A 72,089-nucleotide genomic window follows, 5' to 3' on the forward strand; every position below is an offset into this window, starting at 1 on the left:
GAATTGATTGGCAAATGTAATAATGACAATTGTACAACATCGTAGGCATAAAGAATTGATTGGCAAAAGGAACTGCGGTGACAAATGTAATAATATACATGGTTCAAAAAGACGTATAAAATCCGTCTCATGATACATAAGCTATGAGAAACCCTAAACTAATGCTATCTAGCTACGGCTAAACTGACGTCGTCTAGTCTAACGTCTCATCGTGTCCAAGCGGCGTATCTGTCGGATTCTGCAAAAAAAGACAATAAGACAGCTTTCAGTAAGTATACACATATAACGACATTTATAAAACAATACAAAAAATAAAAAAGAGTAAACCCTAATACTAACCATGCCGCCGCGAGAACTGAGATGTCCATCAGGGCGTTTAAGCCCTTCCTGCCTGCGTACTCGCGCTCGTACGGTGTGGGATCACGTCCTGTCATCGACCACTGTCAAAACATACAAAGATTTCATTATGTTAGAACTAAAAAACTCATAAACCCTAAACTATCGAACATGCATAAAGAGCAATGTGAAAACACTTACAAAATCGGCCTCAAATGATGCCCATCCACCGCTCCCCAAGTGGTGCGAGCTCCCTGCCTCTACTCGCGCTCTTGCTGCATCCTTTTGTTGCTTCCACTTGTCGGGATTCTCGCGCGCTGCTTTCTTCGCATTCTTCCAATCTTCTTTGGCCAGTCAATCTGGCCTGTTCCACCCATTCTTGATTGCTTTTTGCACTTTGGAACGCTTGTGTTTGCAGTATTCGCGCATTCGAATCTTCATCAGGTCTTCATTGAAGCGTTGATCCCGTGTTCGAACGGGAAACTCATCATGAAGTATACTGATGACTCTGTTTTTTAAATCACTTGGTACTTCACTCCATTTGTTTAGTATGTAGTGTCTAAACAGCTGAGGGCAAAGACCACGCATGCGCGAGATCACTTTCTTGCCGTCATCATCCATGATGATACCGCCGCTGATGTCGACGGAGTAAGGCAAGCCCTCTGGCCTGTGACGCGTGAACCTGGGTGTCCCGGCAGGGGTCTCTAGCGGCGTGTCGATGGGGGTACGGACGTCAGGTGTCTCCACTGGCGTCTGGGCCCCGAAGCAAGGAGTGTCGAGTGGGGTGGCTCCTGGCGGAGTAGGTAGAGGTGTGTAGCTTCTAGGAACGGTCAGCCGTGCAAAACCTGGCGTAGATGGCGATGCTGTGGCTGGTGTGGGGGCGGGCAAAGAAGGGGAGGGTAAAGAGCATCGTCGAACACGAGGCGGTGTGGAGGCCTCGGTGGCGGAATCCCCACAACAACCGCCACCGCCACCACTAGAGCGCCGGTGTCTAGACGAGTGTGAAGCTCGTCTCGTCGATGCCGAAGCTTCGGAGTGCGCCGAATGCTGCGAAAGAGAGGGAGATGCGGATGGAGTAGGAACGCGCGATGATGCGCCAGAGCGATGACGCTCCAAGTACCACTGTCTCTGCTGCGGTGACAAAGAAGAAAGAAACTCCTCATCATCCATACCTGCATTAAACACACGAATATTTAAACTTAATATTGAATGAATAGAGTAGACAATGACACAAAGACCATTAAATACAATGACGTAATGACGCATATAAATACAATGACGCAATGAATCGAGTGATAGAAGAGGTAAGTCGAAAACTCAGGATTTTCAATCAAAAGATGTGAGCGCGAGTAGAAAAGAGCGTTATACACCATGGAAGGTACTTAGAGAGCCAGAGCTTTTACAACACGGAGCAAAATTGTTCAAATACAATATTTGTGGCTTTAAGAGATCTCTCTCTCATCCTCGCATAACTCAGCATAACTTCCTATATCTATATAGAGCTCTCCGTTTAATCACATATCCTCTGTTTCATTTTGTAGCTCCTCTGCATGCACCCCATATAGAGTAGTAGCATCTTGATGCTCGTCTGGCACCACCACAGCGGCTTCTGATTGAGCATCTTCTCTGATCTCCTCCATTGATGTCGTTGTGATTGGCACATGGTAGCCTTCATACGTCCTTGCACTACGAGGGGCACATGTGACACATGCTCTGTATCCGCTTGTTTGAAGCCCTGCATGTATACACATGATAATAGATCAACTATGGGAAAAAACAAGATTTACAGTGTCTGAGTGAGGAGTGTCAATAGATCACCTGAGCATTCTGTTAGCCCGGGATAGTCATGCATGGTCCACATTAGAATGCCTCTGATCAAAGCATTCCGTCGTCCTGTGTGTCGGCTCATATTCACCACCTCTATGCCAATCCACAATTGTTGTAGCTCTTCCAATAGTGGACGAAGATACACATCCATATTCCCCACTTTATATCGCCCTGGCACAATCAAGCTTAGCCATAGGTGCCCCTTCTTCGTAGTCAACCACGGGGGAATGTTGTAGTTGACGATGACAACGGGCCATACACTGTAAGATGTTGATCTTTGACCAAATGGATTTACGCCATCCATAGCCAGGCCTAAGCGCAAATTTCGAGCTTCCCTGGCAAAATCCGACCATGTTCCATCTATATGTTTCCACGCTACGCAATTTGCAGGAATTCGTAGCACACCATCCGAAGATTTATTCTCCTCATGCCATGATGCTAGGGCGGCCATGGACTTACATTCGAAGAAATGCTTGATGCGAGGAAGCAGAGGGAAATGTCGCAAAACCTTTTGTGGAATTTTTGTCCCGTGGAGATCTACTCGATATCTTTTGGAATCACATTTCGGACACTTCTCCATGTCTATGTATTCCCCTCTGAAAAGAATGCAGTCATTAGGACAAGCGTGGATAGAATTGTAATCCATCCCCAAGTTTCGCAAAATCTTTCTTGCTTCATCTCGGGAATCTGGCATCACATTGTCAGCTGGTAGTATGTGCTCTTTCAGCAATCTACACAACATAAAAATATGATACAGTCGTGTAAAAATCTATCAGATCATTATACATTTAGAGTTCTATTAAAGTAAACTAATTGTAATAGATCAACTGAAAAGCGCTGTGACGCTAGTGTCACTCCATCCAAACTTTGCCTGCATGTTGAGAAGAACCAGGAGTGCTTTCAATCTAGACATACGTGCTCCATTATACAATGGCGTATCGGCTTCACTTTTCATATCATCATAGATAAGCCTTTCTGAATCCATGATCGTCTCGATCATTTCATCAATCTCGGGCTCAAACATTGCCTCGTTGGGAATGTGATCTGCATGATCATCCCACGAGCTGTCAGAGGCTACATATTGTGGCCTCACATATGCTGCTTGACCAAAGCGCCTGCGAACACGTCTATCGGGTTGCAAGATTGCTGCTTGTTGGCCAGCGTCAGAGTCCGACGAGTTATAATTGGCAGCAACTCGATCTATAATAGATGGATCGAACTCGCCAAATTCGCGAATGTGCTGCAAAGAAACACGTCTTGTCCGTCGCACAGCATGCTTGCATTCATTACAAGGACATAAGACCCTCGTTGAGAGATAGGTGTTTCGGTTGGACGGTCCCACATCCTCGTCGCTACTCATAATGAGGATAAAAAACTTATAACCTGGACAACAAATTTAATATTCTATTGGCATTCCTCGTCTTATCTCTCTCTCTCTCTCTCTCTCTCTCTCTCTCTCTCTCTCTCTCTCTCTCTTTACCTCACATTCTCTAGTCATGTCCAATCCCCGCACACCTCGGTCTAGAGGTGCACGGAGATCAGAACCACCGGGTTATAATCTCGTCTTTATTGGTCAATACCTATATTTGTGGGTACAAGAAATCTACACACCCACGTCTACATGATACTGCATGTAGTGGACAAAACCCCTTTGCCTCTTCTCTAGCTGTAGCACTTCACTTCATCTTAACATCTTTTCACAGTAGATCTTTTCACTGTTCGTCTAACTCTAAATCCTAAACCGTAAGTAATTCTTGCGTGGACTCGATCTAACGTAAATAAGCGTAAATCTAAATAAACGTAAATCTAACTAAAAATAAAGCTAAATCTAATTTAACGTAAGTCTAATGACTAGAGGTTGTCTAGATGGTCATTGTGTCGGGGATGTAGTGACTCTTGCCGCCCTGAAGATCCACCTTCTTCCCTATCTTCTGAAGACATTTCACCAGTACTTTTGGATCGACGGAGCCCACCATGAGTGAAGGCAGCAATACCCTATATTCCATTGAGGGCTTTCTTCACGCGCTTCATGCAGGCATCGCAGTCTATGGAGACCTAAATCTAATCTAATATAACATAAATCTAAATCTAGCTTAAATAAACGTAAATCTAGTTAAAAATAAACCTAAATCTAATTTAATGTAAGTCTACATATAACCTAATCTTTAACGTCTTTTAAGATAGTTTCCTACGACGTTATAACTCTCTTCTTCTTGTGTGTGTGCGCGTGTGTGGATGTGTGTGCCAATAAAAGGAGATAAATGGTATAACCTTTCTATCACCCATGCCAAGTATGATAGATTGATTATGCCATTTCCCTCTTGAATAATAGGTCTTGAGTTCAACTCCTCGTCGGCTAGATCTTTAGGTCTTTTAATTTTAATTAGTTTCCTACGACGTTAAATTAGTTTCTCTCTCTTTCTTTCTCAATGTGTGTGCGTTTTTTTGGATCGTATGCATGTTTTCTCTCTCTTTTTCTCTCTCAATGTGTGTGTTTTCTGTTTATGCATGTTCTCTCTCTCTTTTCCTCTCTCAATGCGTGCGTTTTTTGTTTATGCATGCTCTCTCTCTCTTTTTCTCTCTCAATGTGTGTGTGCATTCTTTGTTTATGTATGTGTGTGTGCGTTTTTGTTTTTGTTTGTACTCTCTCTCTCTCTCTCTCTCTCTCTCTCTCTCAAAAACACTATGTGTGTGTGTGTATGTGTGTGTGTGAGAGAGAGAGAGAGGGAGAGAGAAAGAGGGGAAGGGAACATGAGAATGAGGAGAGGGAAGGAGCATACCTGGCTCTCCTTCCTCTCCTTGTGTGTGTGTGTGTGTGTGTGTGTGTGGAGAAGAAAAAGAGAGAGAGAGAGTGAGGGAGAGCGTTACCTGCTCCTTGCTTGAGGGCGCCGAAAAACTCAGATCTGAGATCTGAGTTTTTGGGCGCGCTCGGTTATTTTTTTACCCCAGCCGGCGTCGCTATGAGCGTCGCTATAAGCGTCGCTATGAGCGTCGCAAATTTCTTTGTAAATTTGCGACGCTCATAGCGACGCTTATAGCGACGCTCATAGCAACGCCGGGAATTTTTTTTTGGAGCGTCGCTGTGTGAGCGTCACTAATATGAAGAGCCTCTTGTAGTGCTTGGTTGTTGCTGACCGTCGTGTCACACTACAAGGAGATTGGATTCAATAACTTCCTCATCTCTGGTTGTTGCTGACCACCGTGTTGCACTACAGGGAGAGGTTTATGGTTGCCAAATCCATCTTCCTTGGTTGCTGTTGACCATCGTGTCACACTCCAAGGAGATTGGATTCAATAGATTCCTCGTCTCTTGTTGCTGCTAACCATCGTGTCGCACTGCAGGGAGAGATTTAGGATTTTCAAATCCATCGTTCTTGGTTGTTGTTGACCATCGCATCGCACTACAAGGAGATTGGATTCAATAACTTCCTCATCTCTGGTTGTTGTTGACCACCGTGTCGCACTGCAGGGAGAGGTTTTGAGTTTTTAAATCCATCGTTCTTGGTTGTTGCAGACCATCGCATCGCACTGCAAGGAGATTGAATTTAATGAATTCTTCGTCTCTCGTTGGTGCTGACCATGTGTTTCCCTGCAAGGAGAAGATATATATTTTACATTCTTCAATCCTAAATTCTTTAACCACTGTGTCTTTCATTATTGTTGTTATTATGATGCATGAAATGTTTAGATCTTTCATTACTGGAGGTTATTATTGGCCATGTAATGTTTTTGTTTAGATTTATTAACAATCATACATGTCAAATTTTTTTCTATTCTGGATTTACCTTACTTATATTTCCTTCATGTATTTTCTGGCTTCAGTCATGGTAGAGACAAAGCTACCGCGTCAGCATCGCAAAATTATTAGTGATGCTCTTATTTTGTCTCTCTATGGAGATTCAGACGATCATTTGTGATGAGCATTTGATCCACTGCAGGAAAAGTTTGATGATTTTGTGGTTGAACTTGTGGAACATTGTTGGCTGAAGCTGTGCAGTGCATTCCTAGTTTTGTTTGACCGAGCTCTACGCACTAATGGAGTGATGCATAACACAGTAAAGCAATCATTAGACTAGGTCACTAGAAGTTTTGAAAGTATGGTTCATCCAGAAATCAAAACCAAACCTGGAATCAAAGAGTGAATGCAGCTTGTAGCACATCTACATTCAGAATTGAAGAGCAAAGATAAGAACGAAGGCTCTTCAAAACGTCCTATGACAGACGAGGATGTACCTCCTTCATCAAGTGCTCAGTCGTCCGTTGTAAACCTTGATGATACGATGTGTCCTCCTGTCCTACACTTACTTGGCGAGCATTCAATCTTTCACTAGCAAGCACCCCAATTAGGTGAAGGACGTTTTACAAATGTGAAACAAGTATCAGTGGCTCATCCTCTCTTAAAAGATCTTGTCTGTGCGGCGAAGATATACAAATACCAAATAGGAAGCAAGCCGACATTGCAGATCATGCTAGAGGAGGCAACTGCTACAAGTGTTCCACATTGTGGCATGATATTGCCACGTGCTCTTGTTGGGTATAGCAAAGGATCTATGTTGATCTTCAAGATTTGGAATGGAGGTCATCTTGAGCAGTGGATTCAGGCATGTCATCATGATGGAAGCAAGCCTGCAATGAGAGAGTTCCAACACATTTGGAATTGTATAGCAGTTCACAGACAACATTTTGCCAATATGCAATGCTCTTGTACAGACAATTAAATTCGCGCATAGTCACGAATTTATTCACAATGATCTACACACTAGAATATGTACTCCATTTTGGAGAGTGAGGAGTGTATGCTGGCATTGCGGACTAGGGACATAGTAAACCATCAAACACTTTGGCAACATTTCCCAAGCTGCCAAATCTCACCCCTCAATGTAGAGCTCAATTTGAGCGAGATTATCCATGGACTGCCCCTGAAAATATTAGCACCAATCCTCCTCCATTCACCGAGGCATCTGATATATATAGTCTCTCGTGTATTCTTAGGCGCTTGCTTGGATATATTCTAGAGCCCACCGAGGTTCCCAAGCGTGAATTTTTGCGCAATGTAAACAACCATCTTGCTATTGGAAAATCTCACAAACCCTTAGATAGACCTAAGATATGGGATTTAATACTTTGTTTGAATGGAAGCCATAATGTTGGCTATCATATTGTAACCGAATCTGGCTTGAGACCTATTGATGAATTAAACCAGTAATCAACTTTTTTGGCATTAATGGTTTCACGTGTGCAATGTGTGGTGTCAGGTGCGCATTGTTTTTAATCTTTTTCAAGTTAAAGTTTTCAAGTATTTCAAGTTAGATCGCTCAATTCTCTAAACCATCTCTCTTTTTCAAGTGCTAAAACTTGCCTCGCTAAAGTTTATTATTTTACATTTTAGTTATGGAAGATATTGCTCCCGACCAGAATGCACAACAACCTAATGATCCTTTGCTTAATCATGCATTGGCTCAACAATTTACAAAGAGGAAGAGATTTGGGTCGCTCACGGAGATCTCAGTGCTTTGGCTGCAACCCAACAAGACAAATCACAACTTCAAGGGGAGCCACTAAATTGCAGGCAATGTAGACAGTTATGCCCGAATCACTTCGTACGCAACACATTATTTCGAGTCATTAGAAATGCTAAGGCTTCTGCTCCCTTGAAGGTTCCAGATCTACAACACACTGTCCTCGCACGAAATATCCTTGCAATATTTATCCAAGTGTACAGATCACCATCAAATAATAATCAAGTGGCAGTTTACTTTGTGCAACAATGTTATTGCTACTATGTTTTGCCGCTCAAAGTTGATTGGAACGATCATCCCACTACAGGAGGTGTTGGGAAAGGGCGCCCAGTTAAGAAGATTCATGCACGGGAAGCTAATCAAGAAGACCCTCCTGGCAAGAGAGGTTACACATATTTGCCCAAAGAAACCGAAGTTATTGAGCATCTTGCAACCCAAGGCGTGGATTTGGCAAGTCAAGGAGAGACCCCATCCATGTTGCACGCTCATATAGTAGAGCTAGAAAAAAAGTTGGCATGGTACGAGGGAAGGTATGAGCCTGCTACTAACGAAGAAGAGATGGGCAATGCCGGCCCAAGTGATTCAATTGGCAATTTAGAATTTCGTGTATCTAATCTCTTTGCAAAACAAGCCCACAATTTAAATTAAATCTCCCAAACAATACATAGCTCTTTTTGTATCTTAAATCTCAAGATTAGTAATTAAAACCTCTTTTTGATATGTAAATCTCTCTTTGTTGGAACAAATGGACGTGATAGATGTTAAGACAGATGTAACAATGAGAGAGAGAGAGAGAGAGAGAGAGAGAGAGAGAGAGAGAGAGAGAGAAACAAGGAAGGTATGGATTGTAAAGCTAAACTCCACATAATTTTTGCATTGAAAAACTAATTGAGAATAAACTTTTATGGAAGTCTTTGATAATTTGTTGTTGAGTAACCTTATTGCATACTACCCACAATGGTGTTCCATCTCTTCGTTTAGGATACTTCCATAAGTAGCCATCCCTCAAGAAATATCCATATGCTTTTATGCTTATCCTCTTAAATTCCTGCTCAGTCCAATCATCCTGCTTCTGCAGAGTACTTAAGAAGCGACCTATCAAGAGCCATTCATCCTCATATAGTTCCTCTGAAAAGGACTCAAGTGAAGACATAAAACATGCATGACTACTCTTTGCGTGATCAATGGTGTAAAACTTTGTGCCTACATCATCTCCCTCAATAATCATGTCCTGTTCATCTTCATACCTTGCCCTAGATAGCATATCTGCCATTGGATTGTCTTTTCCTGCAATATGCTTGAACTGAGGATTCAAGGACTTTATGTAGGCTATCCATCGCAGCATTGCAATATCAGGAGTCGAATAGTTTATGATCATTCCAAGAAGAGGCAAACAATCAGTTTCACAACCACTGATGCCCCCATCAAGTACTCCTTGTCACACCTCAATGTTGTAACCACCCCCCATAGTTCCCTTTTTACTTGTGCATAATCGCGTTGGCGAGAACTCAGAAATTTGGCTCCAAATCTCACCACATAGCTTTTTCCTTCATCATCATCTTGCCCTACTCTCCATCCTATCCCTGTAGGACTCGTGTCCACTGTCACAATGAGAGGTCTCTCACATGCATAGTCTACCTTTATAAAGGTTGGCAATGAAATAAGTAGCTTCTTTAGCTTTCTCATGGCTTTTGTGTGCTCTTCATCCCATCGAAACTTTTGATTCTTTCTCAATAACTTATAAAGGGGATCTGCTACATGTGCATAATGTGGTATCCAAATAAGATAGAAGGCCCCGCACGCAAGCACCAAGAAATCGAACTTCAGTTATGGCTGTACATGTTTTTTTCATGTTTTAGATTGCATCCATCTTTTTTGGACAAGGCCTTCTATCATAAGGACCACACATATGTCCCACAATCAACACTTCATTAACACCAATTGCCCTAACAGGGTAAGATTAACTTCTTCCAGCTTTGACAAAATCTTCTCACAATCTTTGATATGGTATGCAACAAACTTACGACACCCCCTTGAATCCATAGCTTCATCTTTATCTTTGTCTTCACATCCTTTGATGGGCACATCATCAAGAAATGGCATTGTGATTTGAGGTATGAAGTCACGTAGAACCTTGTTCATCCCATTCATCATATGTGCAACTGAATTTTTTGCTCCTTGAGGTAAGGTACACATCCTTACCAGTCCCAAAGGTGTTTTCATAGTTGTCAAATCTCTACTCTCAATATCTAGCTGAAACTGATCGTACCCTGAATAGAGATCTCCCATCGAGTAAATTGACCTTCCTCCAAACGCCTCTGTAAATTCATCCACTATAGGTCCTGTACCCACATTCCTGATGGTAACCTTGTTTACAGGTTGCATATCTTATATGAACCACAAAGCTCCATTCTTCTTAGGCAGAGTGAACCACCTTTTTGAATATGGTGCACAAGAAGGATCCACGATACACATGCTAATCTTATCATTGAGTAGTTCTATTAAATTTGGAAAATGTGCTTTCAGAACCGGAATTGGGTGTAGATTCCAAGGTTCATGAGGGATAGTGAAGATCACCATAGGTGCAACAACCTTAGGATCTACACACCCTATCTCATGTGGCTGGAAAGCAAAAGCCTTACCATGTCTTGAAAGCATTTCTTTAAAACTCTTCTTCTCTTCTTCTGTTAAAAACTCTTCATAGCCAACTTTTATCTCTTTTAGGGATTCCATTGTGAACTTGTGTCCAGTTCTTTTTGGATCCCTGAGACTCGGCTGCAAAGAAGCTTGCTCTAGATTTTTCCTGCAATCTGATGGTAAAGGTAAGGCTACTAGTCTCACTTTCTTTGCCACCGTTTTGTACTTGGTCTCCACATGCACTTCCAGTCCTTCATTAGCATTGAAATCTTTCTGATCTTCAAAAGACTCAATCACATCATACATTTCCATAGAGCACAATGTGAGTTCCATCTTGCATGCTAGATTCCATTATACCCTCGAGCTAAAGCATAGTATCTACATGAGAAACTTGTTCAAAGAAACCTGAAATGCATTCACTATCCTCTATGAAACCATTCTACTTCATGTATTTCTGTACACTATATACATATTGCCATGCACTTCTTTTCATATGCTCAAGCTTCATAAAACATACTGACCCATGCTCTCTTAATCATTGGAAACCTGTAGAAAAATATACTTCTCACTTTGGGTCACGCGAGAATATTTTTCTTCTTGTACCATTGCAATCCCGCTTCACAATGGTACATGGCCAAAACCCCTTGTGTCCCTGTACTCTTTGAACTCTTTGTTCGCTTTTGGTAGAGGATACGCACGAAGACTATTGCAGTTCCTCTCGTGACTCACACATACAGTCAAAAATTACATAGCTCACTTCCCATCTCTGCTCTTTACCCTAGCATAAGCAGAACCATCATCCAAGCCCTTTGTTTCAATGCGAACGGCTGTGATGTATGGCTGCCCAAGGATAAGAGGATAGGTAGACATCTCCTGCACAAAGAAGTTTTGCTCATCCTTCACATTACCAATCGTCACTTTCACATTTGGTCAAGCCCCATACAACTCCCCTGATGAGTTATTTGCATCTCTAATCATCCACCCATGGTCTGTGTCTATCAGCCACTTACCCTTCATGTAAAGACTCTTGGACATAAGATTGATCTCAGAGCCATGATCTATCAATGCAACATATGGCTCCTCAAGATCACCCACCTTGACTAAAGTTTCTGTTGTAGCTCTTGCCCAATGACTTTTGGAGTAGTGGCTTTTATAGGAGGCTTCATCTTCATCATCATCATCTGCAAATCTAGCATGTGCATCTCTTTGAGAAGACTGGTAGCATCCTACCACACTTTCATCACAATCACTCTCTTGGACATGTATTCCATGTGCCTTAAGTGTCTCCCCTTCACCCTCAGACTATGGAGGAATAGACTTAGTGAGAGTTTTCCTATTTCTTTGTATGATATCTATAATTTCTTCATGAAACTCGCACTTAGCAATGCCAAGAACCTCACCCAAGGTAAACTCAACTTTTCTATTCAAAATCCTTTCCTCCAATACCTGCTTTAAGTTTGTTGCAGCTTCAATGTCAGATTGTAGTTTGTATGTAGGGCCTTTTGCTTTAGCTTTTCCTTGCTCTTTCTTCTTCCCTATAGGTGCCTCCTCCATAGGAATCTTAGTAGGAGGAGGCACATGTGGTGGAGCATCATAAGAAGGTCGTGGATCCTTTCTTCCACCAGCTCTTGTAACCATCTTCAAATTAGAAGGACCTGCATCTCCATTCTCACGTCTGTGCTTCTCTTCCACAATTGCTTCATTGTTATAGCATTTTGCAAGATAGGCATGCACTGATAAAGAGTCCACAGGGTCATCCCAACCTGTTGTATGGCGTATGAAATCACCGACTTCATGTAATACCTGTTTAGTTACCTTCCCTTTTTTGGCTGAGGCTGTTGCATATGGCCACAAGCTATCAACCTCCTCAAAATCATCTGGAGTATACTCTAACACTTTCTTTGGAATTAGCTCTATCTTTTCCACATAGGTAGCAGCCTCCACTGTAGGAATAGCATGACTAGTTTCCATATCCTCCACTAACTTCCACATACCTCCTTTTCCAAAGTTTGTTCCTAGTGGCATACTTGTCTCCCACATATGGATCTTGTCATCCTTAAAAACCACAAGATCTCTTTTCAAGGCATCACTAAAGCTATCACAATCCCTTCTGCCATGGTCTATGCCATCACACCATATTCATCTATGCACAAATCCTTCTTTGCTTTGGGATTTTTTTCCTGCAGCAGAAGCAGGTTGTCCTTTCTCTTCAAGCCTTGTTAGTTTTAACTTCATTTCTCGCATACCCTTAACAAGCTCATCAAGCATTGAATTGTCACTTTTTGGACTCACAACAGTAGGTTTTGGTGGAATCTCTGACGTGCTAGGAGGAGAGGTAGTACCATTTGTTGAGAGAGAAGGAGAGAGCACAGAAGTAGAACCCCAAAGTGTGTAGAATACACACATGAGATGATGTATATATAGAGGGGACCTGGGTGCCATATATAGAGAAGCCATATATTGAGTAGCTTCACATATAAGCTCAACACCCCCGCTCAAATAAGGGTCCCTAACTGTGGATGAAAAAACCCTTGGGGGATCAAGGGAAAAACCCACAGCTCTATATACACCCACCGTTATATTATAAAAATCATTGAATATACAAATGTTTACGAGGAGCTACATCACTCCTTTTACAATGAATGTTTTATGAGGAGTTACATTACTCCTATCCTATCAATACAATAATGAATACAAAGTTTCAATAAAGAGGTGTAAAAGCTATCGATTAGCTTGTAATCAAAAGTGTCTCCGTGAATCTGCTGTGTAGCTTGTCATCAATATCGCATCACCAAACATGTCTTCATGTTGTCATCAATATGGCATCACCAAACATATCTTCATAAATTAATCTTTTATTGTCACCAAGTTTGTCTTCATAAAATCAATTCTTTGATCAATCCTACATAGATTATAGACTCCAAAAAAAACATGTCATGAAAATTATTAGCATCGTTAATGAAATAATTACGTTCACAATGCCATAAGAGATGGTTCGCGACGCCACTCTTTTGACGACATATATACGCACGACAACATATGGTACATAAAGTATAAACGTAAAAGTACAAAATGTGTGATTACGTGATACAAATGATATGTGTATATACTACATAAAACAACATTTATCAATGTAGTGATCAATGAATACCATCAAAGTACTAACAAAATATCATCATTATATCAATAAAAATGAATAAATGATCATGGTATCAACGAAAAGCATCATGATATCACCGAGAATAATCATTGTATCAACGAAACAACATCATGGCATCACCGAGAATAACCATGGTATCAACGAAACATCATCATGGCATCACCGAGAATAACCATGGTATCAACGAAACAATATCATGGTATCACCGAGAATAACCATGGTATCAACAAAACATCATCATGGTATCAACAAAAATCACCATGGAATCAACGAAATATCATCATGGAATCACCGAGAATAACCATGGTATCAACGAAATATCATCATGGCACCACCGAGAATAACCATGGTATCAATGACATATCATCATGGTATCAACGAAAATCACCATGACCAAAGTATTAACAAAACATCATCATGGTACCATCAAAATCACTATGGTATCAATGAGAAATTATCAATAAAACGACGTAAACTATATCTCTAAAAGAATAATTATACGAGAATCAATGAACGAGTATATCATATAACAAATGATCATGTACCAACAGTAACTCGATAGAATTTGGACGATCATCAACGGCTCGACTGAATCGGAACGATGTGTAACTGGCTTCTGCAACAAAGTTACGTCAGTAACAAATATATGATTGATGAAAAAAAAAATATTTGAGAAGTTTTCAATTATGAGAAAAATCAAAAGCAAAAAGTAAAATTTTGATTTTCAAACATATTCGCAGTCCGAGACGATAACCCAAAATCGGTGCAGAATTTAGAGAAACTTTCTTCTGCAAAGTTATAGACCACATCGATTCCAATCCCCATCGCGGGTAGTTTCTTCTGCAAAGTTGTAGAACACATCGATTCCGGTCTCTCACGCGGGTAGTTTCGGCAAAATCGTTTTCAATAAGCAGAAAAATAAAAAACAAAAAACGGAAATTGCTTTTTAGGTATGTACGCAGTCCGCGAATGATAACTCAAAATTGGTGCAGAATTTGAAAACACTTTCTTTTGCAAAGTTGTAGACCACATCGATTTCAGTCTCTCTCGCGGGTAGTTTCTACAAAATCGTTTCCAATTAGCACAAAAATCAAAAACAAAACGCGAAAGCTGTTTTTCAGGTATGTACGCAGTCCGTGAACGATAACTCAAAATCGGTGCAGAATTTGAAGAAACTTCCTTCTGCAAAATCGATTTTGATCAGGAGAAAAATCAAAAACAAAAACGTACTGCTCTGATACCATGTTGAGAGATAAGGAGAGAGCACAGAAGTAGAACCCCAAAGTGTGTAGAATACACACATGAGATGATGTATATATAGAGGGGACCTGGGTGCCATATATAGAGAAGCCATATATTGAGTAGCTTCACATATAAGCTCAACACCATTCACCACCATCTTGTCTCTATGACGTTGCCTCTTAGCAAGCAATGAGACTGCATCTTCAACCTCTTTCCACTCAGCCTTCAGACCGTGTTCTGTATTCTTGTCTTCAGGGAGTAGCTCTAGCTTTTCTTGGAGCTCATGACCTGCAGCTTGAAGGAACAATTCAATCTTTTCACTATCCAAAGTAGCCCGCTCTGTTCCTAACAATTGAGCATAGCGCAACTCAAACTCTCTCAACAGTTCGCCGATGGAAAGTCCTTCTTCTATCTTTGCAACCCATTCCAAGAAGGTCCTTTTTGTAACCCTTTCAGAGTCCTCCATGAAGTATTCCTCCTTTAGGGCTAATTTGAATTGATCCCAACCTTCTCCATGCTCCTCCCTGATTCCCCTTACATGGTCTCTAATCTGGGGGACTACAACAAGCTCAAAACTACAAATCATGTCCACCTCTGGAACCCGTTGTAGCTCCATCTCCTTTACATAACCATGAAGAAACTTTGTGACATATTTCCCTTTAATTGGTCCCTTTTGTTCACAATAGATTGAAGGGCTTTCGTTGCTGACACCTCCCTTCTTTCTGCAGCCTGTTGTTGTTGCATAAACATGGCGAATGCTTGAAACATTTGCATTGTGCCTTGATCAAAACGCATGCCTTGTTTCTCTTGTTGATACATAGATTTAATTATTTGTAATTAAACCTTTCAAAACAAGTATTGGAACCCCAACCGCAGCTGCTTCGCATCGGGTTCACCAGAAATGTTGGGATGTGTGCAGTCTAGCTAGGAAGGTGTGGAACCTATGGTTGTGAGAGTTCGTGATGAGAGTCACAAACACTTTATGAAAAAGCATTTATGGAGAATCACCAACCCTCTTCCTAAGTATGGTTTTAACTTTAAGAGCGTTCCTGACAAAAATGTCACAAACCCTCTTTGCTATTGTGCTTGGAATTTGCTTGTTTTGGTAGTCGCGATGATGATGAAAGGACCATTAAATCACATCCAATTTTACTTTAAAAGATAAATTAGGAACACTAAATGCTCAGCCATAAAACCTCAATGCTCATACAAGAACAATTCTCAATCAAAACCAAAACCTCATCATGTAGCCTCGCTCCCAATTACATAGTCGTAGCATCAAACATTTGAAATGAATACACAAGCTTCCACCTTCACGGCGACCATTTTATGAGTTTTTAGAGATTTAAGAGCTTCTATATTGAAGCCTTTTGATAAGGGGAAACCCTAATTCACTCCCTCGCGGGCTCAGATACAAGATTGCGAAGAGGCGGGACTGCAGCACACATAGATTGGGCAACCATGGAAGCTATTGAACAGTAGAGCAAAATTTCAGGTTTTTTCTGCAAAAAAAATTCCTCTCTCTCTTACCCACGGCACTTTTAGCTGATGTGTCAATTCTTAGGCCATTTTGGACCAAAACTAGGCCATTTTCATCTCATTTTTGACCCAAAAAATGCCATTTTTTAAGCGAAAAATCTCAAACGGAGTCAAAAAAATCCCTAAATGTGTGGTGTCACTCGCATAAGCATAAAAAGCATAGATAAGCATAATTTTCCATCAATATACCATTTTGGGTCACTTTCCATGAAATTCTACAACGACGTCCGCTAGCTGCTATTTTTGGCAGTTTTTGCCCGCATCAGTCTTTATAGGTGAGATGAGTGTGCCACCATGAAACACTTGGAGGATGTACATTGTCAAACCAAATTAAGCATCTTATTAAGTGAAAAAGCATGCAAATGGACCACATCCGGGGCCACGACTCCCCGGATAGGTATACATGATAATCACGGCAGTAGACGCTTCAACATATATCATAATATGTACATGATTTCTTTTATTTGCATACATCGAGAAGTGTCAAGAGTGAGGTGAATGTTTTTATTTCACACTATGTGTGTGCCACGGAACGACAACGCCACACATCACCCATTGCATTGCGAGTTGTTCGCTCTGGTCTCTCACTGCTAAATGAAGTTTTTTCCAGTGCATATACTCAACTTTGCTAATGTAGGTAGAGTGATGTACTCTCCCTTGCTTTGTTAGCTTCACATCTTTCATACCTTGAGGTTTAGATAGAAAACGGCGTGCCTTGACCCCACCTATGGATGGTTTGCAGGGTACATATTTCTCATTGGTTGACCTTTTTTTGTCCCGCTGGATTTCACATTGCCCCCATGTAGCCCAATATCTGACAAAACTAGTTCCAAAGCCTCTACAGTGACCCGTCGTTCAATTGATTTTTTGATTTTCCAAGCAAACCCAATGTACAGATATGCCAACTCCTCTACAATTCGGCAAAGAGTGTGCATTGTACAAATATGGACATTAACAAGTGGTATTTCCAAAACTGGTCAGAAATTAGAGTCTTGATTGTGACGAGTAGGAGCCTTTCGCCATCACTTTGGGTCCATTACCTTTGCAGGCTCCATGCAATACAAGCATGGAGACTTTTCCATGGAACCCATTCCACAATTATACATACACTTCAGTGTTTTGAGATCACCTGCAAGATGCCATTGAACTTGAAATTCTCCTCTCCCATCTACTGCCAATACGTATCCTCGATTCATTTGCCTATCAATGATATTTGGAATAGGGGTTTGATGGAACACCCAAAATAAAATTTCATGGTCTTCTTTCTTTACCTGCAATATTAATCCTTATAAGATATGAAAAATAAATTTTAAATTTAGGTACAATAGAGGGCTTGCTAGAGTTGCAAAATTGGAGAGAACTGGATTACCTGAAATGCACCAAGCCACCATATGTTGTTTTCTGATTGAACACTGAAGTATGAAGGTTCATTAGTGGGACATTTGGAAAGAGCCCTATTCATTAATGTGATTGTAACTCACTCTAGCTTCTTCTCTTTAATAATTTCACACTCATCTAGCTTCAAAACAAAATGTAGAATGCCACGTATCTCTTCGAATGTGATATTGTAGAATTCTACCATTCTAGTTTGTAACAAAGTGAGGTCCATAAAGATATTGTTGTACTCGTCATAGGTGACAATAAATTTTCGGAATATGAAATGGACATCCAATGAAGTCTGTTTGTTCATTATTGAGTTGTAGTCTTTCCTTCCAAACACTTGCAGCTGTTGGTAAAATCTTAGGCTTTATCTCTTCTTCACAAACATGGAAGAGATATATTGTTGAATAGTTGAGTAACCTCTTTTACTAACTTTGGTCCATAGGGCACTATATGTAGCTATCTCATGATGGGTATATAACATCCTATGGCCTTAGGGCCATAGGATGCTATATTTAGGTGTTTTGTGCTGAGTATATATAAATCATATGGCCTTTAGTCTATATGATGTTTTATGCAGGTGTTTTGTGTTGAGTACATATACATCCTAAGGCTTGAGGGCCATAGGGCACTATATGTAGTTGTCTCATGATGGGTATATAGCATCATTTGACCTTAGGGACACAATGAGTTTGTATACATGCTTTGGACTTAGGTCCATAGGATGCTATATATAGGTGTATTGATATGAGTATATATATACATCCTATGGCCTTAGGTCCATAGGGCCCTATACGTAGGTGTTTCAGGATGGGTATATGAACATCCTACGAACAAAAGGCCATAGGATGCTATACCTTGATGTTTCTAGCTAAGTATATATAGATCGGGATTTATGACCACACGGTACTATCTATTCATGTTTTGTGGTGAGCTATATATGCATCCTATGGACTTTGGGCCATAGGGTGCTATATATAGTGATTTCAGAAAGATAGAGCCCGCCAAGATATAAGGGGGTACATATGAGCCGGACAATATGCCATGTGGTGCATCCACATTGATTGATCATATGACATGTGGTGTATCCACAACCATTGATTATATATAGAGACTGTGTCTCAAGTAGTCCCATGGATGTACATCCATATGATATGTTTACGTCGATAGACCGCTTTTGGCGTGTACAAAGTAGCATTTATATGCATGTTCACATATACAAAAATATGTAAATACATGCATTTGGGAGATTTGCAAAGTGTTTTCAAGTTCGAAAAAAGGTGCAACGTGTGCACATTGTAAATATGCGTGCTTGTGTGTCGGTAGTCGAGCATATGTACATGCCTGGATAGGGTATCGGGGCCTTGGATATGGTTCTAGGTGGCTTATTTTGGCTCTAGATAATTTGTTTGAGCTTTATAGAATTTAAATAATGCAACGACAACTGTGGGTACTCTCATCCCACTCGAGAAGTTTGACACATGCGGTAACTGTCTATTTGTGGCGCCTGATCTGCGGTGATACGTGCATCGCCCTAGAAGTGGTCAAAAATGAAATGTGGGAATGTGTAAACGTGACTTGGGTATGGAGGATCAGACGTGCGAAATTTGGTGAATTTTGGAGTCCGTTTGGGGTTTTTCCTGCGAAAAATGCCCGCCAGAGGTCAAAATTGGCCAAAACTGGGCCAAAAAGGGTAAAAAAATGGTCAAAAAAGGTGTGAAATGTCTTCAAATTGCCACATCACTCACGGTGCCGTGATGGTCCTGGATGAGGGAGGACTTTTGAAGAGCAATATCAACACTTTCACCCCTCTGTGTGTGGGAGGGAGCAGCGTTCCTATAGGTGGTCTAGTGCAGTCCCGTTGCGTTCGCGTCCTGTTTTCGAGTGTGTGGAGGAGTGAATGAGAGCTTTCTCTCTTCAATTTTGCACTTGGAAGAGTCTATGGGAGTTTTGAGTTTTCCATGGATGTGTGTGTGTAAGGAATTGGCAGAAGAAGGTGCGGCTTTCTGTAAGACTATGTGACCCTCTATCGGTGCCATTAGGGTTGGCGCTACTCCAAAGAGTCCAACAGAGTGGAGTTTGGCGAAGCTTTTGCAATGGTTTGAGAGTGGCATTTTGTGTCTGGAGTTTTTGGTTTTTGATGGTTTTTCTTGTATATTTTGGTCACCATCAAGCGTGATTTCAAGTGTTGATCACCTCGACTCACCTTGTAGTGTTTGTGGGCAGGCAAGGGCTTGTAGGTCGAGGCGTTTGGAGTTTGAATTGAGCTTGTGGATAGAGTTTTTAGGGATCTTTTGAGTGGTAGTGAGTGAGGTGAGGAATTCAAGTAAATTCCTTGTGTTGTGTTGAGTTGTCTAGGTTATTGTGTGTGCGCACGACATCTTTTGCCCCATCATCCTTTGGCGATCCCGGTGGGGAGCGGAAATTTGCCGGTTGCGCACCCAGGTGAAGCAGATTTGCTCTGAAGTTCGAGCTTCATTGAAGAAAATTGGTGGTTTGGTTGAGGTGCAAGAATTCAACTTTTGTGGATTACTCACGCAAGGGAGAAGCGACTCCAAAGAGATGGCTTATAGTCGGCCAGTGTTCATTGAAGAAAATTGGTGGTTTGGTTGAGGTGCAAGACTTCAACTTTTGTGGATTACTCACGCAAGGGAGAAGCGACTCCAAAGAGATGGCGTATAGTCGGAGAGTGTTCACAAGGAAGGAGGATGTGAAGGACTGGATTGCGGACTTCGAATGGCATATGCTTGGTATGCACATTGTGAATGATGAACCAAAGCTTCATGTATTTCCTCTTGCGCTCAAAGGAGAAGCTCGTGAGTGGTTTGAAGGTTTAGAGGAAGACAAAAAGCAAACATGGGAGTAGGTGAAGCTGGCAATTTTTGACAGGTTTGGGAAGAAACTAACCGCAACAGAAGTGATGACAAAATTGTGAGCTTTGCAGCAAGATGTTCATGCTAAGTTTAAAGAGTTTTTGCAACACTTCAAAGGGCTTTGGGTTCAATTAGAGGCGGCATCCCAAGTACCTCCAGGGGACTTCTTTAAAGTGCGTCAGTTTATGGATTGTCTCCATCCAAGTGTAAGGGAGAAGGTCGATCAAGAGGAGCCTGCTACATTTGAAAGAGCTGTGGAAATTGCCAAGGCCAAGACCTAGAAGATCAAGAGAAGGTGGGAGCAAGGCATGACACACGCTGGGCCAGTTGTGGTGCAACCAGTGGTCCCTGTGACAACGGATGATAGAGTGGAGCGAGTGGTTCAAGGTCCAGATCCTGTTATGGCCCGGGCTCTACATGATCTTGCCGGTCAGTTTTGCAAGAATTAAGAATTAACATAATGAATAGAAACCAAAGAGAAGAGTGGCTAGCTGGGAGAGGTAGGGGACGAAGGCTACAAGGAAGATGCTACAATTGTGATGAAGAGGGTCACTACGCCCCTGATTGTCCTAAACCACCAAGTGAGAGAGGAGGGATATACCCCTTATATGGACGTGGTCAAGGAATAATAGAAGAAAATCCTCAAAAGCGGGCACTAGAAGCACCGCCACCACAACAACCTCCACAACTGTTGCCTGGAAATGGAGAAGGTAGGGCTATCAACATCATTACCCTTGAGCATCAAGATGTGGATGTTTTGGCCGATAAGAGAGTTAGGCATGATAGGGAGAAAGACACGAAAGAAGAGAGGGAAACAAGAGCAAGGAAAGGAAAGGATAAGGTAGAAGACAAACCAGAAAGTAGCAAGAGGTGGCAAAGAAGGAAAATTGGTCCAAAGGACTACCTCCTTGGCCAAGGTGTTCAAGACTATGATATTGTCGATGACATACGAATTCAAAACGCAAATATATCTTTTGGTCGATTGGTGTCTTTGAATGCTAAATTGAGGAGGCAATGGACCAAGTGTGTGAGTACGCGGCTCTCTTCGAAGAAGGAAAAGCGTCAAAGCATGGTGTCATCTTTGAGGGTTGGTCACCCAGTGGATATGGTGCCAATAGTTGAAGCTATGCTGGGAAAGAAGACGGAAGTGCAAGCATATGTGGATGGTGGTGCCGAGGTGTTTGTCATGATCGAGGCTATCATGATAAAGTAAGCAGGTGTTAAGATGTCAGGGAATGCTTCGATCCGTATGAGGATGGCCAACCACAAAAAGGCAAGGTGTCTTGGAATAGCTGAAGATGTGAAGATAAAAGTCTTGGGGATTGAGTGATTGGTTGATTGCTACGTGATGCAAGCGGGTGAGAATGTGTATCCAATCATTTTAGGGGCGCCATGGCTTATAACCCTTGGTGCTAAGCAGGATTGGGGCACGGGCTTGATCACCATCCCTGACAAAGAGAAAGGAAGGACCATTGTCTACAAGACACATGAGAGCCGTACACAGCCCCTAGTGGAGATGCAAGATACGGATTCGACGGAAACCACATCATACGATAGTGATGCTTCGTCTACATCATCAGAATAAAGTGTAGAGGAAGGCTTGATGCAATTATGTCCTGATCTTTTTGGGATAAGTGTTGAAAAGGAAGCATCGATGCAGGAGGTGAAGGTCAAGGAGGAGAAGGATAGTCCAGAAGAAATTGTAGAGCCTGCCAAAGTGAATGTAAGGAGCATGCTAGGAGAGGACTTGACAGAAAAAGAAAAGAAGGAGTATGAAGACATGTTTATAGAGTTTCCAAAGCTATTCGCCCCACTGAAGATACAGAGTTGCAAGGTGCTAAAAGAGTCGAGCATAGAATCAATCTAAAAGAAGGTGCCAAGTCAAAAGTTTCAAAATCTTAGGAGGTTGGGGGTCATTCATGAGAAGGCACTTCATGAAGAGGTGACGAAGCTTTTGGAAGCAGATTTCATCTTTCGAGTGGAGGAGTCCGAATGGGTCTCTCCAGTTGTTATTTTGCCCAAGAAGAACAAAAGATTTAGGATATGTGTTGATTTCAAACCTTTGAATGCTGCCACAAAAAGGAATCATTATCCACTACCCTTTCTAGATGAGATCCTCAATCAGGTTGCAGGTCATGAACGCTACTCAATCATGGATGGATTTTCTGGCTACTTTCAGATCTTGATAGCGATTGAAGATCAATTGAAGATGACCTTCATTACTCATTGGGGTTGTTTTGCCTACAAAAGAATGCCTTTTGGGCTGGTTAATGCATACGCTACCTTCCAAGGATGGATGAATAGAGTGTTTGGTCCCTACATGGGTAACTTCATTCGTGTTTTCATGGATGACATTGGGTGTTATAGCTCAAGGGTCACACATTTAGAGAAGCTGAGGTTGAGTTTTGAAAGGCTTCAACAAGAGGGTGGGCAACTCAACCCAAAGAAGTGTAAGTTTTCTCATGCCAGAGTCCATTTGCTAGGACATGTGGCTTCCCAAAATGGAATAGAAGCTGACCCAGAGAAATTGAAGGCTTTATTGCTTATGGATCTGCCCAGCAACATAAAGGATTTGGCATCATTTGTGCATAAGCTCAAGTACTTGTCACGTTTTTTATGGATGCTATGTCAGTATGTGTATCCTCTCCAAAAATTGAGTCAAAGAGTTCAAGGGTTTGAGTGGAATGAAGACATGCAACAGGCTTTTGATGGCATCAAGGAGGTATTGTGTGCTTTACCAATAGTGAGTCCTCCTAGCTTGCAGTCGATTTTCTATGTATCTATTAGTGTGGGGTCAATAGCTTTTGGGTCGGTTCTCTTACAAAAGCAAGGAAGGAACTTCAAGCCAGTTTATTTTGACAGCAAGATGAAGAATGTAAGCGAGTTCTCCTACACGGAAATGGAACAGTGGGTATTCTCCTTGGTTCTTGCTTGTTGAAGGTTTAAAACCTATCTGTTGCCCCAAAAGTTCTATGTGCTCACCACATCGAATCTTTTGCCGGATGTAGTACAACATTTGAAGCCTAGCAAGCGCATCTTAAAGTGGACTTTGGAGCTTCAAGAGTATGAGTTTGAGTTTAAAGTGGATCATTCTATTAAAGCTCACTTGGCAGACATAGTGGTACATAAGGGGGGGGGAGCTTCCATCTTACCCAAGGGTTGACAAGGATGATCATGAAGAGGAAGTAGATATTACAGATGCGTATACAATGATGTTTGATGGTGCATACAGGAAATTTCTTCAAAAGTCAAGTGGTGAGGTAGTCATTAAGAACACAAAAGGTGATGCAATCTTTTCTAGAGCTTACGATCTTGACAAAGCTGGAAGTAACAATGAGGCCGAATACCTCACGCTTTTCCTTGGGTTGAAGCAGTGTGTTGAGTTTGGACTGAAGAGGGTCATTGCAGAATGGGATGCATTGCTAGTCATGAATCAATTGCTTGGTTTGTGGAATGTTAAGAAAGACAATTTGAAGAAGTGGTTCTATGGAATCAAGAAGCTTTTGCATGAGTTTGAGAAGATACAGTTTAAGCATGTTCCTCGTGAGCAGAATAAAGAAGATGATGAGTTGCTAGGGACAAGTTGGATGCCTTGGTAGCTCCTTTAAAGGTCAAGGACGCCTTGTATGCAGGAAGGGAATCATTGCAAGATATAGAAGTATTTCTTGGTAAAGGGAAATGTCCAGAGGGCATGTCAAAGGTTCTGCGTAAGAGAATAGTTGCAAAAGCAAGAAACTACACATTGGTAGGTGAGGATCTCATGCTTTATGGCAAGGATAACATTTTGAGAAAAGTGTCGTACAAAGAAGAGATAGGCTTGATTTTGGAGCACTGCCATGAAGAAACGGGCCATCAAGGCAAGGATCAGGTTGTCTTTCGTGTTTTGAGAGCAGGTTATTGTTGGCCCTCTATGATGAGAGATGCTTATTTTTGGTGCAAGTCATGCCATGAATGCCAAGTGTTTGCAAATCGGAAGCTTTTGGCTGAGCCTCAAAAAGCTATAATGTATTTTGATGCATTTGCAAAATGGGGAGTAGATGTTGTAGGTCCAATGCCAAGGAACAACAATGGTAAAAGGTATATCCTTGTGGCTGTGGACTATTTGACAAAATGGGTGGAGGCAAGAGCAGTAAAAGATGTAAGAGCAGGAAGAGTGGCATCTTTTTTCTATGAACAAGTGTGTTGTAGGTTTGGAGCTTCTATGGTTATCATTTCTGATCGTGGACCAGGGTTTACGGGAAAACTTGTTGCTGCTCTCATGGAGAAATTGAAAATTCAGCATAGGCATTCTTCTCCTTACTACCCACAATGCAATGGATTGGTTGAGAACTGCAATGGTCAAATTGTGAAGATGCTATCAAAGTATGCTAGAGAGCATCCTAAAGAGTGGGACTTGGACTTGGAAAAGTGTTTGTGGGCTTATAAAACTGCGTATAGAGTGTCAACACAGTTTACACCATATGAGCTTGTTTATGGAAAGGAAGCTCTTATGCCCATACAAGTGCAGTTGGATGCCTTGAAGTTGTTGTGCAGAATGCAAGGTGAGCATAGTGACAAGCTGCAAGAAACAATTCTTTCTCTAGAGTTGCTGCAAATGAATAGAGAGAAATCCAATGATTATTATCTTCAATAAGTAGAGACAAGGATGCAGAAAATGAATAAGAGACTGCCAGAGAAAGAGATCAAAGAAGGAGATTTGGTGATGAAGTATGATTCTCACTTGGATTTTACTTTTCAGAAGAAATTGAGGGACAAATGGTTGGGTCCATACCGAGTGAAGCATGTAGTTTCTAATGGCACCTATGAGTTGGAAAAACTGTATGTTGGTAAACGTTTGCGCTACGGAATAAATGGGTATCGATTGAAGAAATATTTTGCGAGGGATCTGGTTCCAGATGGCAATGATGATAGACCGCTTTTGGCGTGTACAAAGTAGCATTTATATGCATGTTCATATGTACAAAAATATGTAAATACATGCATTTGGGAGCTTTGCAAAGTGGTTTCAAGTTCAAAAAAAGGTGCAACGTGTGCACATTGTAAATATGCGTGCTTGCGTGTCGGCAGCAGTCGAGAATATGTACATGCCTGGATAGGGTATCGAGGCTTGGATATGGTTCTACGTGGATTATTTTGGCTCTAGATAATTTGTTTGAGCTTTATAGAATGTAAATAATGCAAGCGACAAGTGTGGGTACTCTCATCCTGCTCGAGAAGTTTGACACATGCGGTAACAGTCTATTTGCGACGCTTGATCTGCGGTGATATGTGCATCGCCCTAGAAGTGGTCAAAAATGGAATGTGGGAATGTGGAAATGTGCTTTGGGTATCGAGGATCAACATGAAAAATTTGGTGAATTTTGGAGTCCGTTTGCGGTTTTTCCTACGAAAAATTCCCGCCTAGGTCAAAACTGGGCAAAAAAGGGTCAAAAAATTGGTCAAAAAAGGTGTGAAATGTCTTCAAATTGCCACATCACTCACGGTTCCATGATGGTCCAGGATGAGGGAGGAATTTTGAAGAGCAATATCAACACTTTCACCCCTCTCTGTGTGGGAGGGAGCAGCGTTCCTACAGGTGGTCTAGTGCAATCCCGTTGCGTTCGCGTCCTATTTTCGAGTGTGTGGAGGAGTGAATGAGAGCTTTCTCTCTTAAATTTTGCACTTGGGAGAGTCTATGGGAGTTCTGAGGTTTCCATGGATGTGGGTGTGCAAGTAATTGAGGGAAGAAGGTGCGGCTTTCTGCAAGACTATGTGACCCTGTATCGGTGCCATTAGGGTTGGCGCTACTCCAAAGAGTCCAACAGAGTGGAGTTTGGTGAAGCTTTTGCAATGGTTTGAGGGTGGCCTTTTGTGCCTAGAGTTTTTGGTTTTTGATGGTTTTTCTTGTATATTTTGGTCACCATCAAGCGTTATTTCAAGTGTTGATCACCTCGACTCACCTTGTAGTGTCTACGGGCAAGCAAGGGCTTGTAGGTCGAGGCGTTTGGAGTTTGAATTGAGCTCGTGGATAGAGTTTTTACAGAGCTTTGAGTGGTAGTGAGTGAGGTGAGGAATTCAAGTAAATTCCTTGTGTTGTGTTTAGTTGTCTGGGTGTGTGTGTGTGCGCACGACATCTTTTGCTCCATCAACGTCTTTGAAGGGACATAAAAAACAATGATATGCATGTATCTCATGATCAAATGTGTGATCAAATTGCGTATGTGCACCTTTACAACCCTCTTTGCAAATGCGCACTAGCACCTTTGCAACCCATTCTAGTATATGGCCTCCTCATTTAAATACTATTTGTATAAATATGTGTATGTTACATGTATGCTCACCCTTTCAAAATACGTGCAATAAGTGTGCAATTGCACGTGCAGGAAAAATGTCAAATTTTTTATTTTTTTTGCTTACCCAAAATTTTTCCAAAATGTGTTTTCAAGTCTCTTGATCAATACTGCACAAAAAAATATCACAATTTTTTCGAGGGAAAATTCTCTAATTTTGAATGCTTTTTAGTGTATTTTTCAGTATGCGATTTTTGGTCTCGGGACGGTGATTTTGACCATGGGTGTCATTCCACTCGTAGTGAGATGACACGGGCAAAAGTCTCACGTCAATTTTTCAAAAAAAATCTATATTGTCAATAGCTCTTTAAGTTTCCAATCCTTTGGTATGACTCTCCCCCTAAGAAAATGATTTTAAACCCTTCAAAATTCAAAATAAAAGAGAGCGGGAAGTTTAGGTTTAAAATTTGAAAGCCAAATTTTGAATTTTGAATTAACAAAATTGATTAACCTTGTCTCTCTCTCTCTCTCTCTCTCTCTCTCTCTCTCTCTCTCTCTCTCTCTCTCTCTCTCTCTCTCTCTCTCTCTCTCTCTCTCTCTCTCTCTCTCTCTCTCTCTCTCTTTTCGAAACCCTACTCTGCTCGCTCGAACACATCTCTGTGTGCGCTTCCTGCACCTCTCCTAAACGCCCTTAGTGCACGCTTCCTATGCATCTCCCTATCTCCCTCCCTCCCTACGCCTCTGTTGTGCCGCCTCTCTACGTCTCAAAGTGCATCCTCTCTCGAACAAAGAGCGCCCCTCTGTTGCCCTTGCTGCGCCTCTTCTCCCAAACAAACAGCACCTCACTCTGCCCTTCGCCAAACGAATAGCCACCCTTTGCCACCCTCCGTGCGCCTCTCAAGCGTGCAACATCTCATGACATCAAATGCCTACCTGAGCCTCTCTCTCAAATGTGCAGCATCCTGTGGTGCTGCCTCTTCCGCCTTCTCTCTCCCTCTCTGCGCCTCTCTCCCAAACACAACAGAGCCTCACGACACTGGTCGCAAGTAAGCTCAATATTGTTTTGTACATTTATTTACCTCTCTCTATTAAAAAAATAGTAAAATGGTAAAACGGAAAAGAACTAACCTTTGTATTGTACGCTTTTGTTTGGTGTGAGAGAGGTCCTAGAAAGAGGAGATGTGGTAGGGGGTTCCTGAATGACCATGCTACAGGTAAACCGGTAGATATTCACACCCAAGATTCACAAGGGACTGCCTCCTATATGAATGGGGAGAGATGAGAAGAGGGAGAAAAATAGTTATTTGGAGTGAGAGAGGAAGAGAGACAAATAGAGGAGAGGAAGCTGAGAGAGAGGGAGGAGAGGTAATAAGGTCAAATAAACAATTTAAATTTGAGAGAGAGAGAGAGAGAGGGCACCTTGTGGCCCGGGGGCCGTAGGGTGTCAACATAGAGCATAGAGGGGTTTAGGGTAGCATAGAGCACACCTAGGCCCTGGGCCATAGGGTGTCAATGTAGAGCATTTAGGTTTCTTAAAATTATTTGCATGGAGGATGACACCTTGTTGCTGTAAAGCAATAGGACACAAACCTAGAGCAATGGTGGTTTCTTATTAGCATATGGCACAACCGCCATAAGATGCCAAGATAGATCATGCAGAGTTTTCCATAGTATACAACAAATCCTATGGCCATAAAGAGAGCACCCTATGGCCCCAGGTATGGAGAGTTTTCCATAGTATACAACAAATCATATGGCCATTAAGAGAGCACCCTATGGCCCTGGCACCATAGGTTGCCAAAAAACCCTCATGAAGGGTTTCTAGCACACATGGGATCCTATGGCCTTTAGGCCACATGGTGCAATATAGAGCATAGCTCAGTCCTTACTAGCATAGAGCAGACCCTATGGACTTTAACCAAAAGGGTGCCAACATAGAGCATGGAGAGACTCTTACTAGTGAGGCGGTCCGGGCAACAAGAAGAGCAACCTCTAGACACCCTTCAAGGCTCCCATGCTGCTCAATGGGGCTAGGGCACAACACAACACAAACCAAAAAAACAAACCCACAGCCAAATCCCAACTACACAAGGGGCACCACCTAGTTTAAGAGCGAACTAGGACGCAAAAGAGGAGAATCGTTAGGGCAACCCACAAACAAGCAATGAATTTACACTAACCCTAACACCAATGGAACACTCTCACACACTAAAACACGGGAGAGAGAGAGAGAGTGAGTGAGAGAGAGAGAGAGAGAGAGAGAGAGAGAGAGAGAGAGAGATGGTGTACAACTTAGCTTCAGCTTTATATTTTGCACAAAAAGGAGCTTAGAGCTTGCAGAATCAAGTGACAAGATTTGGTTATAGCATCACTAGCACATTGTCGTAGGGTTATGGGAGCCCTCTCACCATCCACCCTCTTACAATGGTAGCCAAACAATAGCCAATGAATCACAAGCAACAAAACAACAACCTTCAATGAAACAAGTCACCTTATGAAGATGAATGAGTTTGCCAAGCCAAATTGGGGGAGAAGCGTGAGCCTTTGGACATGAATTGCACCCAAAACTACCAATTCATTGATGTTGGGTTAGATACAACAATGGTAGGAAGAATATCTTCTACTCGCACTCACTCAAACTAGCTCAAGCTTTTCTATGCACCAAGGTGATGGTGTATAGAAAGCTTACTCTCTCTTTACAACCAAGATAGAACTGGCGTGTGGTACGCTCAATCTAGTGTGCAATGGTATAGTGATGTCATTTACAAGGAGGAATGGGTTCTATTTATAGGTTTTAGAAGCCTTGATTAGGATTAAGCCTAATCAATTTTATTAGGAAAGATCAAGGATTACGAATTTTTATGAATTTCAAATGATAATGGGGTCTCTCTTTTCTCTTGAGTCACATGGATGTGGGCTCAAGTAAGAGAATTATTGATGTGGTTAAAGGAGAGAAACTTCCATGGGAGTGAGTGAATTTGGTTTACTTGTGCAGTTGCCTACTCCATATGTTGATAGTGTGGGTGCATTTTTACAAGAGAAGTTAGTTGTTAGTGGTAATAATCACTAGAATTGTTAGTGATACATTTACAATGGGTAGGATGAGTTGATTTGATGAAGGAACAGGGGTGAATTAAAAGAGAATCATTGAGATGGTGAAGCCTTGAAGAAGCTTGAACTCACCCTTGTGTATATTGTGTAAAAAATGACCGTTGTTCATACTCTTCTTCACTTCTTTACGCCGCCGCCATGGTTGACCACCATGATGAAAAGAGGATTTGTTGATGAAAAATCCTCAATTTGCAGAAGTTATCATGGTTAAGATGCTGAATTTTAGATATTTTTAGGAGAGGTAAATGAAATTGTAACATAGAAGCAATAGAGAGAGACATGGAGAGGGTGTATGTATGTAGAGGTTCATAAAAGAACTATAGGGATGAGAGAGAAGGGTAATGGTGAAGAGGGTGGGAGAAGCCATGGAAATTGCAGGTTTGAGTGAGGGTAGGAGAGGGAGGGATGTGTAAGAGTGAGTAGGTGTGTGGAAGGGCGAGAGAAGACTAAGGGCTACTTGTGAGAAAAGTGGGGAGACTGGGGTCCACTCAGAAAATCATAGCTCACCGTTGGTAGCTTCAAAAATCATGAAAAAAAATTGAGGTGATTATTTAAAGCATGGGCTACATTTTCTTTTTTGACCACCGCTCCAAATTCGGAGTGGAGATAGGTGCCAAAATTCTCACCAAAAAGCCTGTTTTTTATGCCTGCAAAAGTCTTTTAGTGGCCCCCTCCTTTGTTGAATTTGTACAATGCATCCAAGAGTGAGCCCCTCTTTTGTCATATTATAATACAAAGCATCCAAGTTGCCCTTGACCCATGCATGGAGGAGGATTATTGGTGAATAAAGAAATATATACATGGTGGGACTAGTGTATGGACTATTCATGGACTTTAGCTCAATGAGCACATGGTGTTAGAATAATGAGTAAAAATAATAATAAAAATATGGAGGAGTTATGGATATGGAAAGATATTGGAATCATATGATATGGTCCCTCCTTGAATTATTTTGGGTGAAAGAGGAAAAGGTATGCAAGTAAATAATATAATAAAAGTAACCAATGAGTAGAAATCAATTTTTTGTTTTCACGAGGGTGAGGGTGAAAATGTGGGAGTGATTTGTATAAAGGAAAAATATGAGGTTAGAGTATGTACATATTGGCAAAAAATATCATTATGGTATAAGAGGATGAAAGAAGGTGTACATAGGTTTAATAAAACACACACCTAAGTAGAAATATTTAAATCAAATACCAAAATAATTATAAAAAATCCCTATATTTAGGCCATATATACAATGAAATATTTATACACAAAGAAACACACACCTAAGTAGAAATATTTAAATCAAATACCAAAATAATTTTAAAAATCCCCTATATTTAGGCCATATATACAATGAAATATTTTATACACAGAGAGGCCATAATATACCTTTATTTTTTTATTTTTTTTTATTTTTTTGGCTCAACTAGCCAAGTGACTAGCTAGCTGAGGGTTTTTAAGAAGATATGGGAAAAGCCCCCTAACTCACACATGCCTATGTACAGTGACATGGTAGGGCTAGCCATAGCGTTTGGGTGAATTTGGTAGGGTGGAGTAACTTACTATGGCAATTATGGAGAGCCGAAAAATGGCTATCATTAGCCCTCCCCCAGGATGATGGTATATTCATGTACCATCATAGAGCATCTTTTCCAAAGAGAGTGCTTCAGAGTCCTTGACGAGATCTTCATTGTTTGGCCCCTCATAATTTTGGCTGGAGTTACACTCATGCTTCATGTAACAATACTTACATGAGACAGCGGCCTTTGGACAGATCTTTGGTAGATCCTTTGGTAGAAGGCGACTCAAATAGGGCTTCAAGCGATACCCGTTTACCTTCCTGAAGTGCTCTTTACCATTCAAGTCCATAAACTGATAGTAACTAGAATTGAAAGCCTTCTTGACTATGCATGGCCCTTGCCATCTAGTTTCAAACTTGGCATCAAAACGATTGTCAAGTCGATTGTCATACCTTAGCACAAGCTCTCCTTCCTTGATGCCTTTGTCCTTCAGTTTCTTGTCGTGCGTTTCTTTCGCTTGTGTGGCTTTCCTCTTGTAGCACTCATATGCTACTTCTCTTTTCCACTCAAGCTCCACTAACGTAAGAAGTCGATCCATCCATACCTCTTGATCATCTTGTGCTCCTTTGCCATGAAGTCGCATTGTTGGAATGTTGAGCTCGATAGGCTGCAAAGCCTCTTGACCATAGACCAAGTGAAATGGCGTGAACTCCGTGGCTTCCCTATATGTGGTTCGATATGCCCACAAGGCACCATCCAAGAAGTCATCCCATAATTTTGTCTTGTTTTGCACCATCTTTCTAATGATTCCTGCAATGACACCATTAGCCTTCTCCACCAAATCATTTGACTGTGGGTAGTATGGTGTGCTATGACGATGTAGAATGTGAAGCTCTTCACAAACTTCTGTGAGCAATCCTTTTCTAAACCCTGGACCATTATCAGAAACAATCTCCAAAGGTGCGCCAAATCTGCAACAAATGTGATTGTACACACACTTGCTAACTGTCCTCTCATTCACTCTTGCCACACTTTGAGCTTCCACCCACCTAGTCATATAGTCTACAACCACTAGAATGTAGAGTTTACCATTTTTTGTCCTAGGCAGAGGACCCATAGCATCAATGCCCCACTTTTGAAAGGGTCCATTTGCAAGCACTATTTGCCTTGGGCCATGCACCAACCTTCTATTTCCATTTATCTGACAATTGTGACAGCTTTTACACCAATGTTGAACATCCACATGCAAGCTGGGCCAAACATACCCCGCAAGAAAAATCTTCTTCACAGTTGATTCTTGGGCAAAATGACCACCACATGCCTCTTCATGCAAACCTTTTAGAATGGCTGGAATTTCCTCGATAGTTGGTACTCTTCTGCACACTTGATCCTTCCCTCTTTGATAGAGGGAGCCTTCTAGGAAGAGATAGAAACTTGCCTTCTTCATGAGTCTCCTCTTCTGAGCCTTCGTGAAGTCTTGTGGAAACTCACCCTCCAAAATGTAGCCAATAATGGGAGCCAGTGACTCCAATCCCTGGTATCTCGGTTGCTTCACAGCTGCTGCCAACATGATGACCTGCACTTCTTTATTTACACATGCAACGGCTTGTTGTGCAAGTAAATCAACATCTTCATTTTGTTTCCTAGGAATATGATATAATTGCACCTCCTCAAATTGATTAAATAGCCTACGAATGGCATGAACTTTTGTCCTTAAGCTTTCATTCTTGCATGCCCAAATGCCTAAAATCTGTTTAACAATGAGAAGTGCATCTCCCTTTACCATGAGACGTTTTATCCCTCGGCCAATGCACATCTTCAAACCATGAAGTAGTGTGTCGTATTCTGCTTCATTGTTGCTAGTTGAACCTGGTAGATAGACATTCTCTTTCATGACCACCTCTCCACTTGGGTTGAGCAACACTAGCCCTCCCTTTGCTTTCCCTGTGGCTCGTCGAAAAGCTCCATCAAAGAACAAGGTAAAAGCATTGGGAATACTTTTTGGTGGTGGCAATGGTAGGGTCTTTACTTGAGGCACCTTAATTTCCTTCTCATGTACCCTATAAGTGAGAATCCCTCCCAATTGTGCACGCACACTATCTTCTACCTTGAAAGAGTATTGGAACTCTTGCAACTCCATAATCCACTTTGAGATCCTAGTACTAAGATTCATTTCAGATGACACCCAAGGAAACAAATTTCCTGCAGTGAGAATTACAAAAGGTTTTGGTAGTAGGTAGGATCTAAGCTTTCTCACCACAAACATGAGAGAAAGCATCATGAGTTATGCTTCTGTGTAGTCTCTCTCCAAAGCATTCATGACCCTACTAGCAAAGTAGATGGGTCGCATCCTTGTACTGTGGGGATCTTGTTGTAGCAACACAGCACCAATTGTTTCCCTTCCAACACTAGAGCTAACAAAGAATGTGTACTCCCAACAAGGAGGCATGAGTGTTGGTAGCTCTGACAAAATGACTTTAATGTTACAAAAATACTCTTCAAGCTCATCAGACCATGCAAATTCTACTTGTCGTGTCAACTTTTGCAAAGGATGAAGCAACTCCGAGGCTAAGTGAATGAAGCGTGACATATACTTCACCTTCTGAATGAAAGAGATGACCTCCTTAAGACTCTTCGGTGATGGGAGCTCAATAAGAGCCTTTGACTTTGAAGGATCCACCTCAATGCCTTTATAGGAAACCTTGTGACCGAGCAAGATCACTTCATCCTCACCTATGTGGCACTTGTCGGGGTTGAGTTGACCTCCCATGTCGTAGAGCTTCTTTAAACCTTCTTCTACCCTTTGTAGATGCAATGATTTTGAGCTATAAATGCAGAAATCATCAATGAACACCCTAATTGACTTTCCAAAGAATGCTTGAAACACCATGTTCATGAAACGTTGGAATGTTGCAGGAGCATTTGTCAGACCAAATGGCATGACTCTAAAAGCATAACAACCCCAAGGAGTGATAAAGGTTGTTTTCAATTGATCTTCCAATGCGATACCTATTTGAAAGTAGCCTGAGTAGCCATCACACACAGTGTACTTCTCATGACCAGCTACCTCATTTAGTATCTCATCCTGAAATGGGAGGGGAAAGTGATCTCTTTTTGTTGCCTCATTGAGTGGACGATAATCCACACACACCCTCCACTTTCCGTTTTTCTTAGGAGTGAAACCAACGGGAGAGACCCACTCTGAATTCTCCACTGGATAAATGAAATCTGCTGCTAGAAGCTTTCTTACCTCCTTGAGTAAAGCCTGCTCCTTGATGACTCCTAGCCTTCGTAGCTTCTGAGCCTTAGGTGTGGCCTCTGGCTTCAACTCAATTTTGTGTTGAACAGCATCTACTCCACGCACATCGGTGTAGTCTTTATCAAAACGCCTATGAAATTTTCTTAGCACACATTTGAACTCCTCTCTTTCATCCTTTGTAAGTGTTGTAGATAGCATACCTTCTAGCATTCTTTCATCTTCCACTTTTTGGTTCTCTTGGGAACCTACCTCCTCCAAACCTTGACAAGAGGTCTCTTGGTTGGTTGGCTTAAACCTTACCCCCATGACTTCGATGGAAGACTCCTCTTCAGTAATGCTGCCGCTACTTTCTTCTTCTGAAGTGTTATCGGTCCAACCTTCTTCAGTCTCACTTTGAGATGATTCTTCATGGAGCTCCTCTTGGCGTTGCTCCTTCATGTCAAAGACAAACTTCTTATGATTGTCGTTCCTGCAAATTAGCTTTCCACTCTCCCAATCCTGTAAAGCTCGCATTTTCATTAGCCATGGTCTCCCTAGGATAAATGGGTAACCATTTCCTTTGGTAGACATGACATAGAAATCCACTGCCTTCTTAATGCCAAAGGCCTCCACAAAAACATTTTTACAAATGCCTACGCACCTAGCCTTGCTATTGTTTGCCATCTTGACCTTAATTTCAGGTGTCTCATGGATGTGCATGCCTAGTTTTTGCATGAGTCCCTCTGTCATGATGCAAATTTGTGCACCCCCATCCACTAGACCTTTCCTAACCAATCTCCCTCCACAAAAACATTTTTACAAATGCCTACGCACCTAGCCTTGCTATTGTTTGCCATCTTGACCTTAATTTCAGGTGTCTCATGGATGTGCATGCCTAGTTTTTGCATGAGTCCCTCTGTCATGATGCAAATTTGTGCACCCCCATCCACTAGACCTTTCCTAACCAATCTCCCTTTTATGTAACAATCTAGCGCATGTGTAATGTCCTCATTCATTTTAGCATGTGCAATTTTTACAACAGGCACACTCTCTTTTACCTTTCTCCTAGTGCTAAGTGCCCTTGTTAAATCCCTCCGAACTTGTGGACATAATGCAAAAAATTGAGGCCATGAGATATCAGGACCCTTACCTCTCATGTCTTCCAACAAGTTGTACGGAGCCATACGATGTCTAAGAGGAAACTCTTGGAGGTTGATACGATGTCGAGTCCTCTTGGTTTCCTTGGTCTCCTTTGCCTTCTTTTCTCGTCCATGATCACTTTGTGATGTGACACCTTCTTTCTCCTTACCTTTCCCTCGGCCACGCTTAATGCCATTTGCTTCCATGTCAACCTCTCTTGAATTTGTCACCTCTACCACATGCATGTTTGGGTCTGGCAAAGGTGGAACTCCTTCCACTCCTTGTGGAGGTGGTCTTGCTCCATTTGGCCTTTGTATAAGCCGTGGTTGCTGACTAGTTCCTTCACCTGCATTCATCACTGGGTAATTCAAGTTAGGTCTCCCTGGCTCTCCACGGGGCCAAGGACAATTATACATCCCATGTCCAGACTCACTGCAATTCCAACATTGCAAGACTCTCCTAGGTCGTGGGTCTCGCTCTTCAGACTTCTTTGCTTGTCCCTTTGGACCTACAGCTTGTGCAAGGTGAATTGACTAGCTGCTTAAAGATTCATTTAACTTCTCAATCACTTCCGTCGTTACCTCAGGAAGCTCCTTAGATGTTTATGCTTGTGACTTACCTTTGGGTCTAAGACCTTCTATTGGAACCTCCCCCCTTAAGCAGTTGAGTTTCCTATACTTCTTAGCAGCCCTAGTTTCCGCTGCATCAAAAGTAGCAGGTGCATCCACCTCAACTTTTACCTTAAGGTCAGGAAAGAGTCCGGCTATGAACCTCTCCTTCTTTAAAAATTCTGCACCATCACCAGGGTTAGCAACATTTTGTATCCATAGAGCCCAAAGACGTAGAAACTCTTTCTTGTACAAGTAGTAGTCATCTAAGTCTTTTTGCTTATGAGAAACAATGTCTTGCCATAGTTTTTGAGTGTTTTGGGGATCAAAGAAGTATTTCTTAAAACGATTCAAAACTTCTGTGTAATTCCCCTTAACTTCCTCAGGCAAAGAGTCAAACCAAGTGCTAGCATCTTTCCTAAGGACCACCTCAAACATTTCTACACGTTCTTGATCAGTTACTATCCTCTTGATACGGCAAGACATCTTGAAATTCGCTAGAAATAATTCTGCATGCTCTCCAGGCTCTCCAAAGAAAAGAGGATATCCAGACATTTGGCGTTGGCTCTCCATTGAATTGATTTCAAAGTGACGCGTTTTTGTTTTTCCTTTCTTTAAAAGATTTACACAATAATATTCTCTAAATTGCAATCTATTCTACAACAAAATAAAAATATTCACATCAAATGACCTATGATAATCAACAAGAGGTAGAATGACAGGGTTTGGTGACGCGAGAATTTCTCATACTCTTTGGGCACCAAACATGAATACCATACGTTGTTGAAAATGGATTTTTCTACTAATTGCAATGTTTACTCTAATGTGTGGAGTGAAATGAAAGGGAAAAACCTGTATTCCTGGGCCATTATCCATGGTCTATGCATGACCTAATTCTTAAAACAAAACAAAAATATAGACGTCCAAACTAAGGTCGTACCTAATGAGAGGCAAAATAAAAGGATTTACTGATGCGTTTATCTCTACCAACCTAAGAGGACCTAAAATTCTACGAATTACTCACTGATATTGCAACTTAGTACTAACAATTATGTGTACCTTTGGCCTTGCAATGGGAATAAGGGGATCATACAAATTCTCGTGATTCATGCAAGCCACTTGATTATGCTAAAGGTTGAGCCTTCACAAAACATACACAAGCCTATCCTCAGTGGGGGCGCCAAAATTGAGGCGGTCCGAGGCGGGCAACAAGAAGAGAAACTTCTAGAAACCCTTCAAGGCTCCCGTGCTGCTCAAAGGGGCTGGGGCACAACACAACACAAACCAAAACAACAAACCCACAGCCAAATCCCAACTACACAAGGGGCACCACCTAGTTTAAGAGCGAACTAGGATGCAAAACAGGAGAATCGTTAGGGCAACCCACAAAAAAGCAATAAATTTACACTAACCCTAACACCAATGGAACACTCTCACACACTAAAAGACGGGAGCGAGAGAGAGAGAGAGAGAGAGAGAGAGAGAGAGAGAGAGAGAGAGAGAGAGAGAGAGAAAGAGAGAGAGAGAGAGAGAGAGAGAGAGAGAGAGAGAGATGGTGTACAACTTAGCTTCAACTTTATATTTTGCACAAAAAGGAGCTTAGAGCTTGCAGAATCAAGTGACAAGATTTGGTTATAGCATCACTAGCACATTGTCTTAGGGTTATGGGAGCCCTCTCACCATCCACCCTCTTACAATGGTAGCCAATGAATCACAAGCAACAAAACAACAACCTTCAATGAAACAAGTCACCTTATGAAGCTGAATGAGTTTGCCAAGCCAAATTGGGGGAGAAGCGTGAGCCTTTGGACATGAATTGCACCCAAAACTACCAATTCATTGATGTTGGGTTAGATACAACAATGGTAGGAAGAATATCTTCTACTCGCACTCACTCAAACTAGCTCAAGCTTTTCTATGCACCAAGGTGATGGTGTATAGAAAGCTTACTCTCTCTTTACAACCAAGATAGAACTGGCGTGTGGTACGCTCAATCTAGTGTGCAATGGTATAGTGATGTCATTTACAAGGAGGAATGGGTTCTATTTATAGGTTTTAGAAGCCTTGATTAGGATTAAGCCTAATCAATTTTATTAGGAAAGATCAAGGATTACGAATTTTTATGAATTTCAAATGATAATGGGGTCTCTCTTTTCTCTTGAGTCACATGGATGTGGGCTCAAGTAAGAGAATTATTGATGTGGTTAAAGGAGAGAAACTTCCATGGGAGTGAGTGAATTTGGTTTACTTGTGCAGTTGCCTACTCCATATGTTGATAGTGTGGGTGCATTTTTACAAGAGAAGTTAGTTGTTAGTGGTAATAATCACTAGAATTATTAGTGATACATTTACAATGGGTAGGATGAGTTGATTTGATGAAGTAAGAGGGGTGAATTAAAAGAGAATCATTGAGATGGTGAAGCCTTGAAGAAGCTTGAACTCACCCTTGTGTAGATTGTGTAAAAAATGACCGTTGTTCTTACTCTTCTTTGCTTCTTTACGCCGCCGCCACGGTTGACCACCATGATGAAAAGAGGATTTGTTGATGAAAAATCCTCAATTTGCAGAAGTTATCATGGTTAAGATGCTGAATTTTAGATATTTTTAGGAGAGGTAAATGAAATTGTAACATAGAAGCAATAGAGAGAGACATGGAGAGGGTGTATGTATGTAGAGGTTCATAAAAGAACTATAGGGATGAGAGAGAAGGGTAATGGTGAAGAGGGTGGGAGAAGCCATGGAAATTGCAGGTTTGAGTGAGGGAAGGAGAGGGAGGGATGTGTAAGAGTGAGAAGGTGTGTGAAAGGGCGATAGAAGACTAAGGGCTACTTGTGAGAAAAGTGGGCAGACTGGGGTCCACTCAAAAAATCATAGCTCACCGCTCGTAGCTTCAAAAATCATGAAAAAAATTGAGGTGATTATTTAGAGCGTGGGCTACATTTTCTTTTTTGACCACCGCTCCAAATTCGGAGTGGAGATAGGTGCCACAATTCTCACCAAAAAGCCTATTTTTTATGCCTGCAAAAGTCTTTTAGTGGCCAATGCATCCAAGAGTGAGGCCCTCTTTTGTCATATTATAATACAAAGCATCCAAGTTGCCCTTGACCCATGCATGGAGGAGGATTATTGGTGAATAAAGAAATATATACATGGTGGGACTAGTGTATGGACTATTCATGGACTTTAGCTTTAGCTCAATGAGCACATGGTGTTAGAATAATGAGTAAAAATAATAATAAAAATATGGAGGAGTTATGGATATGGAAAGATATTGGAATCATATGATATGGTCCCTCCTTGAATTATTTTGGGTGAAAGAGGAAAAGGTATGCAAGTAAATAATATAATAAAAGTAACCAATGAGTAGAAATCAATTTTTTGTTTTCACGAGGGTGAGGGTGAAAATGTGGGAGTGATTTGTATAAAGGAAAAATATGAGGTTAGAGTATGTACATATTGGCAAAAAATATCATTATGGTATAAGAGGATGAAAGAAGGTGTACATAGGTTTAATAAAACACACACCTAAGTAGAAATATTTAAATCAAATACCAAAATAATTATAAAAAATCCCTATATTTAGGCCATATATACAATGAAATATTTACACACAAAGAGGCCATAATATACTTTTATTTTTTTATTTTTTTTATTTTTTTGGCTCAACTAGCCAAGTGACTAGCTAGCTGAGGGTTTTTAAGAAGATAATATGGGAAAAGCCCCCTAACTCACACACGCCTATGTACAATGAAATGGTAGGAATAGCCATAGCGTTTGGGTGAATTTGGGAGGGTGGAGTAACTTACTATGGCAATTATGGAGAGCCGAAAAACGGCTATCACTAGAATAGAGGGGAGCCTATGGCCTTAAAGACACATGGTGCAAATATAGAGCAAATAGTGTTTTTTACTGGCATATAGAGAACCCTATGGCCCCAGGGCCATTGGTTGTCAAACATCCATCATAAAGGGTTTCTTCAAATTGAAAACATAAAGGGAACCTTGTGTCCCTTGGGGCCATAGGATGTCATTATAGAGCACAGAGAGGTTCTTACTTACATAGAGAGGACCCTATGGCCTACTAGCCTTAGGGTGCCAATATAGACCAAATAGTGCTTTACACCGGCATGGAGAGCACTCTATGGACATGGGGCCATAGGTTTCCAAAACAATCAGGGTTTTTTTGAAACAATGAGGGCACCTTAATATAGAGCAAATAGTATTTTTTACAGGCATAGAGAGCACCCTATGGCCCTAGGTCCATAGGTTACCAAAAAACCCTCATGAAGGGTTTCGTCAAAACATACAACATAGAGAAGTTCTTACTAGCATGCAGGGGACCCTATGGTCTTCAATCCATAGGGTGCCAATATAGAGCATAGATCGTTTATTACTAGCATAGAGAGACCAAATAGTGCTTTATACCTGGGGCCATAGGGTGCCAAAACAATGAGGGTTTTTTCAAAACAATTAGGGCACCTTGTCACCTTGGGGACATATAGAGTATAGAGCATAGAGCATATAGAGCTTGTTACAAGCATAGAGGGAACCCTATGGCCTTCAGTCCACGGGGTGTCAATGTAGAGAAAACAGAGGTTCTTTCTAGCATAGAGGGAACCCTATGACACAAGGTCTCCTCAATGGCATAGAGAGCACCCTATGGCCCTGAGTCCATAGGTTACAAAAAAACCCTCGTGAAGGGTTTATTTAAAACATAGAGGGCACCTTGTGTCCTTGAGGTCATAGGATGTGTAGAGAATAGAGAGGTTCTTACTAATATACAGGGGACCCTATGGCCTGAAGGCCATAGGGAGCCAATATAGAGCATAGATCGGTTCTTACTAGCATAGAGAGACCAAATAGTGCTTTATACCTAGGGCCATAGGGTGCCAAACATTGATGGTTTTTTCAAAACGGTGAGGACACCTTGTGGCCTTGGGGCCATAGGATGTCAATATAGAGCATAGATCATAGAGCATAGAGCATAGAGCATAGAGACCATCTTACTAGCATAGAGGGGCAATAGGATGTCAATATAGAGCATAGAGAATAGATCATAGAGAGCTTCTTACTAGAATAGAGGGGCCATAGGATGTCAATATACAGCATAGAGCATAGAGCATAGAGCATAAAGAGCTTCTTACTAGCATAGAGGGAACCCTATCACCTTCAGGCCACAGGGTGTCAACATAGAGAAAATAGAGGTTCTTACTAGTGAGGCGGTCCGGGGCGGGCAACAAGAAGAGTGGCCTCTAGACACCCTTCAAGGCTCCCGTGCTGCTCAATGGGGCTGGGGCACAACACAACACAAACCAAAACAACAAACCCACAGCCAAATCCCAACTACACAAGGGGCACCACCTAGTTTAAGAGCGAACTAGGACGCAAAAGAGGAGAATCGTTAGAGCAACCCACAAACAAGCAAGGAATTTACACTAACCCTAACACCAATGGAATACTCTCACACCCTAAAACACGAGAGAGAGAGAGAGAGAGAGATAGTGCTCGGGCTGCTTTGAAACGTATCGGCAATGATCAAGCAAACACAACTATATATTTAAGAAAGAGAGAGAAAGGGGGAGGGGGTGCTTGTTGCATTAATACCTTCTTACAAATCTGTCATGACAAATCAAAGTGAAATTAGTATTTGTTCAACATAGCTTGCGTAAATTTCACCACAACACATCACAAGAAAAGCCACCCCAATCACTGTCTTAAAGCCAGGGGAGTCCTCTCCACCCTGTCGCCCTCTTACAGTATGTGGGATTTATGGCTAGGTTGATGACAACACCAGAGAACAAGCTATCAAGAACTTAACAAAAAACACCAAGACACTTACGCATCATTGTTGTCCATTACTTCACGTTGGAAGGGAGACAAAATATCCAAGCTTAGTCCAAATCCACCCTCCTTGATTCAGCAAATGTTGGGCTTACACTAGTAGGAGAAATGATAGATTTCCTACTCTCAATTGAATGATCACTCTCTCTCTTACAATGGCATAGAGTTCCCTTGCTAATCCCCTATTACAACACATGCACATGCATAAGACAATGAGCTTCCACTCAAGAGCTCCTTCTAGAGAGGTTGAGCTTGGCTTCTCAAGCTATAGCATAGTGCTCTTGCTTATGGCTCCCCCTTTGTGCTAGCTACACCCTCCTTTTATAGCAATTTTGAAGGCTAGGGTTACTCCTCTAACCATGGTTGGGTTAGATTTTCAGCAATTTATCTAATTTCTTTTGCTTGGAATTATCAAGAAGTTGGTGAGGAAAGAGAGAGGAGAGAAATGGAGGTGATAGGACTTTTCATAGTGGGTTAGTGTTAGTAGAGTTAGTATTAATTTACAAATGGAATTGGATATTTACAATGGGAGTATCCATATAGGATACAAATAAGGAAGAAAAAAACTCTTAAGAGGTAAGAAAAGGTGGCTTTCTTACAAGGTTGATGCTCCAAGTGTCTTGAGTAGGGCCGATTTTGACGCTTGTTGACGGTCCACTAGCTTTGACGGTACATTTCTTCTCCACTCTTGACCTTCCTTGAGAGACAAGGTAATTGAAGCTGAGTAATCAACCACCATGATGCTGTCTTTTAAGAGAAGAGGATGAATTTTGTGGTTTTTTTATAGATATGGGTAAATTGGAGGAGGAAAAATGAGACTAGGTGGTCAATTTTTGAATGGAATTGTGTGTGGGAGGTATGAGTTCACCATGGTTTCTCTTATTCTTCAAGGTTGAGGAGAAGGTGAGTAGTGTGCAGAGAGGAGTGGTGAGAAAGATGGGGATGATGAGTGGAGAAGTGTGTGTGAAAGAGGAAAATGATAAAGTGGAAGAGAGAGTGTGGCTGCATAGCATGGGAAAACTGGGGTCCACTAAAAAAATCCTAGCTCACAGCTCGTAGCTCAAAAAAATATGAAAAAATTTGAGGCAAAAGTTCAGCCCAGGAGCTACAACTTTTGTTTGTATCACCTTTTCAAATTCGGAGAGCAAGTGAACTTTAAAAATTCAGCAAAACTGACCGTTTTTTTCCACTGCACAAGGTCTTTGTGGGGTCCTTCTTTGGATGATTCTTTTGAATACCTCCAAGAGTGAGCCCTCCATAGTGCATGTATGCATGCCACCTACCCTTGACCTTATTTGGTAGGTCTATAATTGAAGATATTGTTGAGATTAGGATATAAGTGAATAGTACAACTAAGAAAATCAAATATTGAGGGGTCTAAAAAATATGTACATGTCAAATAATATAGGTGGAAAAATATAAAGGGGTCAAAAATAAATCTCTCTCATTATAAGTCTACCATAAAAAGATGAATATTTTTTGTGGTCTAATTTATGAGAGTAATAGAGAATATATGTAGGAAGAAAGAAATCACAATAGTGAAAAAAATATACACATAAATAGAACTAGTTTTTTTGGATTTTTGTTGGGATGGAGTTACACAAAATATAAGAGAAGCTTACATGAAAATATTTCTATATGGAATAAAGAGTATGAAAAATGGTAAGAAAAAATTGTGGTAATGGTGAGGCAATGTACAGAGCATAAATAACACACACCTAGGTAGAAATATTTAAATAAATACCAAAATAATTATGAAAAAATCTTTTATTTAGGCCCTATATACAAAGAAATATTTACATATGCATGGGCCATAATATACTTATATTTTTTATTTATTTTATTTATTTTTATTTTTTTGGCTCAACTAGCCCAATGACTAGCTAATTGAGGGTTTTTGAAGAAGATATGGGAAAAGTCCCGTGACTCACGCACGCCTATGTACAGTGAAATGCTAGGGATAGCCACAGTGTTTGGGTGATTTTGGTAGGGTGAGGTAACTCATTGTGGCAATAATAAAGAGCCGAAAAACGGCTATCATTAGCCCTCCCCCTGGATGATGGTATATTCATGTACCATCATAGAGCATCTTTTCCAAAGAGAGTGCTTCAGAGTCCTTGACGAGATCTTTATTGTTTGGCCCCTCAGAATTTTGGCTGGAGTTACACTCATGCTTCATGTAGCAATACTTACATGAGACAGCGGCCTTTGGACAGATCTTTGGTAGATCCTTTGGTAGAAGGCGACTCAAATAGGGCTTCAAGCGATACCCGTTTACTTTCCTGGAGTGCTCTTTACCATTCAAGTCCATAAGCTGATAGTAACTTGAATTGAAAGCCTTCTTGACTATGTATGGCCCTTGCCATCTTGTTTCAAACTTGGCATCAAAACGATTGTCAAGTCGATTGTCATACCTTAGCACAAGCTCTCCTTCCTTGATGCCTTTGTCCTTCAGTTCCTTGTCGTGCGTTTCTTTCGCTTGTGTGGCTTTCCTCTTGTAGCACTCATATGCTGCTTCTCTTTTCCACTCAAGCTCCACTAACGTAAGAAGTCGATCCATCCATACCTCTTGATCATCTTGTGCTCCTTTGCCATGAAGTCGCATTATTGGAATGTTGAGCTCGATAGGCTGCAAAGCCTCTTGACCATAGACCACCATAGACCAAGTGAAATGGTGTGAACTCCGTGGCTTCCCTAAATGTGGTTCGATATGCCCACAAGGCACCATCCAAGAAGTCATCCCATAATTTTGTCTTGTTTTGCACCATCTTTCTAATGATTCCTGCAATGACACCATTAGCCTTCTCCACCAAACCATTTGACTGTGGGTAGTATGGTGTGCTATGACGATGTAGAATGTGAAGCTCTTCACAAACTTCTGTGAGCAATCCTTTTCTAAATCCTGGACCATTATCAGAAACAATCTCCAAAGGTGTGCCAAATCTACAACAAATGTGAGTGTAGACGAATTTGCTCACTGTCTTCTCATTTACCTTTGCCACACTTTGTGCTTCCACCCACCTAGTCATATAGTCTACAGCCACCAGAATGTAGAGTTTACCATTTTTTGTCCTAGGCAGAGGACCCATAGCATCAATGCCCCACTTTTCAAACGGTCCATTTGCAAGCACGATTTGCCTTGGACCATAAACCAATCTTCTATTCCCATTTACCTGACAATTGTGACAACTTTTACACCAATGTTGGACATCCACATGCAGACTTGGCCAAACATACCCCGCAAGCAAAATCTTCTTCACAGTTAATTCTTGGGCAAAATGACCACCACATGCTTCTTCATGCAAACCTTTTAGAATGGATGGAATGTCCTCAATAGTTGGTACTCTTCTACATACTTGATCCCTCCCTCTTTGATAGAGGGAGCCTTCTAGGAAGAGATATACGCTTGCCTTCTTCATGAGTCTCCTCTTCTGAGACTTCGTGAAGTCTTGTGGAAACTCGCCCTCCAAAATGTAGCTAATAATGGGAGTCAATGACTCCAATCCCTGGTATCTCGGTTGCTTGACGGTTGCTGCCACCATGATGACCTGCACTTCTTTATTTACACATGCAACGGCTTGTTGTGCAAGTAAATCAACATCTTCATTTTGTTTCCTAGGAATATGATATAATTGCACCTCCTCAAATTGATTAAATAGCCTACGAATGGCATGAACTTTTGTCCTTAAGCTTTCATTCTTGCATGCCCAAATGCCTAAAATCTGTTTAACACTGAGAAGTGCATCTCCTTTTACCATGAGACGTTGTATCCCTTGGCCAATGCACATCTTCAAACCATGAAGTAGAGCGTCATATTCTGCTTCATTGTTGCTAGCTGAACTTGGTAGATTGAACTTCTCTTTCATGACCACCTCCCCACTTGGGTTGAGCAACACTAGCCCTCCCCCTGCTTTTCCTGTGGCTCGACGAAAAGCTCCATCAAAGAACAAGGTAAAAGCATTAGGAATACTTTTTGGTGGTGGCAATGGTAGGGTCTTTACTTCAGGCACCTTAATCTCCTTTTCGTGCACCCTATAAGTGAGAATCCCTGCCAATTGTGCACGCACACTATCTTCTACCTTGAAAGAGTATTGAAACTCTTGCAACTCCATAATCCACTTTGAGATCCTAGTACTAAGATTCATTTCAGATGACACCCAAGGGAACAAATTTTCTGCAGTGAGAATTACAAAAGGTTTTGGTAGCAGGTAGGATCTAAACTTTCTCACCACAAACATGAGAGAAAGCATCATGAGTTCTGCTTCTGTGTAGTCTCTCTCCAAAGTATTCATGACCCTACTAGCAAAGTAGATGGGTCGCATCCTTGTACTGTGGGGATCTTGTTGTAGCAACACAGCACCAATTGTTTCCCTTCCAACACTAGAGCTAACAAAGAATGTGTACTCCCAACAAGGAGGCATGAGTGTTGGTAGCTCTGACAAAATGACTTTAATGTTACAAAAATACTCTTCAATCTCATCAGACCATGCAAATTCTACTTGTTGTGTTAACTTTTGCAAAGGATGAAGCAACTCCGAGGCTAAGTGAATGAAGCGTGACATATACTTCACCTTCTGAATGAAAGAGATGACCTCCTAAAGACTCTTGGGTGATGGTAGCTCAATAAGAGCCTTTGCCTTTGAAGGATCCACCTCAATGCCTTTATAGGAAACCTTGTGACCAAGCAAGATCACTTCATCCTCAGCTATGTGACACTTGTCGGGGTTGAGTTGACCTCCCATGTCATAGAGCTTCTTTAAACCTTCTTCTACCCTTTGTAGATGCAATGATTTTGAGCTATAAATGCAAAAATCATCAATAAAAACCCTAATGGACTTTCCAAAGAATGCTTGAAACACCCTGTTCATGAAGCGTTGGAAAGTTGCAGGAGCATTTGTCAGGCCAAATGGCATGACTCTAAAAGCATAACAGCCCCAAGGAGTGATAAAGGTTGTTTTCAATTGATCCTCCAATGCGATACCTATTTGAAAGTAACCCGAGTAGCCATCACACACAGTGTACTTCTCATGACCAGCTACTTCATTTAGTATCTCATCCTGAAATGGGAGGGGAAAGTGATCTCTTTTTGTTGCCTCATTAAGTGGACGATAATCCACACACACCCTCCACTTGCCGTTTTTCTTAGGAGTGACAACAACGGGAGAGACCCACTCTGAATTCTCCACTGGATAAATGAAACCTGCTGCTAGAAGCTTCCTTACCTCCTTGAGTAGAGCCTGCTCCTTTATGACTCCTAGCCTTCGTAGCTTTTGAGCCTTAGGTGTGGCCTCTGGCTTCAACTCAATCTTGTGTTGAACAACATCCACTCCACGCACATCGGTGTAGTCTTTAGCAAAAAGCTTCGGAAATTTCCTTAGCACACATTTGAACTCCTCTCTTTCATTCTTTGTAAGTGTTGTAGACAACATACCTTCTAACATTCCTTCATCTTCCACCTTTTGGTTCTCTTGGGAACCTACCTCTTCCAAACCTCGAGAAGAGGTCTCCCGGTTGTTTGGCTTAAACCTTACCCCCATGACTTCAATGGAGGACTCCTCTTCAGTAATGCTGCCGCTACTTTCTTCTTCTGAAGTGTTCTCAGTCCAATCTTCTTCCGTCTCACTTCGAGATGATTCTTCATGGAGCTCCTCTTGGCATTGCTCCTTCATGTCAAAGACAACCTTCTTGTGATTGTCATTCCTGCAAATTAGCTTTCCACTCTCCCAATCCTGCAAAGCTCGCATTTTCATTAGCCATGGTCTTCCTAGGATAAATGGATAACCACTTCCCTTGGTCGACATAACATAAAAATCCACCACTTTCTTAATGCCAAAGGCCTCTACAAAGACATTTTTACAAATCCCTACACACCTAGCCTTGCTATTGTTTGCCATCTTGACTTTGATTTCAGGTGTCTCATGGATGTGCATGCCTAGTCTTTGCATGAGTCCCTCTGTCATGATGCAAATTTGTGCACCCCCATCCACTAGACCTTTCCTAACCAATCTTCCTTTGATGTAACAGTCTAGCACCGGTGTAATGTCCTCATTCATTTCAGCTTGTGCAATTTTTACAACAGGCACACTCTCTTTTACCTTTCTCCTACTGCTAACTGCCCTTGTTAAATCCCTCCTTACTTGTGGACATAATGCAAGAAATTGAGGCCATGAAATATCAGGACCCTTACCTCTCATGTCTTCCAACAAGTTGTACGGAGCCATACCATGTCCAAGAGGGAAGTCTTGGAGGTTGATACGACGTCGAGTCCTCTTGGTTTCCTTGGTTTCCTTTGCCTTCTTGCCTTGTCCATGGTCACTCTGTGATGTGACTCCTTCTTTCTCTTTACCTTTTCGTCGGCCACGCTTAATGCCATTGGCTTCCATGTCAACCTCATTTGAATTTGTCACCTCTACCACATGCACATTTGGATCTGGCAAAGGTGGAACTCCTTCTACCCCTTGTGGAGGTGGTCTTGGTCCATTTGGCCTTTGTAGAAGCCTTGGTTGTTGACCAGCTCCTTCTCCTGCATTCATCACTGGGTAATTCAAGTTAGGTCTCCCTGGCTCTCCACGGGGCCAAGGACAATTATACATCCCATGTCCAGACTCTCCGCAATTCCAACATTGCAAGACTCTCCTAGTTCGTGGCTCTCTCTCTTCTGACTTCTTTGCTTGTCCCTTTGGACCTACAGCTTGTGCAAGGTGAATTGACAGGCTGCTTAAAGATTCATTTAGCTTCTCAATCACTTCAGCCGTTACATCAGGAAGCTCCCTAGATGTTGATGCTTGTGACTTACCTTTGGGTCTAAGAACTTCTATTGGAACCTCTCCCCTTAAGCACTTGAGTTTCCTATACTTCTCAGCAGCCCTAGTTTCCGCTGCATCAAAAGTAGCAGGTGCACGCGCCTCAACTTTTACCTTAAGGTCAGGAAAGAGTCCGGTATGAACCTCTCCTTCTTTAAAAATTCTGCACCATCACTAGGGTTAGCAACATTTCGTATCCATAGAGCCCAAAGACGTAGAAACTCTTGCTTGTACAAGTAGTAGTCATCTAAGTCTTTTTGCTTATGAGAAACAATGTCTTGCCATAGTTTTTGAGAGTTTTGGGGATCAAAGAAGTATCTCTTAAAACGATTCAACACTTCTGTGTAATTCCCCTTAACTTCCTCAGGCAAAGAGTCAAACCAAGTACTAGCATCTTTCCTAAGGACCACCTCAAACATTTCTACACGTTCTTGATCGGTTACTATCCTCTTGATACGGCAAGACATCTTGAAATTTGCTAAAAATAATTCTGCATCCTCTCCAGGCTCTCCAAAGAAAAGAGGATATCCAGACATTTGGCGTTGGCTCTCCATTATCATGAAAGATTACAACACGAGTTACAATAAGGGATACAATAGAGATTTAGAACCACTCGCCTGCAAATGAAGAAGTGAGAAAATACCACTCTAGGTTTTCTTCTTCAGCTATCCAAGCTTCAATAAGGTCTCGATTTGTTTGATCAAAACAAAAAGGTAGACTATTGATGAGCTCTAAGAAGGGTTGAAATTCTTCAAAGCTAAGGCGATAAACAAAAATCTCTAGAACTTCATTTTCTGGATCCAAAAGAGCAACCACGTCCCAAGTGATAAATTGCACTTGCTCTACAATTCCCAACGCACAAGCGGTTTGTATAAAAACTAGATCTTCATGCTCGTCGAAGGCCGTGAGAAAGTAGCAATTGACTAGGACCTCCTTTCCTTCGAGTTCCACACAGTCGGAGTGAGGCAACCTTCTCACAATTTCATAAAGAACATCCTCATCAAGTTCAATCAAGTTTGCAAGATTTAAAGACTCCACTTGTGCTACAAAATTCCTGGACAAAAACTCCTTAGGATTATGGTTAAATCATTTAAAAGCATAAAGAGATTTACAATGTCTCTATGAACAAAGTGTCATAGAAAGTAGAGAAGGATGAGAATTTATACAAATTTGCAATCTTCTCTATGCTCTCTTTATTAAGACAAGCTCTAAATAGCTCCCTATCTCCTTTGTTGAAAGCGAAAGGAAGACTATTAATAAGACGCAAATGAGGGAAAAATTCACCAAATGTGAGTCTATGAAGTGTGAACTCTGGCCGCAAGTTTCCTGAAGAGTCTTCCTCAATGGTGAAATGCACTCGCCAAACGCCAAATTTCACTCTATTTACCAATCTTAGGGCACACACTAGTTGGATGAATGCACGGTCTTCCTTAGTGCCCAACGACAAGAGGAAAATGGAATCCACGCGTAGGACCTTCCGTCTTAACTTCACCACCCTCTTGTTATGAGGGAGACGCCTTACTACTTGCTCCTGCAACTCAATTGGTAATAGAGCTAGATCTCTAAGGATTGAACTTTCACTGCACACACATTCCCAGTTAGAACAAATGATCGTTTTTTTGTTTCTTGTAACAACTTGGACAAAGAAAAAAACAAACATACACACTATTTTGCCGGGCTGCACTTCATTTTAAAATAAAATGAACACATGTACATCAAAAGAAGTGTGGTAGTTGATGAGAGGTAGAATGACAGGGTTTGGTAATGCAAGAATTTCTCCTGCTCTTTGGGCACCAAACATGAACACCATTCGTTGTTGAAAATGGATCTTTCTACTAATTGCAACGTTTATTCTAATGTGTGGAGTAAAATGAAAGGGAAAAACCTCTATTCCTGGGCCATTATCCATGGCCTATGCATGTCCTAATGCTTAAAACAAAACAAAAATATAGACGTCCAAACTAAGGTCGTACCTAATGAGAGGCAAAATAAAAGGATTTACTGAAGCGTTTATCTCGGCCAACCTAAGAGGACCTAAAATTCTACGGATGACACGTTGAAATTGCAACTTAGTACTAACAATTATGTGTACCTTTTGCCTTGCAATGGGAATGAAGGGATCATACAAATTCTCGTGATTCATGCAAGCTACTTGATTATGCTAAAGGTTGAACATACACAAGCCTGTTCCTCCATGGGGGCACCAATTTGAGGCGGTCCGGGGCGGGCAACAAGAAGAGTGGCCTCTAGACACCCTTCAAGGCTCCCGTGTTGCTCAATGGGGCTGGGGCACAACACAACACAAACCAAAACAACAAACCCACAGCCAAATCCCAACAACACAAGGGGCACCACCTAGTTTAAGAGCGAACTAGGACGCAAAAGAGGAGAATCGTTAGAGCAACCCACAAACAAGCAAGGAATTTACACTAACCCTAACACCAATGGAATACTCTCACACCCTAAAACACGAGAGAGAGAGAGAGAGATAGTGCTCGGGCTGCTTTGAAACGTATCGGCAATGATCAAGCAAACACAACTATATATTTAAGAAAGAGAGAGAAAGGGGGAGGGGGTGCTTGTTGCATTAATACCTTCTTACAAATCTGTCATGACAAATCAAAGTGAAATTAGTATTTGTTCAACATAGCTTGCGTAAATTTCACCACAACACATCACAAGAAAAGCCACCCCAATCACTGTCTTAAAGCCAGGGGAGTCCTCTCCACCCTGTCGCCCTCTTACAGTATGTGGGATTTATGGCTAGGTTGATGACAACACCAGAGAACAAGCTATCAAGAACTTAACAAAAAACACCAAGACACTTACGCATCATTGTTGTCCATTACTTCACGTTGGAAGGGAGACAAAATATCCAAGCTTAGTCCAAATCCACCCTCCTTGATTCAGCAAATGTTGGGCTTACACTAGTAGGAGAAATGATAGATTTACTACTCTCAATTGAATGATCACTCTCTCTCTTACAATGGCATAGAGTTCCCTTGCTAATCCCCTATTACAACACATGCACATGCATAAGACAATGAGCTTCCACTCAAGAGCTCCTTCTAGAGAGGTTGAGCTTGGCTTCTCAAGCTATAGCATAGTGCTCTTGCTTATGGCTCCCCCTTTGTGCTAGCTACACCCTCCTTTTATAGCAATTTTGAAGGCTAGGGTTACTCCTCTAACCATGGTTGGGTTAGATTTTCAGCAATTTATCTAATTTCTTTTGCTTGGAATTATCAAGAAGTTGGTGAGGAAAGAGAGAGGAGAGAAATGGAGGTGATAGGACTTTTCATAGTGGGTTAGTGTTAGTAGAGTTAGTATTAATTTACAAATGGAATTGGATATTTACAATGGGAGTATCCATATAGGATACAAATAAGGAAGAAAAAAACTCTTAAGAGGTAAGAAAAGGTGGCTTTCTTACAAGGTTGATGCTCCAAGTGTCTTGAGTAGGGCCGATTTTGACGCTTGTTGACGGTCCACTAGCTTTGACGGTACATTTCTTCTCCACTCTTGACCTTCCTTGAGAGACAAGGTAATTGAAGCTGAGTAATCAACCACCATGATGCTGTCTTTTAAGAGAAGAGGATGAATTTTGTGGTTTTTTTATAGATATGGGTAAATTGGAGGAGGAAAAATGAGACTAGGTGGTCAATTTTTGAATGGAATTGTGTGTGGGAGGTATGAGTTCACCATGGTTTCTCTTATTCTTCAAGGTTGAGGAGAAGGTGAGTAGTGTGCAGAGAGGAGTTGTGAGAAAGATGGGGATGATGAGTGGAGAAGTGTGTGTGAAAGAGGAAAATGATAAAGTGGAAGAGAGAGTGTGGCTGCATAGCATGGGAAAACTGGGGTCCACTAAAAAAATCCTAGCTCACAGCTCGTAGCTCAAAAAAAATATGAAAAAATTTGAGGCAAAAGTTCAGCCCACGAGCTACAACTTTTGTTTGTATCACCTTTTCAAATTCGGAGAGCAAGTGAACTTTAAAAATTCAGCAAAACTGACCGTTTTTTTCCACTGCACAAGGTCTTTGTGGGGTCCTTCTTTGGATGATTCTTTTGAATACCTCCAAGAGTGAGCCCTCCATAGTGCATGTATGCATGCCACCTACCCTTGACCTTATTTGGTAGGTCTATAATTGAAGATATTGTTGAGATTAGGATATAAGTGAATAGTACAACTAAGAAAATCAAATATTGAGGGGTCTAAAAAATATGTACATGTCAAATAATATAGGTGGAAAAATATAAAGGGGTCAAAAATAAATCTCTCTCATTATAAGTCTACCATAAAAAGATGAATATTTTTGGTGGTCTAATTTATGAGAGTAATAGAGAATATATGTAGGAAGTAAGAAATCACAATAGTGAAAAAAATATACACATAAATAGAACTAGTTTTTTTGGATTTTTGTTGGGATGGAGTTACACAAAATATAAGAGAAGCTTACATGAAAATATTTCTATATGGAATAAAGAGTATGAAAAATGGTAAGAAAAAATTGTGGTAATGGTGAGGCAATGTACAGAGCATAAATAACACACACCTAGGTAGAAATATTTAAATAAATACCAAAATAATTATGAAAAAATCTTTTATTTAGGCCCTATATACAAAGAAATATTTACATATGCATGGGCCATAATATACTTATATTTTTTATTTTTTTAATGTTTTTTTTTTTTTTGGCTCAACTAGCCCAATGACTAGCTAATTGAGGGTTTTTGAAGAAGATATGGGAAAAGTCCCGTGACTCACGCACGCCTATATACAGTGAAATGGTAGGGATAGCCACAGTGTTTGGGTGATTTTGGTAGGGTGAGGTAACTCATTGTGGCAATTACAAAGAGCCGAAAAACGGCTATCACTAGCATAAAGGGGATCTTATCAACTTCAACCCACAAGGTCTCCTCAATATAGAGAAAAAAGTGTTTTTTGCTGGTATAGAGAGAACTCTATGGCCCTGGGTCCGTAGGTTGTCAAAAAACCCTCATGAAGGGTTTCTTCAAAACATAGAGGGAACCTTGTGCCCTTGGAGTCATAGGATGTGTAGAGCATAGAGAGGTTCTTACTAGCATATAGGGGACCCTATGGCCTTCAAGCCATAGGGTGACAATATAGAGCATAGATCGGTTCTCACTAGCATAGAGAGACCAAATAGTGCTTCATACCCGGGGCCATAGGGTGCCAAAACAATGAGGGTTTTTTCGAAAGAATGAGGACACCTTGTGGCCTTGGGTCCATAGGATGATAATATAGAGCATGGAGAAAAAGCATAGAGAGCTTCTTAGTAGCATAAAGGGAACCCCATGGCCTTCAGGGCACAAGGGGTCAATATAGAGAAAACAGAGGTTCTTACTAGCGTAGAGGGGACCTTATGGCCTTTAGTCCACAAGGTCTCCTTAATGACATAGAGAGCACCCTATGGCCCTGGGTCCATAGGTTGCTAAAAAACCCTCATGAAGTGTTTCTTCAAAAGATAGAGGGCACCTTGTGGCCTTGGGGTCATAGGATGTGTAGAGCATAGAGAGGCTCTTACTGGCATACAAGGGATCCTATGGCCTGAAAGGCCATAGGGTGCCAAAACCATGAGGTTGTTTTATTAAAAAATGAGGGAACCTTGTGGCCTTGGGGCCATAGGATCTCAATTTAGAGCACAGAGCATAGAGAGCTTCTTACTAGCATAGAGGGAACCCTATGGCCTTCAGGCCACAGTGTGTTCAAACAGAGAAAACAGAGGATCTTACTAGCATAGAGGGGAACCTATGGCCTTCAGCCCACAAGGTCTCCTCAATATAGAGAAAATAGGTTTTTTTAATGGAATAGAGATCACTTTATGGCCCTCGGTCCATAGGTCACCAAACAACCCTCATGAAGGGTATCTTCAAAACATATAGGGCAATTTGTGTCCTTGGGGTCATAGGATGTGCAGAGCATAGAGAGGTTCTTACTAGCATACACAGGGAGTCCTATGGCCTTCAGGCCATAGGGTCAAATATAGAGCATACAGAGGTTCTTACTAGCATACACAGGGGACCCTATGGCCTGAAGGCCATAGGGTGCCAATATAGAGCATAGATTAGTTCTTACTAGCATAGAGAGACCAAATAGTGATTTATACCTAGGGCCATAGGGTGCCAAAACAATGAGGGTTTTTTTGAAACAATGAGCGTACCTTGTGTCCTTGGGGCGGATGTGAACATAAATCATAGACCATCATAGACCAAGAGCATAGAGAGCTTCTTACTAGCATAAAAGGAACCCTATGGCCTTCAGGCCACAGGGTGTCAATATAGAGAAAACAGAGATTCTTACTCGCATAGAGGGGAACCTATGGCCTTCATCCCACAAGGTCTCCTCAATGACATAGAGAGCACCCTATGGCCCAGGGTCCATAGGTTGCCAAAAAACCCTCATGAAGGGTTTCTTCAAAACATAGAGGACAACTTGTGGCCTTGGGTTCATAGGATGTGTAGAGTATAGAGAGGTTCTTACTAGCATACAGGGGACCCTATGGCCTTCAAGCCATAGGGTGCCAATATATAGAATATATCGGTTCTTACTAGCATAGAGAGACCAAATAGTGCGTTATGCCTGGGGCCATAGGGTGCCAAAACAATGAGGGTTTTTCCAAATCAATGAGGACACCTTGTGGCCTTGGGGCCATAGGATGTCAATATAGAGCATAAAGCATAGACCATAGAGAGCTTCTTACTAGCATAGAGGGAACCCTATTGCCTTCAGGCCACAGGGTGTCAAAATAGAGAAAACAGAGGTTCTTACTAGCATAGAGGGGACCCTACGGCCTTTAGCCCACAAGTTCTCCTCAATATAAAGCAAATAGTGTTTTTTATTTTCATAGAGAGCACCCTATGTCCCTGGGTCCATAGGTTGCCAAAAAACCTTCCTGAATGGTTTCTTCAAAACATAGAGGGCACCTTGTGTCCTTTGGGTCATAGGATGTGTAGAGCATAGAGAGGTTCTTACTAGCATGCAATGGACCCTATTGCCTTCAGGCCATATGGTACCAATATAGAGCATAGATCGGTTCTTATTAGCATAGAGGGACCCCTATGGCCTTCAGCCCACAAGGTCTTCTCAATATAGAGAAAATAGTAATTTTCACTGGCATAGAGAGCACCCTTGGGGCCCTTGAGGCCAACCCTATGGCCTTCAGGCCTTAGGGTGCCAATATAGAGCAAATAGTGTTTTATACTGGCATAGAGAGCACTCTATGGCCCTGGGGCCATAGGTTGCCAAAACAATGAGGATTTTTTTGGAAACAATGTGGGAACCTTGTGGCCTTGGGGCCATAGGAAGTCATTATGGAGCATAGTGCATAGAGCACATAGAGATTCTTACTAGCATAGAGGGAACCCTATGGCCTTCAGGCCACAGGGTGCTAATGTAGAGTAAACATAGGTTCTTACTAGCATAGAGGGGACCTTATGGCCTTCAATCCACAAGGTCTCCTCAATATAGAGCAAATAGTGTTTTTTATTGGCATATAGAGCACCCTATGGCCCTAGGGCCATAGGTTTCCAAAAGACCCTCATGAAGAGGGTAATGTAGAGCATAGAGAGGTTCTTACTAGCATGGAAGGGACCCTATGGCCTTTAGGCTACATGATGTCATATAGTGTTGGTGTAGAGGCTCCAAATGGGGATTTAGGCCATTCAAGGGATACTACTTCGAGGTTCCTCTAATGTCATAAAGGAACCTGTGATCATAGTACCATAGGGTTGCCTAGGTACACTTGTAGAATCATTTTGTTGGCACCCTTTGGACCTAGGACCACATGGTTTAACATAGAGGGGACTCTATGGCCCTAGGTCCATATGGATGTATTAATATACATCTTGTCTAAACATATGTCATTCTTTTTACTATAAAATGTCTCAGAAGAGAATGTCAAAGTCAACTGATGCAACAGGCTCAACACCAAGTTCTTTGTATCTAGATTTTCACTTACCAAATGGTGGAAGTGATGACAAAGTCCACTTGTTCTTTAAAGATAAAGAGAAATTGCCCTTCAAGGACTGTGGTATTGTCATGGAGATAAAGAAGGATTGTTCCGATCTTGAAATGTCTCCATGCCTTGGAGTAAAATTACTCAATGGTGACTCCTACTTATTGGAGCATGTGGCCTTTGCTCAAAAATTGGTGAAGGTTGATTATGACGGAGTGACAATGACAAAAACAAGGTGGGTGGAGCTTCAAGACGACACTCCAAGTGAGAAATTTATAGAGTTTTATATTGAGGGATTTTAGAAATTCAATCAATATTTAGGTAAATTGAGTAGCACAAAGAAGAATAAGAAGAGAAAGAATGAAGAAACAGGTAAAGAAAATCAATCTAAGACTCTCAAGTAGAGTCAGCAGACTCCCTCACTTGGAGACAATAGTGGAAATGTGGCCGAAGAAAATCTTTCAGTTATACCCTTACAGAATCAAGAAGCATGAGATTCTAGTGGACTTGCAACCCTAATAGTTGAAACCCCCTGAGTGGCAGTGGTTCTGGACTCAGTATCCTTAGCTGTGGTGGACTCTATTATATAGCCCAAAGAAAAAGATCTTGATAATTAAAGAAGTTGCCAAAACTTCTAAGAATGGGCTAGATGGATACGTTGGAATTGTACACTATTTTAAATTTGGTGTACAATTTATCCAACTGATCCCAATTGAGAAATGAAACCTTGCACCAGATGGCTATAAATGCAGACCATTGTCAGATGTGTATGTGAAATATCTCTTGAAGCAATTTGCAGGGCACTCTAGGCCAATCTCCAATGCAACAGACCTGATGTCGTATAACCCAATTACAAAAATGCCTTTACAAACAGCTGAAATGCATGGAGACAAGCTATCAATATACCACTACTGGATTCTAGCTGGTCAGCATTCCATCATAGCGGCTAGAGCTTTTTTGCGTAGCAACAACACTAAGTATGCTTTGAGAAAAGAGCTCTACAAGTTTAGAACTGCAAGGATAGTGGTGGACGCTCCCAAAGAGGTTGCTGTTTGAATTTCCAAATGGAGAACATGGAGACAATAACATCAATGAAACACCAGCCTTATGTGGAGGTCTTGAAGCATGATCGTAGTCAATGGCTTGCATATTCTATACCAACAAAGCCCAAGGTAGGAGTTCCTATCGGTCATCCAAGTCGAGCACCTTGGGATGTAAGTTCCACTTCCCTAAGCTTGTTTTTGTTACAAATATGCCTTGAAAAGCAACCACATCAAGCGGGCATGCTCGACCTCACTGCACGTGCAAAGACTAGGGTTTTTGAGCCTCAAATGTTGATGGCATTTAAAGAGATAGATCCATCACCAATAGAAATTACTTCATGGGATGAATGCAAGTCTCAATATAACATTACATATGAGATTTACAAATCCCCCTTCATGAGTTGTACGCAATGGCTAAATCTCCTGCTACAAAAAGGAAAGGAGAAAGAGCCCATTCCTAAGATCACTAGGGGATATGTGAAATGGATCATTGCACAAAAGAATGGAACTTCTAGTTTGCAATTCATTTTACCATGGACAATCAAGTGTGTTCGAAAGAATTAGGAAGGCATTGAGTTTCTCTGTAGTGAGAATAGCTCTACAATTTGTGTTGGTGTTTGCATCATAGATACAACACACAAAAGTATTACATCTAGTGGTTGGAGTGCTTCCCAATTTCGTAAAGTAATTGATGGAGTATGTGGGGTAGCACATCAACCATCAGAGTTTTTAATGTTGGCTTAGTAAAGTATCAGCATGTTGCTTCCCTAGAGAAGGCAATTTCTGAAAAAGCTAAATGGTATGAAATGCATGTTCTACCTTTGAGCTCCTTAATGGGATCAGAGACCATCCAAACATGTGATCTTCGCGAATTAATTTTTGGAGTTTGGAAATTCTTCAGTCAAGGAGAGCAGTACACAGACTACTCTGGTGTTAAAGAGTCACTACTGGAGCCAATGCATACTCTAGTGTGATCCTGTGACCACGGCCAAATCCTTTTTTGTGCGTCGTGCAATCAAATGCATCTATGTCAAAGAAGATGATCAAGTAACAAACATCTTCTCATTAGGCTATGGGACTAAAGAGGCACTACAACAACTAGATAAAGGTGATATCAGTTGCATGTACTAGTGATCAAATGATGCAATTGGAATCTCTTTGCCATTCCATAGTGGAAGAAGACCTTGATCTTAGAAGGTGGGCAGGTGTTGACCGTTGGGTCAACAACACAACATAACTCAAGTTTCGTACCAAAGTCTTGTCTTTTGAGAGTTATGAAATGCTACGAATTATGGCTATAAACGTCATTTGTAATGAGCAGTTATTCTAGTTTCAAAATTCGGGGTGCAATGGCACTTCCAGATTGTAAATACGAATCCATTTGACCCTTTCAGCCCCATTTTTGGTTAAACCTAAGGTAACCTTAGTATATAAGGTACCTAGGTCATTTTGTAAAAAGACTTTAATCATAATCAAACTTTAGCGCTGCCATCTACTGTGTGTGAGAGAGAAAGAGAGTGAGCATGAGCTTCATCCTCTCGCTACGCCCGGCTCGCTCAACACATTGGAGATCTGACTGCACCATTGTTGTAGGCTCGAGGTAGGCTCGAGGTGAGCTACGCGACAACGCCAAGCATTCCACGCGAGACGAAGTGCACACTCTGACGCATCTACGAGCTATTTGTGGCCGTAAGTGTATCAAACGATGTCTGTTTTCTGCGTGCTAGTAGTCTATAGAATCGTGGCGTTATAAGCTACGCATAGGTACTCATAAATTTCAGTTTTGGGCACTTCCAAAATTCAGCTCTGTCATCCTACGCGTTTTCTGCAGATGGGTTTAGAGTGAGGGTTTTGAGTGTAGAAGCTTAGGGATAGGTGTATCCTAGTGAGGGGGTGGTGTTCCTTAAGTTTCGTATGAATCTGGCATGATTAGGTGAGTTACCTTCCGTATGTGTGTATGCGGCTAGGTGGTGTAGTTGAGAGCAGTGAGGTTCTTGATTGTGGTTTAGTTGGCCTTCCAGAGTGTTGTATGTGTAGGATGATCTCAGCCTGACAAGCTAAAGAGATTTCCTCCGTGTGCCTATCATGTCATCTGTGTCCTCGATTGACATTATGTTGATCTAGGTAGTGTTTGCATGCACTTTATGGGTGTGTGAGTCGCCCCCCGTCCAACAGCAGGTGTGGATACCACATAGAACATCAATGCCAAGGATTTAGAGGAAGAAGAAATTGAAGAACCGTTGGATGCAAGTGCTGAGGCCATTCTAGAAATTCTACAGAAAACAGGTTAATCTAGTCACACATGATATTACATTACTGATATTTAGATTATTATTGTTGTCATTTTATTTTATTTGCCCCATCTCAAATCCTCCCATGATGTCAAAAACATTGATGTTGGTTCGTTATTTTTCTCAAATTTTTTTCTTTGAAAAAATGTGAAATGAATTCGACTTAAGTGCATGATATTATATGGACATGTTGTGGCAAATAGAATTCTACATATATATATGGTCATAAGATATATTATGTAATACTTTAAAGTTAAGTGATCATATGAGGTTTGGGACGAACACTCTATGACTTGAGGATCATAGAGTTCTTTGGAGACATGGCACCCTATGGCCCTAGGGCCATAGAATCCCCCAAAATCAAATGGGATACCCTACAACCTTACGAGCGTAGGGTGATTACATCAAGTTTCTAAAAGGGCACATAAGCATTTGGGTTACTCTATAGCCTTAGGCCCATAGGGTCTCAACATAGAATCCCCCAAAATAATTTGGCCTACCCTACAATCTTACGGATATAGGGTGATTACATAGAGTCATTAAAAGGGCACATAAGCATTTGGGCTACTCTATAGCCTTAAGGCCATAGGGTGTCAACATAGAATCCCCCAAAATCATTTGGGCTACCCTACAATCTTATGGATATAGTGTGATTACATAAAGTCTCTAAAAGGGCACATAAGCATTTAGGCTATTCTAGAAGGAAACATAAGTTATCCAAGAGCATTTGGGATACCCTAAGGCCTTAGGGCCATAGGGTGGTGACATAGAATCTCCACAGGGCACTTAAACCACCCCATGGATTAAAATCACTTAATTCTCTATGGACACATCTTATAAAATATCACATGACACCCTATGGCCTTTAGACCATAGGTTGGTTATTCTAAGTCACCTAAAGACTCTTTAAGTGTTTCAAAAACATTTTTCTTTGGCCTTACTATCTTGTGTACATTAGGGACATATATCGCATATCTTGTGATTAAGGTTTAATATTCTATTGAGAATGAAATAAGCTAGAAAAAACTAAAAAGTATTTAGTCCTCAAAATTCCAAAATGAGAGTTTGAACAATTGATGTATGATATTTTTTTATTGGGTGTAAGTTCTTCTATTGTGAATTGATGGTGTAAGCGTTTGATATAATTATGTTTGTATTGCAATTAACTAGATTAAACATATATTCAACATTTGTTGTAAATGCCAATTATTTTCTTAGATAGTAAACATCGAGTATCAAAGTGCAAATGGTTTATGAAGCATTTGTCCTTTGGATTATGTGAAGATCTAGTTCTTTAATTGTGACAAGATTTTATTCAAAGATATAAAGTGCGAGTATTTTGTTCCAAACTATGAGTTTGTTTTTCTTCTAGATGATGCAGAGCATTGGAATTCATATCTTGAATTTTTTTCAATAGAGGGAAGATAGGACTATTACAATTTTTTAGCCTATCATGTAGCAATCAGAACATTATATCAAGGTTTATTGCAAAGAAATGATTGTATAATGTATGACAGTTGTTTAACACTAGGTTGGTAATGGGACACTTTTATGTCCTGTTAGTCACCATTTTCCTTGAATTATGTCAAGAGTTTCAAAATGGATTTTCAGGTGCTATCTATCTAGAAAGTTGTCTCATGAGCTGAAAAAAACTCGACATTTTTTTGGAATATCCATTCCATCTTTAACCTTGTCCTTGCACAACATTTCACAACCTAAACTGTGTGAAAAAACGGGTCCTGTTTTTGGCTGTTTTCAACTTTTGCAACTATACCACTCTAGAATTCATGTTTCTGAGGTCTATAATGCTTGAGAACTATCTTTAGTAGTCCTCAACATGTCCTGATGCTTCTAGGGAGAAATAAATGTTAAAGTTGTAAGTTATGACCAAATTACAAAAATTGTCAAATCCTGTTTTTTAGCCAATTTTAGCTCTTCTATGATTTTTTTGGTTGTTTTGATGATATCCAAATGCAGTTTTGATTTTCTATGTTTCATATTGTAACATAAAGCTAATATTCCTTGAGTTTTGGGGCACCTAATACCCTATTTTGCATAGTAGACAACGATGGTTGATATTTTCAATTATAGAAGAAAACGAAACATTCTAGTATATCAAGTATAGCTTTTTCAATATTGTTAGTTTCTTGAGACAACTACATGAATTTTGTAGGTAGTAACCATATCTAGTCATAAGGATCAAATTTGGCTAGATATTGAATAGTTTCTATGGGATTCTACAACTCATAATGTTGAACCCAGTTTTTTCATGTTTGTTGTATTTAGCACTTCATCTTTGTCCCCAAGATTCCCCTTGGTAAGAGATGTATTATTCTTTTGAAATGCTCCATGGCTCCTTATAAACCTAAAGGACAATAGGGAACTAAGAAAACATGCATATATTATTTGTATTGAGCGTGGCTATAGAAACTTTCATGATAGGTATGCAGAATGGTAAAAATCCAACTTTTTTGTACCTATTTCTTTTGGCAAAACAAAAAATAGTGAGTGAGAAGCAATCATATGTTCTGATTACCAACCCATTGAAGTTAACTAGGGAATTTATCTCAAGTCCTACAAAAATCCCTAATCTTATTTTTATGCAACAAAACGTAAGAAATGACTGTTTTGATGAAAATGTACTGGTCCATCAACTTTGGAGGCTTGGTGTGACCAAAAGATGAGAAATTTTACAAGTTTCTTATTTTTTCCATGTGTAGTAGGCCTTGAGCTATAACCTCATGAAAGGATTTTACAAAATGAGTGGATCTACTATGGTTTTGGAGGTTTTTTTCAAAACCCTGAAAGGACACTTTTATGTCCTGTTAGGTTACCAACCTAGTGTTAAGTTTGTAAATTGGAAGTAGAAGGCAATGCAAGTTCCAGAACATATGCAATGCCAGAATCCAACACAAATATTTCCCCCCCCCACGATTTGAAAATCAAAGTGCATGGTGAGCCGGAACTTCCATCCACCAACAAATCAATGCGTTTGTGACTTAAAGTACTTGCAAATTTGATTTAAATGTTTGAATGTTATGTCGACATTTGAAGGCAAAGACCCTTCAACTGTGTGGCAAAGCAACAACTGTGTGATGTATGACAATGATTCAATTTTGTATATTGGATTGCATATCTACCGCAGTATTAACTTACACATTTTAATAAGATCACAAATACATTGAGATTTTATAAAAAAGTTAACACTTGGATTTTTTCATGACTATCATTGTCTAATTAAGTTGATATATACCACCTATAACTATTTTAATGTGTATATACACTTGGATGTTTTCATGACTATTTTATTATGAAAACTTTTAATGTGTATTCATCCTTGAAAGTTATGTCAAAAATTATATCACCTATATAAATGGTATTTAAGATCACTAAAACAACTTGACTTTTTTTTAATGAAATTACTAATATTAGAAAGAATGCTATGTGCTCTAATGACATCATAATCAAATCCGTTTGTGAATGTACCGTGGATGCCCTGGCCACCCTATGTCCCTTCGGCCATAGGATACGACCTTTGAGCATATAGTGTTTCTTACTAGCATTGAAGACACCCTTTGGACCTTGGTTCATACGCCAACTTAGAGCGTGGAGGATTTCCTTTTAGCATAGAAGCATAGAGGGCACCTTGTGACCCTAGGTCCATAGGGTGCTAACATAAAGCATGTAGAATTTCTTGCTAACATGAAAGGTACCCTATGGCCCCAAGAGTGCTAGCAAAGATCATGTAGGGTCTCTTACTAGCATAGAGAGCACTCTATGACCCTAGTGCCATAGGGATCTAACATAGAGTCTATGAAGAGGCATGTAAGTCACTCAATGTCCTAATGTACAAATATAGAGTCTCTAAAGGGGCACTTAGGTCACTGAATGGTCTTGGGGTCATAAAGTATTCTATATGTATGTAGTAGGGAATTCTCTTCAAGGGCATCTTGGCCACCCTATGGACTTAGGGCCATAGGGTCTCAACATAGACAATAGATGGTTTCTTATGATAGCACCCTATGTCCCTAGGTCCACAAGGTTCCAACATAGAGCATATGGTGTTTCTTAGTAGCATATAGGGCACCCTAGAGCCATAGGGTGTGAACACAGAGCACACAAGGTTTCTTCCTAGCATAGACAACACCTTGTGGTATTAGCACCATAGGGTGAAAACATGAAACATTAGGGGTTTATATTAGCCTTGAGAGCACCTTGTGGCCCTAGGGCCATAGGATGCCAACATAAAGCATATTGAGGTTCTTATTAGCATAGAATGATCCTATGGCCCTGGGGCCATAGGGTGCCCATATAGAGCATGGAGGGCTACCTTGGGTTATAGGGTGATAGCATTAGGCATAGAGGACACCCTATGGCCCTAGGACCATAGGATGCCAGCATAGCCCATGTACAATTTCTCTTTTACCGTAGAGTACATCTTATGGATCTAGGGTCATAAGATGCCAACATAGTGCATAAATGGCTTCTTATAAGTATACATGTAAACATATTGCATAGAGGGAATTTTACTAGCATAAAGGCCGCCCTATGTCCGTGGGGCCATAGAGCATAGAGGGCATTTTATTAGCACCTTGTTGCCCTTGGGACGCCATAGTGCCATAAAGTGGTTTTTGTATATGTAGTAGAGAATTCTCTCACACATGACACCTTGGCCACCATCTGGCCCTTGGGCCATATGATAGTAGCATAGAGTACACCCTATAGCCCTAGGGCCATAAATTTCCAACATATAGTATACATGGTTTCTTCGTAGAGCAAATCTTTTAGCCCTACGTAATAGAGTGGAAACCTAGACCATATAATGTATCGTACTAGCATAGAATGCCCCCTATGACCCTGGGGCCAAAGAGTACCAATGTAGGGCATAAAGGGTCTCTTCGTAGGATGAAGGATACCTTGTGGTCCTAGGGCCATAGTTTGCCAACATAGATAATAGAGGGTTTATTGCTAACATAGAGGATCTCTTGATAGGATAATGGGCACCCTATGGCCCTAGGTCATAGGGTGCCAATATAGAGTATCTAAGATGGCACCTAGGCTAAGGTGGTCTTTGTAAACGTGGTAAGAAATAATCTCAAAGGTCACGTTTTCCTCCCCATGGCCCTTGGGACCATAGAGTGCCAACAGAGAGCATATAGGGTTTCTTACTAGCATAGAGAGCATCCTACGGCCCTGGGACAATAGGGTGTCAACATAGTCAAATGGTGTGCAAACATAGATCATGTAGGGTTTCTTACTATCATGGATGACACCCTGTGTCCTTGGTGCCATAGGGTGAAAACATATAGCATGGAGGGTTTCTTGCTAGCACAGAGAGTACCCTATGGCCTTGGGGCCATACGGTTCCAACAAAGAGCATAAAGGGTTTTTTGTTAGCATAGATGATAACTTATTTCCGTGGACCAAAATAAAAGAGTCTTAAGAAGGGCACCTAGGCCACTAAATCACCATGGGGCCATAAGGTGGTCTTTGTGGGGAATTCTCCTAAAGGGTTCCTTGGCCACCCTATTGCCATTGGGCCATAGGTTACCAGCATAGAGTTTAGATGGTTTCTTACTAGCATAGAGTGCACCTTGTGGCCTACGGTCTTTAGATGCTAATATAGAGTTTCAATGGTTTCTTACTAGGCATGGGGGGCACCCTATGTCCCTGGGGCCATAGGGTGCCAATGTAGAGTACAGAGGTTTTCTTTCTAGCATAGAGGGCACCTTGTGGCCTAGGAGCCATTTGATGCACCCTATGGCTCAAGGGCTGTAGGTTGCCAATGTAGAGCGTAGAGGTTTTCTTTCTAGCATAGAGGGAACCGTGTGGCCTAGGGGCCATTTGGTGCTCCCAACTTAGAGCATTAGTAGCATTATAAAGGGTACCTTCTGGCCCTCAAGTCTCCATAGGGTGCCAACATAGAGCGTAGAGGGTTTTTCTCACAACCATAGAGTACATCCTATGGCCCAAGGCCATAGGGTTTCAATATTGAGCATAGAGGATTCTTATTAGCATAGATGGTACCTTGTGGCCCTAGGTCCATAGGGTGCAAACATAGATCATAGAGAATTTCTTACTATCATAGAGGGTTTCTTGTGGCCCTAGTTCCATAGGGTGCAAACATAAAGCAAAGAGGATTTGTTAGTAGCCTAGAGGGCACCCTATGGCCCAAGGGACATAGAGGGACAACATATAGCATAAAGGATTTCTTACTAGCATAACAGGCACACCTTGTGGCCCTCGGGCCATATAAAGCATAGATGGTTTCTTATTAGTGCTCATCGAGGGCATCTTGTGGCCCTATGACAATCCATGGCCTTAAGGCCATAGGGTGACACATAAATAAAGTACCATATGTCTTTGAAGCCATAGATCTATTTATATGTTGATACCTGCTAACAATCCTAACCCTATGACCTTGAGGCCATAAAGAGACATATTATGGATTATCTTAAAGTCATAGATATATCTACAAAGAGAACCCTATGGCCTGAAGGCCATAAGAAACCTAGTTAAGGAAATCATCCAATGCAAGAGGATCGTGTCAATAGAAAATGAGACTTGTGCTCTAGAATTAAAGGCATAAATGTCTCTCCAAGTATACTTCTAGACGCCACCATCATGGACAAAGAACTAATGTAGCTAGATAAAGATTAGGAATCTCTAGACAATGAGGAGCATAAAAGTAAATTTGTTGTAGATGTGTTGTCAGCTAGTAAATTTTCTATTTCCAATTAGTTTTTTCTAAGAGTGTGGTAAAAAAGATTTATCAAATCGTAGATACTTTGGAATCTAAAATTAGGTGTTCTTTAAACTTGCAGTCCTTCAACAAGATATTGCGGTTGACAAAGTTTTACTCAAGATCGTTGGTATAGAAGATGCTCATGCCATTGACCCTACTGAGAAAGATTCTATCAATCTCCATGTCAACCAAAGAGTTTATGAAGAAGATGACAAGAATCTACAAGTTTTTGAAGGTCAACCGCTATGTAATAGGACTAAATTTTGAAGTTCTTAAAGTCGAAAAGAATGTAGTAGGCCATATCTTTCGTTTAGCACGATTTGAAAAATTATTGAATAGTCTATTAGATAGAGTCTATATGAATGAGTTTAAGATATTAAGAGAGAAAACATACTCTCTACTTTTTAAATAATACACCAAAGACATATTTTGATAAAGATTAATGAACAACAGGTAGTCTGTTTATGAACAGTATAATAAAAAAATGTAGTTAATATTGAGGTTTTTATTCATATCAATGTTTTATATTTATGCGTTTTAGCTTAAAATGCATGAGTAGGCTTAAAACAAGTTGAAAAAGTAGTGGTGACCCAAAAATAGAGTTTTTGAGAGTCGCGACCTAAAAGTTGTGTTTTCAGCCAAAGAAAGACATTTTTCGTAATTTTGTCCACGCTGCCATGTAGACCAAACCTATTCCCGTCGTTTTGAGTACCTGAAAGTCTATGTTTTAAATTCGTTTGGCCAAGTTATGACAAAAACAAATTGACAGCAGTAAGAAGATAACTTACAAGCAGCACCCAACAGGTTAACTTACAAACAGATATACACAGGTAATATCTCTTTTGTTTCATCCAATCAAGAAGTGATTATATTCTTTTATGATGGTATAAAATGATGTTTTCAATTTGATTACCATCTTGATTTGGTTGCACGAGTATGTTCTTTTGGCTATTTTGTAGACGATGCAGGGTGTCATGATATTGGGATTGTGATCGTGTTGCGATTTCGATTATGATCGTTGCTGCCATCAAGAGATTGAGATTGAGAGTGTGATTGTGATTGAGATTGAGAGTGAGAGTGTGATTGAGATTGAGATTGAGATCGAGAGTGAGAGTGTGATTGAGAGTGAGATTGAGATAGCTCAGGGGTGTTCGAGAGGTTATGAAACGAGCTATGCTCTTCTTGTATGATTACTTTGTATCCATACAGACTCTTTATTTTCATTTGTTTACTCTGCGTACTCTGCATATTCTCTGTTCATTATCAATGTATTTCGCTCTCCCATGTCGTGTCACACGCTACAATGACTAGAGATAAATTTAAAGAGTAATCCAATGGAAGAAGACAGTGAAAGTTCCACAACATGTTCAAGGTAAGAAGAAGAATCCAATGAAAATATTCTAGTAGCCCAAGATTTGGGAATTGGATTGCATGGAACTACAATGGAAGTAGTAGGCAATGCAAGTTCTAGAATATGTGCAACGCTAGAAGGAGAATCCAACACAAATATTTTAGCACCCCAAGATTTGGAAATTGAAGTGCAAAGTGAGTCGGACCTTCCATCCACCAACAAACCAATGCTGACTATAATAGTGAGCTTGTGTGGATTGTTCCTAAGGAGATGCTGGCAAAAGTCCAAGAAAATGAAGAGCTTCAAGTTTGGACATGAGCATACTGTCCTTCGTCCAGGATGCATTGAGTTTTTAAAGGCTCTACTTAGAAATTTTAATGTAGGGATATGGTCAGCTGCTAATGACATGCATGTTGTGGACATCATCAAGATTTAAGAAAAGGAAGCTAAAGAAAAATTTCCATTCTTTATGATCTGGGGGCAATGCCAATGCCACCCATGCATAGAATCAAGGATCACTCGCTTAGATAATCCACGAGTAGAAGCACTTTTCAAACCGTTGGCTATTGCATCATCAAAATTTGGGCTTGATGCAAGAAGATTGCTTCTTGTAGATGATAAACCATTAAAGGGATTCGTGAATCTTGCATTGAATTGTATTTTTCCACCATCATTTAATGTTGACGATGAGGAGGATAATATCCTCCTTGGGGAGCTGCTACCATATATCAAAGCTCTTGATCATGTTAATGAAATTCGCACAGTTACACGGTCTCATTTATATGGACAAGCACCCATAGCTCAAGATCATGAGCTTTATAACCATATACACAAGGTTGTTGCAGAGTAGGAGGAGAGAAATCTAATTTTTCTAGGAAAAACCTACTCCACGGGAAGGCTACCAGAAGTTTCTCCTCCTCTTCACGATGACAAAGTTGCAATATCTAGCACTAGTGGAATGTCCACTCGAACTTAAGACAAGAAACTTTCAGCACGTGATCGAGAAAAAGTAAGGGTCTTAAAGAATATCAAACCATTATCAACCTTGAAAGGTATAGAAGTAATTATGCTTGCCCAAAAATTGGGATACAAGGAGCCTGTGATCAAAGTACATGAAGCCAGAAATTATATAAAGCTCTAAAAATTGAGTATGATCTCAAATAGCCCTATATCAAGAAATGATGGAGCAATTTTTTGTAACATTTTATCATTTACAAAGATCTTTATGTACGCAGAGACTTTGTTAGAGTGCTTAGGGTTTCAAGATATTTGAAGATGTAAATGACTAATAGTTTTTTAATTTGTCTTTCAATACTATAATAAGTAACTTTTGAGTTTTGTGTGCCAAATGCTCTATTTTTTAAAAGGTTTTATAGTTGTTTGCTTTGAAATTTGAGTTCATTGTTCCATCAAGGACAATCTACATGGTCATAAGGTCAAATCTTGCTCTATGGCCTTGGGGGATTTGCACTTTATGGTCTCAACACCCTATGACTCTAAGGCTATAGGGTCATAGTTTGGCATGTGCTCTTGGATAAGACTTACTAAGTGTAACCACAAATTAGCACCCTATGTCCCTAAGGTCTTCAACACACTTAAGATCTCTATATTAACTTTTTGTTTTTTAATCATTTCAGGGCTTCTAAGAAAAAATGATTTGCTATTAGATTATCACAAAATAGAGGAGCTCCCTTTCATATTACATCAAATATCACATTCAAACCAAGAGCAATGGTTTCATTATCTACCAGCATCTTTCAAACAGGAGAAAAAACGCTTATTGTGGATTTAGAGGGTGTGCTTCTTGCAACATTTGAGCTTCACTCAAGGCCCCAACTTGGACCAAGTACATGTGCATTGTAGAAGATAGCAATGAGGTGTATGCGGTGCATCCACATGCATAGTATTTCTTAAGATTTTTCTTTGAGTTCTTTGAGGTTTGGATTTGGAGCTACCATCATTTACAAAAATCTTAGCACATAATCAAGACCTGTTTTCCTACACAAAGTCACAAATTCAAGATGATTATGGATAACAGGTGCTGCCAAAATTCAAATTTCATGATCGTTTACAAAAGAGCCTATCACAAAAATCTTTTGACCATATGGAAGCTATTTGATTATTTAGATGGGGGCAGCATTATAATATTTGATGATTGTCCATACCGAGTGATGTGGAATATGCAAGGAACTTATATGATTTTTTCAAAGTTTTGGAACCAACCTACTCAATTGCTTCAAAGTTTTTTAACAGATGAAATTGCTCCATGATTATGTGGATGGTTGTATGCTTAAGACAAGAGAGACTATACCATAAGAAATTTTGTAATGTTCCATCCTCATCGTGAGACTCACTATGTAATGTAATGTTATATGTCTCAAAGGACTCAAAATCTCAAGACAAGGAGGCTACCTTAAGTGTACTAGTTAAGTATTCTAAATAGCATCTACCAAGTATTTGGCATTGGGTACTTTTCAAATTTTAAACTTGATGAAAAGTTATGGCATAGCTTGAAAAATCTTTAAACTATTTTTTTCATGAAGTGCATCCTATTGTGAGGAGACTTCTCTCATTCAAGTTCTTTGGTTTCATTGTTTGATTCTTCTATGGCATTGGTAACTTTTTCTTCTTAGTAATTGTTTTTATTAAAAAATGCAAACAATCAGAATGTTCTTGACATTTGGTAGTGTTACAAAACGTTGTTTTTTGAACACCCTCAATCTTGGAGATATCATACTCTTTCTAGTTAGTACTTTGTTGTACATGTGATGAAGACCATCATTTTTATGAAGTTGTCAAGTTGTTAGTGGTAATCTTTGTGTCTATACTTTATACTATTTTGACATAATCAATGTATACAATTTGTATTATTCACATCAAATGGTGTTTTTAAATACCTCCTTTTTTTGAGACATCATCTCTAAAACCTTTGGATGAAATTTTAAAGCATGTACTTGATGTAAAAAATGTTCATCTTAATATAGATTCTTTGGCACAAACTTATATTAAGAGTTTTAATATTGTAGTTTTTATGTTAAGAAACAAATTCAAAGTTAGAATTATGATAGTTTATCTAAGTAAGTGCTTCATTTAAGTTTTTATAGTTAAATAAAATACCAAATGGAATTATAGGTGCAATGCATGACATCTTATGGTCTTAGGGCCATAGGATACTCTATATTATTGTTTAGATTTTTAAATTGTTTGTGAACATAGAGCATAGAGGGTTTTTCTCACTACCATAGAAGATATCATATGGCCTTGGGGCCACATGATCTCAATATAGAGGATTTCTTACTTGCATAGAGGGTACCTTGTGTCCCTAGGTCCATAGGGTGCAAACATAGAGTATAGAGGATTTCTTACTAGCACAAAGGGCACCCTATGGTCTAAGGCCATATGGCGACAACATATAGAATAAAGGGTTTCTATCTAGCATTGGAGGCACACCTTGTGCATTTGGGGACGTAGAGTTCCAACATAGAGCATAGAGGGGTTTCTTATTGGCATTAAAAACATCTTGTGACCCTAAGACAACCTACACCCTTAGGGACATAGGGTGGCACATAAATAAAGTCTCATATGGCTTTGAAGCACTAGATCTCTTTATACGTTGAGACCAGCTAACAATCCTAACCCTATGGCCTTGAGGTCAT

The sequence above is a fragment of the Adiantum capillus-veneris genome, chromosome 19 (assembly GCF_014529385.1).
Source record: "Adiantum capillus-veneris isolate H3 chromosome 19, ASM1452938v2, whole genome shotgun sequence".
Lineage (NCBI taxonomy): Eukaryota > Viridiplantae > Streptophyta > Polypodiopsida > Polypodiales > Pteridaceae > Adiantum > Adiantum capillus-veneris.